Raw genomic sequence first — 72,089 nt, 5'->3', positions numbered from 1 at the left:
GACCCGTGTGTACAAGGGGCTTAGAAGGGGTAAAGCGGAGCAGGGTTGCCGCTGCTTTTTAACCACTTGCTTACTGGGCACTTAAACCCCCCCTCCTGCCCAGGCCAATTTTCAGCTTTCAGCGCTGTCGCACTTTGAATGACAATTGCGCGGTCATACTACACTGTACCCAAATGACATTTTTATCACTTTTTTCCCACAAATAGAGCTTTCTTTTGGTGGTATTTAATTACAGCTCAGAGTTTTATTTTTTGCTAAACAAACAAAAAAAAGATGCAAATTAAAAAAATAAAATAAATCATGTTTAATAGTTTGTTATAAAATTTTGCAAACAGGTCATTTTTCTCCTTCATTGAAATGCGCTGATGGGCGGCACTGGTGGGCGGCACTGATGGGCGGCACTGGTGGGCACTGGGCGGCACTGGTGGGCACTGATAGGCGGCACTGATAGGCACAGTTAAGGTTGACACTAGTGGGCACAGATAAGGTGGCACCGATAGGCACAGATAAGGCAGTACTGATGGGCACTGATAGATGACACTGATGGGCACGGATATGTGGCACTGAGGTGCAGCAATGTTGTTGAGGCAGATTGTGGGCACTGATGTATGGCACTGATGTATGGCACTGTGGGCACTGATGTATGGCACTGTGGGCGGCATTATGAGCACTGATGGGTGGCACTATGAGCACTGATGGGTGGCACCGCTGGGTGGCACTTTTTTAATTCTCTGGGGGTTACTGGCAGGGGTCAGGTGGGCACTGATACACTGGCCGTGATCGGGACCGATGTCCCGATCACGGCCGCCGGTGATCGGCTTTTTTTCCTCTCCTCGCGCTATAAGTGCGAGGAGGAAAAATAGCCGATTACCAGGCTCTGTTTTGTCACATGATCAGCTGTCATTGGCTGAGAGCTGATCACGTGGTAAGGGGTCAGGATCGACCCCCTTGCTCGAATCGGTGATCAGGCGAGTCTCATAGACTCGCCGATCACAGAGCGCGTTGCGTGCGCCCCTCATGGGGCACGCAGGCCGCTCCTGCACGGGACAACGTCAATAGACTTCGTCACGGCAAAGGAGGTCCGCGCTGTAGCTGTCATTCGGCTATAGCGCGGATCTCAAGAGGTTAAAGTGCAACATCTAAGTAGTCAGACGGAGTTGTAAGTACTCTTATTTCACTATATACTAACTTTAACGTTATAAATACGTCTAAAATGCAAAACTCCGGTGGGTGTAACATGTCCAGCTTAACCCCTTCTTAGTGTATCCTTACTGTGGAGGAGTGTGGGGTGTAGCAAGATGGCGGCGACGGAACGTCACTTCCGTAGCAAACTGCGATGGGTCGCGGAATATATGTCGTTACAGCGGCTCCCGGGTCCTCTGGCAATCCCGAGAGTAGCCGAATGTACTCGGCTCTCGGCTCACAGTCATGCCCAGTCCCCGTGTTATGTCCATCATAGGGCGTGACTGTGAGCGGAGCCGAGTACACTCGGCTATGTATCTCGGCGGGGCCCCCTATAGGGCGGGGCCCATGGTCTTGAGCCCAGTCAAGCCCAATGGTAAGTCCAGCCCTGGATGCAGTTGATCACCTCCTCCTCCAAAAAGTGAAATTTGCTTGGTCTCCATGGCTGCTCTCTCTCTCCATTGGTTCAAATCTTGCCTATCTCACCGCACCGTCAGTGTCACTTGCGCCGCGTACACACGATCGGACTATCCGGGCAGACTTGGTCCGGCGGACTCCTATCCGCCCGTGTGTGGGCTCCGTCTGACTTTTTCTTTCCAAAAGTCAGCCGGACTTTGAAAGAAGTTTTGATTTTAAAATTGTCCGCTGGACTCGGCAGTCCGGTGGAAAATCCGCCCGTCTGTGTGCTAATCCGGAGGTCAAATACTTATTTTACTCATTTTCTCAGTAGAACGGGAAATGAGTAACAGAGCCACGGATATCGCTAGAAACCTGACCCCCCCCCCCTCCCCCACTGCATCCAAAACCTTCTAGGAAAAGGTTTCTTGATGGACAGATGTATTAAAAGTGAAGTTCAATCGGCTTCTATCTCCTAGTCCAATGAATGAAAGGGGGCAGGGCCACGGACTGGACATCCTCCAGCCAGGAAATGGGGCGGGGCTCTGACTTGCTGCAGTTTCTAATGCACATTGTAAGAAGCTCACAGTGTGCGGTGAAATCAAAGGAAGCCGTGTCAGTCCAGGGGGAGGAGCCGGTACACCCAGAGGATGGAGGGAGGATTTCAGTCCAGGGGGAGGAGCCTGTACACCCGGAGGATGGGGGGGAGGAGTTGTAATCATGTCTGTCCTCCCTCTTCTCAGGGCTCATCACGGATATCCTGATTTCTCTGGACGATCGCTTCCTGTACTTAAGTAACTGGGTGCACGGCGACATCCGCCAGTATGACATCACCGACCCGGGTAAACCCAAAATGGTGGGGCAGGTGAGTGACCCCCCCTCCCATTTCTAGGTCTGGGCAACTGCAATCTATGTCTTGAAGGAGATTTCACCTTAAGTGGGGGAGGGATCTTCACAGTAAGAGCAGTATGGCATGAGTTCTTTGTATTAAGAACGGTATGGGTGGGGCTTTGTGGAGTGTCTGCTGGGTTTTCATTGGTTCCTGTGTCCCCAGTGGGAGAATTGAGTCTCACTTTCTGTATCAGGAGGAAAAGAGATTTCACTTTTAGTATGAGATGGGTTCTGCATGGTAAGAGCAGTACAGGAAGGGCAGTAAGTTACAGTAAGAGTGATATAGGAAGGGTTCTTCACAGTAACAGCAGTAAAGTTGTGGAACTTACTATAACAAAGGAAATTATAAAAAGATGTGATGCTGAGATCCCCTCTGTGACTGTCCAATATTTTGTCATCTCATATATTTTTCCTCCCAGATATTTCTTGCTGGCAGCATTCTCAAGGGCGGTGCGGTGAAAGTGCTGGAAGATCAGGAGCTAAAATGTCAGCCAGACCCAGTATTCATCAAGGTGAGCGCCCCTTATTGTACCCCCCCAGTGCCTGTATGGGGGGATAGTGACCCCTCTCTGCTTCCTCCTCTGTAGAGTTCGCTCTCTTTGCTGTATCATATTATCATTCCTCTATATTCTGATATGTGAACGTTCCCCGGGTAATGCTTAGTAAATGTGTGCAGGGGAGAAAGATTCCGGGGGGACCTCAGATGATCCAACTCAGCCTGGACGGGAAGAGGCTCTACGCCACCACCTCGCTGTTCAGTGTATGGGACACACAGTTCTACCCGGACATGATCAAGTGAGTGACCGGGCTCCTCTGCCCCACCCCTTCCCTTCTTCCTTTCCTCTGCCCCACCCCTTCCCCCTCCTCCTTTCCTCTGCCCCACCCTTTCCCCCTCCTCCTTTCCTCTGTCCCAACCCCTTTCCCTCCTCTGTCCCAACCCCTTCCTCTCCTCTGCCCCACCCCTTGCACTCCTCCTCTCCTCTGTCCCAACCCCTTTCCCTCCTCTGTCCCAACCCCTTTCCCTCCTCTGTCCCAACCCCTTTCCCTCCTCTGTCCCAACCCCTTTCCTCTCCTCTGTCCCCACCCCTTTCCCTCCACTGTCCCCACCCCTTTCCCTCCACTGTCCCCACCCCTTTCCCTCCACTGTCCCCACCCCTTTCTCTCCACTGTCCCCACCCCTTTCTCTCCTCTCCACCTTTCCTTTGTCTCACCCCCTTTCAGACTTCCTGGCCTTTCTTTCCTTTTACCTCTTTTCTTCCCAGCTTGTCTCCTTCTGACCTCTCCCCCCCCCCCCCCAGGGAAGGCGCCGTCATGGTGCAGATTGATGTGGATACAGAGAAGGGAGGACTCTCCATCAATGAGAACTTCCTGGTGGATTTCGGGAAGGAGCCGGATGGTCCCGCTCTCGCCCACGAGTGCCGCTTTGAAGGAGGAGACTGCACCTCCGACATCTGGATCTAACCCCCCTCCCCCTCCCCCCCCCCCCCCGGTTCTCAACTGAAGTCACATGTCAGTCTTATAGGTGGAGCCTAGAGGGAGGGGCTCCCCATCGATCCACATGTCCCGGGTCCAGGTCCATGCTCTGCTGCTTCCATCCATATAATGAGAAGATAAAAGAGATGATCTGCTCCTCCCCCCTCCCCCATTATATGACATCATAGAATGCTTGCTCCACCCATAATGCCTATGCTGCCGCCTCTTGACCAATTAGCATTTGTCTTCTGTGTCTGATTATTGTCAGTTGATCATTAAAGAGCCGCTCCGCCCAGAACGGAGCGTCACCGTTTGACCACGTCCTCTGCCTGTTGTGTCTTCCTTACACTCCCACAATGTTCCTGTGACTGCTGAAAGTCACTCCGCCCACAACTGACAGTTCAGAGCTTTGAATGATGCTGGACAGTTAACCCTCCCCCCCCCCCCCGCCATGACAGTTTCTTCTGTCTCTGGAGGACTGTACTGGTGAGTTCTAAACCTGTGCAGAATAAATTAATTTTATTTTAATTCATTTTCCGAATTCATTTTATTTGAATTGATTCAAATTTTTCTAACTAAATTCAAATCAAATTCCATTCTAAATCCAATTTATTCTATTCAAAATTCGAGTTTCAGAAAATGGTTATATTTTTGCTATTCTCGTATCTGTTTAGACTATTTTATTATTTTCTATTCTAGTCAGTTCTATTTTTTTTTTTTTTTTTTTTTTCTATTCCCATTCAAATTAGTTTTATTCAAATTTTGCAAAATGGTTATATTCTTTCGATTTGATTCTATTCTATTTTTCTGTTTTATTCTTTTATTTTCTATTTTTTTTTTTTTTTTCTATTTTATTCTGTTATATTCTTTTCTATCCTAGTCCTTTTTTATTTCTACTCCCCTTTTTTATTCTCTTGAAAAATTAGAATTCAAAAAACGATTCGAATTTCCTCCGAAACGTTGAGATTAGTTTAACTTTGTTACTATTGTAATTCCGAAATTTGGATACATATAACAAAAAATGTGTGAGAATTTTCAATTCTTAACGAATCAAACCGCACGTTTAGTGTGTTCCCAGCTCCGCCCACGTGATATCCTTCCTTTTTTGAGGGGGTTCCCACTTTCCTCGGCTGGGTGATTTCATATATTGTGGGTGGAGCCAGGAACACAACCCAGGACATATTTACCAATCAGAGCCCCTAAGAGAGATGGGCTCCTTGCCCTCCGCTGGGGCTCCGCTCACAAATATCACTTTTGGGTGGAGTGGCCACCAGGCCTTGCCCCGCCTCCTTACAGCAACATCGGGTTATTTCACCCAACAACTGAGACAAGGGTAAACTCCACCCCCATTAAATGTGAAGCCCTCCTCCCCTGTGAAAAGCCTTGGATGGAAGCGGAGTCTTGAGTTGCCTCCAGGAAGTCACTTGCTGTGAGGCTGAAGAAGCTTGGCTAGTATGTAGAAGGAGACAGCTCCAACCTGAGGCTTCTCACCTGGGTGGAGCCTCTTACCGCCTGGGGATCCGGAATGAGATGACAGAGCAGAAGCTCTCTGTTTTGTTTTTTTGCTGTGGGAGGAGTGCGGGGGGGGGGCGGGGTCACTGGGAGAGCAGAATGGCCCCTCCATGCCCATCTGTGGGGTCACCAGACATGGAGCGTCTCCCTCTGTGGGGTCACCAGACGCGGGGTGTCCCCATCTGTGGGGTCACCAGACGCGGGGCGTCCCCATCTGTGGGGTCACCAGACGCGGGGCGTCCCCATCTGTGGGGTCACCAGACGCGGGGCGTCCCCATCTGTGGGGTCACCAGACGCGGGCGTCCCCATCTGTGGGGTCACCAGACGCGGGGCGTCCCCATCTGTGGGGTCACCAGACGCGGGGCGTCCCCATCTGTGGGGTCACCAGACGCGGGGCGTCCCCATCTGTGGGGTCACCAGACGCGGGGCGTCCCCATCTGTGGGGTCACCAGACATGGAGCGTCTCCCTCTGTGGGGTCACCAGACGCGGGGCGTCCCCATCTGTGGGGTCACCAGACGCGGGGCGTCCCCATCTGTGGGGTCACCAGACGCGGGGCGTCCCCATCTGTGGGGTCACCAGACGCGGGGCGTCCCCATCTGTGGGGTCACCAGACGCGGGGCGTCCCCATCTGTGGGGTCACCAGACGCGGGGCGTCCCCATCTGTGGGGTCACCAGACGCGGGGCGTCCCCATCTGTGGGGTCACCAGACGCAGGGCGTCCCCCATCTGTGGGGTCACCAGACGCGGGGCGTCTCCATGTGCGGGGTCACCAGATGCGGGGCGTCCCCATCTGTGGGGTCACCAGACGCGGGGCGTCCCCATCTGTGGGGTCACCAGACGCAGGGCGTCCCCATCTGTGGGGTCACCAGACGCGGTGCGTCCCCCATCTGTGGGGTCACCAGACGCGGGGCGTCTCCATGTGCGGGGTCACCAGACGCGGGGCGTCCCCATCTGTGGGGTCACCAGACGCGGGGCGTCCCCATCTGTGGGGTCACCAGACGCGGGGCGTCCCCATCTGTGGGGTCACCAGACGCGGGGCGTCCCCATCTGTGGGGTCACCAGACGCGGGGCGTCCCCATCTGTGGGGTCACCAGACGCGGTGCGTCCCCATCTGTGGGGTCACCAGACACGAGTGTCTCCATCTCTGGGGTCACCAGAAACGGGGGCGTCTCAATCTCTGGGGTCACCAGACACGGGGGAAGTCTCCATCTCTGGGGTCACCAGACACGGGGGAGTCTCCATCTCTGGGGTCACCAGACACGGGGGAGTCTCCATCTCTGGGGTCACCAGACACGGGGGAGTCTCCATCTCTGGGGTCACCAGACATGGGGCATCCTTGTTTGATGGTGGTAATGGTGTTCTTGGGGTCATAGGCAGCATTCCTCCTCCAAGCATGTTGAGTTGATGCCAAAGAACTTAATTTTGGTCTCATCTGACCACAACACTCAGTTCTCCTCGGAATCATTCAGATGTTCATTCGCAAACTTCGGGGGGACCTGTACATGTGATTTCCTGAGCGGGGGGGACCTGTACATGTGATTTCCTGAGCGGGGGGGACCTGTACATGTGATTTCCTGAGCGGGGGGACCTGTACATGTGATTTCCTGAGCGGGGGGACCTGTACATGTGATTTCCTGAGCGGGGGGACCTGTACATGTGATTTCCTGAGCGGGGGGATCTTGCGGGGGCTGCAGGATTTCAGTCCCTCGCGGTGTGTTACCGATTGTTCTCTTGGTGTCTATGGTCCCATCTGAGATCATGGAGAAGATTCTCCGGTGTAGTTCTGGGCGGATTCCTCACCGTTCTCCTGATCATTGAACCTCCACGAGGTGAGATCTTCCATGGAGCCCCAGACCAGAGGCGGCTCTAGGCTTTGTGAGGCCTTAGGCAAAATTTACACATGAGGCCCTACTCACACTCTTTGCAGGGGTTAATGAAAAACCCCCGGGGTGGAGCATCTTATTACTGCTGCTACTTGTGTGGGTGGGATGTGTACTGCGCCAATCACATGGGATGGATAGGAGAGGAGGGTCAGCAAAGATTGGCGCTGCACACATCCCACCCCCAAAAGCAGCAGCAGTAGTAAGATGCTCTGCCTCAGAGTCCTTCCTTAGCCCCTGAAGAAGGAGGGGTAAAAAGGGGGGAGTGGGTAGGAGATGAGGGATGCTTAGAGGAGAACTGGAGTGAAACTGGGAGATTCTGGTCTGTATAGGGATAAAAAAAAGGAGAAGGCTTTGTGCTGGCATGGGGGGGGGGGGGTACTGTTGGATGATGAGGAATAGCCATTGTATAATCCAAGCAAATGGACTGGCAGGGAGGGGGAAAGAAAGGAAGGAAAGAAAAGGTAGTGTGGCGGTGGGTAGTTCGTGCAGGAGAGGGGCACAGATTGTATAGAGGTGGGTGGTATGTGCAGGAGAGGAGTACGGAGTGACTAGGGGTGGGTGGTATGTGCAACAGGGGGCACAGAGTGACTAGGGGGGTAGTATGTGCAGGAGGGGGCACAGAGTGAATGGGGGTGGGTGGTATGTGAAGGAGGGGGGCACGGAGTGAATAAAGGTGGGTGGTATGTGCAGGAGAGGGACATGGAGTGAATAAGGGTGGGTGGTATGTGCAGGAGGGGGGCACGGAGTGAGTGGGGGTGGGTGGTATGTGCAGGAGAGGGACATGGAGTGAATAAGGGTGGGTGGTATGTGCAGGAGGGGGGCACGGAGTGAGTGGGGGTGGATGGTATGTGCAGGAGGGGGGCACGGAGTGAATGGGGGTGGGTGGTATGTGCAGGAGAGGAGCACGGAGTGACTAGGGGTGGGTGGTATGTGTAAGAGGGGGCACGGAGTGAATGGGGGTGGGTGGTATCTGCAGGAGGGGGGCACAGAGTGAATGGGGGTGGTATGAAGGAGGGGGGCATGGAGTGAATGGGGGTGGGTGGTATGAAGGAGGGGGGCACGGAGTGAATGGGGGTGGGTGGTATGAAGGAGGGGGGCACGGAGTGAATGGGGGTGGGTGGTATGAAGGAGGGGGGCACGGAGTGAATGGGGGTGGGTGGTATGAAGGAGGGGGGCACGGAGTGAATGGGGGTGGGTGATACGTGCAGGAAGGGGGCACGGAGTGAATGGGGGTGGGTGGTACGTGCAGGAAGGGGGCACGGAGTGAATGGGGGTGGGTGGTACGTGCAGGAAGGGGGCACGGAGTGAATGGGGGTGGGTGGTACGTGCAGGAAGGGGGCACGGAGTGAATGGGGGTGGGTGGTATGTGCAGGAGGGGGGCACGGAGTGAATGGGGATGGGTGGTATGTGCAGGAGGGGGGCACGGAGTGAATGGGGGTGGGTGGTATGTGCAGGAGGGGGGCACGGAGTGAATGGGGGTGGGTGGAATGTGCAGGAGGGGGGCACGGAGTGAATGGGGGTTTGTGGTATGAAGGAGGGGGGCACGGAGTGAATGGGGGTGGGTGGTATGAAGGAGGGGGGCACGGAGTGAATGGGGGTGGGTGGTATGAAGGAGGGGGGCACGGAGTGAATGGGGGTGGGTGGTACGTGCAGGAAGGGGGCACGGAGTGAATGGGGGTGGGTGGTATGTGCAGGAGGGGGGCACGGAGTGAATGGGGATGGGTGGTATGTGCAGGAGGGGGGCACGGAGTGAATGGGGGTGGGTGGTATGTGCAGGAGGGGGGCACGGAGTGAATGGGGGTGGGTGGAATGTGCAGGAGGGGGGCACGGAGTGAATGGGGGTTTGTGGTATGAAGGAGGGGGGCACGGAGTGAATGGGGGTGGGTGGTATGAAGGAGGGGGGCACGGAGTGAATGGGGGTGGGTGGTATGAAGGAGGGGGGCACGGAGTGAATGGAGGTGGGTGGTATGAAGGAGGGGGGCACGGAGTGAATGGGGGTGGGTGGAATGTGCAGGAGGGGGGCACGGAGTGAATGGGGGTTTGTGGTATGAAGGAGGGGGGCACGGAGTGAATGGGGGTGGGTGGTATGAAGGAGGGGGGCACGGAGTGAATGGAGGTGGGTGGTATGTGAAGGAGGGGGGCACGGTGTGAATGGGGGTGGGTGGTATCTGCAGGAGGGGGGGCACGGTGTGAATGGGGGTGGGTGGTATGTGCAGGAGGGGGGCATGGAGTGAATGGGGGTGGGTGGTATCTTCAGGAGGGGGGCACGGTGTGAATGGGGGTGCGTGGCATCTGCAGGAGGGGGGCACGGTGTGAATGGGGGTGGGTGGTATATGCAGGAGGGGGGCACGGAGTGAATGGGGGTGGGTGGTATGTGCAGGAGGGGGCACAGAGTGAATGGGGGTGGGTGGTATGTGCAGGAGGGGGCACAGAGTGAATGGGGGTGGGTGGTATGTGCAGGAGGGGGCACAGAGTGAATGAGGGTGGGTGGTATGTGCAGGAGGGGGCACAGAGTGAATGGGGGTGGGTGGTATGTGCAGGAGGGGGGCACGGTGTGAATGGTGGTGGGTGGTATGTGGAGGAGGGGGGCATGTAGTGAATGGGGGTGGGTGGTATGTGCAGGAGGGGGCACAGAGTGAATGAGGGTGGGTGGTATGTGCAGGAGGGGGCACAGAGTGAATGAGGGTGGGTGGTATGTGCAGGAGGGGGCACAGAGTGACTAGGGGTGGGTGGTATGTGCAGGAGGGGGCACAGAGTGAATGGTGGTGGGTGGTATGTGGAGGAGGGGGGCACAGAGTGAATGGTGGTGGGTGGTATGTGGAGGAGGGGGGCATGTAGTGAATGGGGGTGGGTGGTATGTGCAGGAGGGGGCTGCAGATGGGTTGAAAGTGCATGTTGTGTACAAGCCCTAATGCATTGCTCCAGCACTGCAGAGAGTGACCACTGGTATGCAGTGAGGAAGTGAAGGTAGCTGCACACACAGCACCAGAACTGGCCTCGCACCTCCCTGCAGACATTGCTCTCACCCCGGGGTCATCTCAACCACAGTAATAACTCCCGGAAACTTGCACAACCCCACCAACTTACCACCCTGCACCCACCATGCAGAATGAACTCGCGTTGGTTCTATCCCTCCCCGTGGGATCTCCGATCTCGGCGCTATGAGCTCTCAGCGTCCCATTCCCTTTTTTCTGAAAGTGCAGGAGTACACTGAGCGGGAGCGCCAGAAAGAGCTGAGAGAGGGAGAGAGGATAATCCGTGCCCGTGCACGGCCGTGTTTTTAGAAACGTGACAGGAGTCAGAGAGTTACATGCACGGCTTTGTCTCATCCAGACCATGGGTACTCTGTGAGCCAGCCTCAGAGCCGGCTCTTAGCCAAATTAAGCAGCTGCAAGTGAGGCCCCTTTGAGCGCGAGGCCTTAGGCAACTGCCTAATTTGCCTAATTAGAGAGCCGCCTCTGCCCCAGACCGAGGAGATCGATCGTTATTTTGTGTTTCCTCCATTTGTGAATAATAATCCCACCAACTGTTGTCACCTCTCACCAAGCTGCTTGGCGATTGTCTTGTAGCCCCATTCCAGCCTTGTGTAGGTCTCCAATCTTCTCCCCGACATCCTTGGACAGATCTTTGGTCTTGGCCATGCTGGAGAGATTGGAATCTGATTGATTGATTGATTGCTTCCAGGTGTCTTTTATACAGGTAACAAGCTGAGGTTAGGAGCACTCCCTTTAAGAGAGTGCTCCTAATCTCAGCTCGTTACCTGTATAGAAGACACCTGGGAGCCAGAAATCTTGCCGATTGATAACGGGAGTGTTCCCCTTTAAAGGTAGTCTACTGCAATTACTAAATTACCGATACCGAAGGAGTAACAGAAAGGGTCCTCACAATGGAGATATCCAGGATCTTCGGCTAGCCTGGCGTTGGTGCACTTGGGGTCCTGTTGAGCAGGATAAACAAAGGGGTAGGGAAAGTATCCTGGTAGGCAAAACTGAGATGTAGGATGCTAGCAGTATCCTGATAGGCAAAGTGAAATGTAGTGACCGTTCAGCGGGGTGCAAGTGTTCCTACAAATGTGGGCACTGGTGAGGCGATGTTGCCTGACTACCGTGTCTTTAAAGATGGGCAAATGCCCGCTCACCAGTCCTACGACCAAAGGATCAAGAGACTAGTTCCCCAAAAGGCCACCTTGTACCTGGATGCCCTCAGGGACACCTAGAGATATAGGCGGGATCCTTCTCAGGCTGGATGTCCGTCGCCGTCCGACTCCTGGAATCGTGGCAGGATCAGCACACCGACCTCTGGAGCTGTGGATGAATGGATCCCCTACTTGGGTAACAGAAGCCCCTCAGATCACGCCCGTGTCTCTCTCACTCCCTCATCAACTGACTTTTACCTCAGGACACAAAATGGAGTCTTTTACTTTCAGCAAAGCCTGCTGGGATTTGTATTTTTCCCTGTATACCAGTCTATGGGGCTGTTTTGTGTGGGAACTGCATGTCCCAGAATCCATTGCAGCTCTCCCTGCAGTTCAGTACAGCCTCTCCCATTGGTTGTTGTAACTGTGCCTTTCATTGGTTTTCTTCTTCTGCCCAATAGGGGCACAAGAGAGGCTGCTGAATGCACAGCTCTGAGTGTGTCAGCTCACATTCCATTACTCAGTCAGTGAAAAAGGGAAGAAGGGGGGGAGGGTGAAAAAGCCCATACAGACAATACCCGCTACACCTTATTACTGGACAGGCTGCTTTATACAGTTTCCGGGGTCACCTACCACCTTAAATCAGAACTCCAATATAACATCTAATTTTACTTTCTCAAGATAAATTTACTTTTGCTGCAATGTTCACGTTCAATCCACAAATCACCCCCACAGTACTTGTTTTCTGCCACTAGGTGTCCTCAGTCCAATGGCCAGTACTTTCCCCTAAACCTAGGTCATCCCAGACAAGCCCCCAACCTGTGACTGGACAGTGAAAAGAGAAGCAACACAGCACAGGGATGGTGGGAACCCCTCATAATGGGCACAGCGGGTGTACAGACCCGGGAACTCAGCACAGGGATGGAGAGAACCCCTCATAATAGGCACAGCGGGTGTACAGACCCGGGAACTCAGCACAGGGATGGTGGGAACCCTTCATAATGGGCACAGCGGGTGTACAGACCCGGGAACTCGGCACAGGGATGGTGGGAACCCCTCATAATGGGCACAGCGGGTGTACAGACCCGGGAACTCAGCACAGGGATGGTGAGAACCCCTCATAATGGGCACAGCGGGTGTACAGACCCGGGAACTCGGCACAGGGATGGTGGGAACCCCTCATAATGGGCACAGCGGGTGTACAGACCCGGGAACTCGGCACAGGGATGGTGGGAACCCCTCATAATGGGCACAGCGGGTGTACAGACCCAGGAACTCAGCACAGGGATGGTGGGAACCCCTCATAATGGGCACAGCGGGTGTACAGACCCGGGAACTCAGCACAGGGATTATGGGAACCCCTCATAATGGGCACAGCGGGTGTACAAACCCGGGAACTCAGGACAGGCATGGTGGGAACCCCTCATAATGGGCACAGCGGGTGTACAAACCCGGGAACTCGGCACAGGCATGGTGGGAACCCCTCATAATGGGCACAGCGGGTGTACAGACCCGGGAACTCAGCACAGGCATGGTGGGAACCCCTCATAATGGGCACAGCGGGTGTACAGACCCGGGAACTCAGCACAGGGATTATGGGAACCCCTCATAATGGGCACAGCGGGTGTACAAACCCGGGAACTCGGCACAGGCATGGTGGGAACCCCTCATAATGGGCACAGCGGGTGTACAAACCCGGGAACTCGGCACAGGCATGGTGGGAACCCCTCATAATGGGCACAGCGGGTGTACAGACCCGGGAACTCAGCACAGGCATGGTGGGAACCCCTCATAATGGGCACAGCGGGTGTACAGACCCGGGAACTCAGCACAGGGATGGTGGGAACCCCTCATAATGGGCACAGCGGGTGTACAGACCCGGGAACTCAGCACAGGGATTATGGGAACCCCTCATAATGGGCACAGCGGGTGTACAGACCCGGGAACTCGGCACAGGGAAGGTGGGAACCCCTCATAATGGGCACAGCGGGTGTACAGACCCGGGAACTCAGCACAGGGATTATGGGAACCCCTCATAATGGGCACAGCGGGTGTACAGACCCGGGAACTCAGCACAGGGATGGTGGGAACCCCTCATAATGGGCACAGCGGGTGTACAGACCCGGGAACTCAGCACAGGGATGGTGGGAACCCCTCATAATGGGCACAGCGGGTGTACAGACCCGGGAACTCAGCACAGGGATGGTGGGAACCCCTCATAATGGGCACAGAAGGGAAATTTCGGATTCTCGTTCTGCATTCAGTGATGATCGGTGCCTGGACACCCCTCCCTCTCCCCCCCCCTCCTTGGCTCCTCCCTTATCCCTCCCCCAGACTATGTAAGCAGAGTGTTGGGTGAGTTCAGTATCTGATCACAGGTTGGTTAGCAACTGGGAACACAGAGAGATCGCAGCGACATGGGTGAGACTCTTCATCAGTGCCCCATCTCCTCTTTCTGACCCTCTGTGATATCCTGTAGGGAGGTTCTGTTTTCCTCCATTGTCTGTCAGCCTGATGAGTGATTGCAGCGTGTGTGGAATGGAGTGGAGAAGAGATGAGCCCCCCCCCCCTTGTCATGCTGATCCATTGGCAGAAGCTGATTGGCTCCCATGCACAGCTGTACCGGGTTTTGTACTCTCCAGTTTTAGGAATCCTGATTATGAGGTCACTTTAGCGTTCCTTACCCCTCCCCCGTCCATTGAGGGTCTATAGACCCTTTAGGCATGCTGAAATGACCTCCTATAGTAATAATGGCTGAGGGGTCACTTTAGCGTTCCTTCTACATCACCCATCCACTGGGGGTTCCAGCCACTCGAGACACGCTGAAAAGATATGCCACTGAGAGGCCACTCCGGCATGCCGGCACCATACTTCGGGGTGTGTTGGAAGAAGTTTGCTGGATGGGGTGTTGGAATGACTGAGGACAGGAGAGCTCCGGGGCATTCAGAACGTCCCAAATAAGATAACATCGTGTGAAGCGGGCGATGCCGCCAGATTTTGGGCGTGGGTTGCAATATCAGGGCGGTTCCACCCATCGCCCCAAACGCCCCGACCTGGGATATTCTGTTACCTGTCTGAGGCTCCGGGAGATCTACACACCCAACCTACCCGTGTGACGGGCCGTGTACTGAAGAATGGTACAGACTGAGGATTTTCCACTGCTGGTTACTCAGCAATCTCACTTTCCCTCTATTCCCATAGGAGGGCGCCCCTTAGTTCTATTCCCATAGGAGGGCGCCCCTTAGTTCTATTCACATAGGGGGGCGCCCCTTCCCTCTATTCACATAGGGGGGCGCCCCTTAGTTCTATTCCCATAGGAGGGCGCCCCTTTCCCTCTATTCCCATAGGAGGGCGCCCCTTAGTTCTATTCCCATAGGAGGGCGCCTCTTCCCTCTATTCCCATAGGAGGGCGCCCCTTAGTTCTATTCCCATAGGAGGGCGCCTCTTCCCTCTATTCCCATAGGAGGGCGCCCCTTAGTTCTATTCACATAGGAGGGCGCCCCTTAGTTCTATTCACATAGGAGGGCGCCCCTTCCCTCTTTTCCCATAGGAGGGCGCCCCTTTCCCTCTATTCCCATAGGAGGGCGCCCCTTAGTTCTATTCCCATAGGAGGGCGCCCCTTAGTTCTATTCCCATAGGAGGGCGCCCCTTAGTTCTATTCCCATAGGAGGGCGCCCCTTAGTTCTATTCCCATAGGAGGGCGCCCCTTAGTTCTATTCCCATAGGAGGGCGCCCCTTAGTTCTATTCCCATAGGAGGGCGCCCCTTAGTTCTATTCCCATAGGAGGGCATCCCTTTCCCTCTATTCCCATAGGAGGGCGCCCCTTTCCCTCTATTCCCATAGGAGGGCACCCCTTAGTTCTATTCACATAGGGGGGCGCCCCTTCCCTCTATTCCCATAGGAGGGCACCCCTTCCTTCTATTCACATAGTGGGCGCCCCTTCCCTCTATTCCCATAGGGGGCGCCCCTTCCCTCTATTCCCATAGGAGGGCGCCCCTTCCTTCTATTCACATAGGGGGCGCCCCTTCCTTCTATTCACATAGGGGGCGCTCCTTCCATATATTCCCATAGGGGGCGCCCCTTCCCTCTATTCCCATAGGAGGGCACCCCTTTCCTTCTATTCACATAGGAGGGCGCCCCTTTCCCTCTATTCCCATAGGAGGGCACCCCTTCCTTCTATTCACATAGGAGGGCGCCCCTTCCCTCTATTCCCATAGGAGGGCGCCCCTTCCCTCTATTCCCATAGGAGGGCGCCCCTTCCCTCTATTCCCATAGGAGGGCGCCCCTTCCCTCTATTCCCATAGGAGGGCGCCCCTTCCCTCTATTCCCATAGGAGGGCGCCCCTTCCTTCTATTCCCATAGGAGGGCACCCCTTCCTTCTATTCACATAGGGGGCGCCCCTTCCTTCTATTCCCATAGGAGGGCACCCCTTCCTTCTATTCACATAGGGGGCGCCCCTTCCTTCTATTCCCATAGGAGGGCACCCCTTCCTTCTATTCCCATAGGAGGGCGCCCCTTCCCTCTATTCCCATAGGAGGGCACCCCTTTCCCTCTATTCCCATAGGGGGCGCCCCTTCCCTCTATTCCCATAGGAGGGCGCCCCTTCCTTCTATTCACATAGGGGGCGCCCCTTCCTTCTATTCACATAGGGGGCGCTCCTTCCATATATTCCCATAGGGGGCGCCCCTTCCCTCTATTCCCATAGGAGGGCACCCCTTTCCTTCTATTCACATAGGAGGGCGCCCCTTTCCCTCTATTCCCATAGGAGGGCACCCCTTCCTTCTATTCACATAGGAGGGCGCCCCTTCCCTCTATTCCCATAGGAGGGCGCCCCTTCCCTCTATTCCCATAGGAGGGCGCCCCTTCCCTCTATTCCCATAGGAGGGCGCCCCTTCCCTCTATTCCCATAGGAGGGCGCCCCTTCCCTCTATTCCCATAGGAGGGCGCCCCTTCCCTCTATTCCCATAGGAGGGCGCCCCTTCCCTCTATTCCCATAGGAGGGCGCCCCTTCCTTCTATTCCCATAGGAGGGCACCCCTTCCTTCTATTCACATAGGGGGCGCCCCTTCCTTCTATTCCCATAGGAGGGCACCCCTTCCTTCTATTCCCATAGGAGGGCACCCCTTTCCCTCTATTCCCATAGGAGGGCACCCCTTTCCCTCTATTCCCATAGGAGGGCACCCCTTCCTTCTATTCACATAGGAGGGCGCCCCTTCCCTCTATTCCCATAGGAGGGCGCCCCTTCCTTCTATTCACATAGGAGGGCGCCCCTTCCCCTCTATTCCCATAGGAGGGCACCCCTTCCTTCTATTCACATAGGAGGGCGCCCCTTTCCCTCTATTCCCATAGGAGGGCGCCCCTTTCCCTCTATTCCCATAGGAGGGCGCCCCTTTCCCTCTATTCCCATAGGAGGGCACCCCTTTCCCTCTATTCCCATAGGAGGGCACCCCTTTCCCTCTATTCCCATAGGAGGGCACCCCTTTCCCTCTATTCCCATAGGAGGGCGCCCCTTCCTTCTATTCCCATAGGGGGTGCCCCTTCCTCAGTGCCCCTGAACTATAATCTCCTGTGTTGGCATCTATAGCGCGCTCCTGTGCCCGCCTTATAATCTCTCCCCATGCAGAGCAATCTTACATGGCAAATGCCAACATCCTGTGTGCCCCTCCCAGAGTCTGCATAATTATTTACCCGCTGACTGCTGGCCCACCGCATCCTACCATCTGATCCACCTACCTTCCGCAGCCACCCACCACCCGACCACCTGACCCACCCTACTGTCTAACTTGCCCACCAACCATGCTATCGCCTAATCCATTCTACCACCTGACCAACCTGACCGCCTGCAGCCACCCGCCTGATCCATCCGACCACCCGCAGCCACCTACCACCTGATCTACCCTACCCCCTAACTGTTCACAGCCACCCACTATGCTACTGCCTGATCCACCCAACCGCCCGCAGCCACCTACCGCCTGACCTACCCTACCCCCTAACTGTCCACAGCCACCCACTATGCTACTGCCTGATCCACCCAACCGCCCGCAGCCACCTACCACCTGACCCACCTGACCGCCCGCAGCCACCCACCATGCTACCGACTGATCCACCCGCAGCCACCTACCACCTGACCCACCCTACCCCCCTGACTATCCACAGCCACCCACCATGCTACCGCCTGATCCACCCGCAGCAACCCACCATGCTACCGCCTGACCCACCTGACCGCCCGCAGCCACCCACCACCCGACCACCTGACCCACCCTACTGTCTAACTTGCCCACCAACCATGCTATCGCCTAATCCACTCTACCACCTGACCAACCTGACCGCCTGCAGCCACCCGCCTGATCCATCCGACCACCCGCAGCCACCTACCGCCTGACCTACCCTACCCCCTAACTGTTCACAGCCACCCACTATGCTACTGCCTGATCCACCCAACCGCCCGCAGCCACCTACCACCTGACCCACCTGACCGCCCGCAGCCACCCACCATGCTACCGACTGATCCACCCGCAGCCACCTACCACCTGACCCACCCTACCCCCCTGACTGTCCACAGCCACCCACCATGCTACCGCCTGATCCACCCGCAGCAACCCACCATGCTACCGCCTGACCCACCTGACCGTCTGCAGCCACCCACCCTACCACCTGACCAACCTGACCGCCCGCAGTCACCCACCATGCCTCCGCCTGTCCCACCCTACCACCTGACTGTCCAAAGCCCCTCCACCATGCTACTTCCTGATCCTTCCTTACCGCCTGATCCGCTTGACTGCCTGCAGCCACCCACCATGCTACTGCCTGACTCGCCTTTCCGCCTGATGCACCCTAACGCCTGACCACCCGCAGCCACCTACCACCCTACTGCCTAATCCACCCTACCGCCCGCAGCAACCCTCCAACCCACTGCCTGACTCACCATACCGCCTGACCGCCCCCGCAGCCACCCACCACCCTACCGCCTGATCCACCCGACCACCTGACTTACACACCACCCTACCAGCATGCCACCAACCACGCTACCGCATGACTCTACTCACCGCTTGATCCACCCTACCATCTGACTGCCCGCAACCACCCACCACCTTGCTGCCTGACTCACTCTACCGCCTGCAGCCGCCTGACTCTCCCACAACCCAACCACCATGCTACCGCCTGATCCACCTGACCGCCCGCAGCCACCCACCACCCTACCACCTGATCCACCCCACTGCCTGACTGCCCGCAGCCACCTACCGCCTGACTCAACCACCACCCTACCGCCTGACAGCCCGCAACTATCCACCACCTTGCCGCCTCACTCACCTTGCCGCCTGACTCGCTCTACCGCCACCAGACTCTTTCACAACCCTACCACCATGCTACCGCCTGATGCACCTGACCGCCCGCAGCCACCCACCACCCGATCCACCCTACCGCCTGACTCACCCACCACCCTACCACTATGCCACCGCATGACTCACCTTACCGCCTGATGCAACCTACCGCCTGACCGTCCACAGGCACCTACCACCTGATCCACCCCACTGCCTGACTGCCCGCAGCCACCTACCGCCTGACTCAACCACCACCCTACCGCCTGACAGCCCGCAACTATCCACCACCTTGCCGCCTCACTCACCTTGCCGCCTGACTCGCTCTACCGCCACCAGACTCTTTCACAACCCTACCACCATGCTACCGCCTGATGCACCTGACCGCCCGCAGCCACCCACCAACCGATCCACCCTACCGCCTGACTCACCCACCACCCTACCACTATGCCACCGCATGACTCACCTTACCGCTTGATCCACCCCACCGCCTGACTGCCGCAGCCACCTACCGCCTGACTCACCCACCACCCTACCGCCTGATAGCCCACAACCATCCCCCACCTTGCCGCCTCACTCACCTTGCCGCCTGACTCACTCTACCGCCTGCAGCCGCCTGACCTGCACACACATGTCACCATCTGACTCGTCTTACCGCCTGATCCACCCTACTGCCTGACTGCCCGCCGCCACCCACCACCCTACCGCCTAACTCACTCACCCCCCTACCGCCTGATCCACCTGACCGCCCGCAGCCACCCACCTCCTTACTGCCTGACTCACCTTACCGCCTGATGCAACCTACCGCCTGACCGTCCACAGCCACCTACCACCTGATCGCCTGCAGCCACCCACCATGCTACCGCCTGACTCACCCACCACCCTACCGCCTGATCCACCCTACCGCCTGCAGCATCCCACCATCTGACCGCCCGCAGCCACCCACCATGCTACCGCCTGATTCACCTGACTGCCTGCAGCCACCTACCGCCTTAGTCACCCTACCGTCTGACCGTCTGACCGCCCGATCCACCCTACCGCCTGACTCATCCACCACCCTAACACCCACCATGCTACCGTCTGGCTCACCTTAACGCCTGAACCACCCTACCGCCTGACTGCTCACAGCCACCCACCCTACCGCCTGACCCACCTGGCACCCGCAGCCACCCACCATGCTACCGCCTGATCCACCCTACCGCCTGCAGCTGCCTTACTCACCCGCCACCCTACCCCCATGCCACCCATCACCCTACCGCCTGACCGTCCGCAGCCGCCTACTACCCTATTGCCTGATCCACCCTACCGCCTGGCCGCCCGCCTGCCTGCCCGATCCACCCTACCTCCTAACTCGCCTATCACCCTACCACCATGCCACTGTCTGACTCGCCTTACCACCTGACCTCCTGATCTGCCCTACTGCCTGACCCACCTGACTGCCCGCAGCCACCCACCACCATGCCACCCAGCATGCTATTGCATGACTCACCTTACCACCTGATCCAAGGTACAATAACTGATGTGACTGTGGGGGGGGGGGGGCACATTAGAGTGTAAGCTCCTCTGTACAGAGACTGATGTGACTGTGGGGGAGGGGACATTAGAGTGTAAGCTCCTCTGTACAGAGACTGATGTGACTGTGGGGGGGGGGGGGGGGGGCACATTAGAGTGTAAGCTCCTCTGTACAGAGACTGATGTGACTGTGGGGGGAGGGGACATTAGAGTGTAAGCTCCTCTGTACAGAGACTGATGTGACTGTGGGGGAGGGGACATTAGAGTGTAAGCTCCTCTGTACAGAGACTGATGTGACTGTGGGGGGAGGGGACATTAGAGTGTAAGCTCCTCTGTACAGAGACTGATGTGACTGTGGGGGGAGGGGACATTAGAGTGTAAGCTCCTCTGTACAGAGATTGATGTGACTGTGGGGGGAGGGGACATTAGAGTGTAAGCTCCTCTGTACAGAGACTGATGTGACTGTGGGGGGAGGGGACATTAGAGTGTAAGCTCCTCTGTACAGAGATTGATGTGACTGTGGGGGAGGGGGCATTAGAGTGTAAGCTCCTCTGTACAGAGACTGATGTGACTGTGGGGGGAGGGGACATTAGAGTGTAAGCTCCTCTGTACAGAGACTGATGTGACTGTGGGGGGAGGGGACATTAGAGTGTAAGCTCCTCTGTACAGAGATTGATGTGACTGTGGGGGGAGGGGACATTAGAGTGTAAGCTCCTCTGTACAGAGACTGATGTGACTGTGGGGGGGAGGGGACATTAGAGTGTAAGCTCCTCTGTACAGAGACTGATGTGACTGTGGGGGGGAGGGGACATTAGAGTGTAAGCTCCTCTGTACAGAGACTGATGTGACTGTGGGGGGGGAGGGGACATTAGAGTGTAAGCTCCTCTGTACAGAGACTGATGTGACTGTGGGGGGGAGGGGACATTAGAGTGTAAGCTCCTTTGTACAGAGACTGATGTGACTGTGGGGGGGAGGGGACATTAGAGTTTAAGCTCCTCTGTACAGAGACTGATGTGACTGTGGGGGGAGGGGACATTAGAGTGTATGCCCCTCTGTACATAGACTGATGTGACTGTGGGGGGGGGGGGGGACATTAGAGTGTAAGCTCCTCTGTACAGAGACTGATGTGACTGTGGGGGAGGGGACATTAGAGTGTAAGCTCCTCTGTACAGAGACTGATGTGACTGTGGGGGAGGGGGGACATTAGAGTGTAAGCTCCTCTGTACAGAGACTGATGTGACTGTGGGGGGAGGGGACATTAGAGTGTAAGCTCCTCTGTACAGAGACTGATTTGACTGTGGGGGGAGGGGACATTAGAGTGTAAGCTCCTCTGTACAGAGACTGATGTGACTGTGGGGGAGGGGACATTAGAGTGTAAGCTCCTCTGGTACCGAGAATAATGGGATTGGCTCAGTGATCTCTGTACAGCGCTGGGGTGTCAGAGCTATGGGGGGCATCTTGTGACCAGTTCTTGTTGTTTATTGTTTTCCAGCTACTAAGTGTGGATCACATAGATCCGGATACAAGTCTCCTCTGGATGCCATGAAAGGTAGGGCCCCTTGCTGGGTGGTCGAAAGAATCAGAGTACAGCTGTAGGCTTTAGTGTAGATATTTTGAATATATTGGCAGGCCCTCTTTTGCTGGGTGTTCCCTGGTTTCAGCTCTGCCCTCTATATGTAAGAGAGAGGCAAGATGTCTGCTGTCTCACTCAGAGGCACTGTGAAAGGGCCTGCTGAATCTTGGAGCAGCTCAGCTTCAAGTTCTGCAGCATTTGCTGGGTGGGACCAAATTATGTTCCTGTTTGCTCCCACCAAGAATAAGAAGTTGAACCTCTTTTATGACCTGGGGGTTATGTGTGGCCCCCCTGTATCCCACCACTCACCATGTCTGTCCTGTACAGGCCCCAGAGAGGAGCTGATCTACGTCCCCTGCATCTACCGCAACACCGGCAACAACAAGCCTGACTACCTGGCCACGGTGGATGTGGACCCCAAATCTCCCCATTACTCCCAGGTGAGGCTCATGAATTTCATAGCATGTTTGTTCCTCGGGGGAGGGCCCTGAAACTGCATTCATGACCCAATGAAGGGCCGTCCCACCCAAAAGGTATATTTTGGCTACAGGTGGAGTGCGGGGTGGAATTTTCTGTTTTGGTGAACACAAGTTTGAGATTTGTCCGGCAGGGAATGGCTGTGACCGGTGTTTACTGGGGGAAATAGGCGAGTACAGACATGGGGGATGGGAGGCAGGTACAGAGAGGTGCTCAATAAGGGAAGAGTATAAATAGGTGTCCCCCTGGGGAAGGGGGCAGGGTACAGCCGGGTGCCCCCCTAGGGAAGGGGGCAGGTTACAGCCAGGTGGTCAGCAGGGTAAGTGGGCGGGTACAGCTGGGTGCTCACTATAGGAAGGAGGGAGGGTACATAAGTGGTCACCAGGTAAAGGGGCTGGTACAGACAGATGCTCACTGGGGTAAGTAGGTGGGTATAGAAAGGCATTTATGGGAGGAAGGGGTGCGTACAGATGGGTGCCCCCCTGGGGAAGTGGGTTAGTACAGATGGGTGCCACCATGGGGAAGGGAGTGAGTACATATGGGTGCCCCCCCCCCCCCCCCCAGGAAAGTGGATGAGTGCAGCCAGGAGCTCACCTGGGATAGGGTGCAGCCAGGAGCTCACCTGGGGTAGGGTGCAGCCAGGAGCTCACCTGGGGTAGGGTGCAGCCAGGAGCTCACCTGGGGTAGGGTGCAGCCAGGAGCTCACCTGGGGTAGGGTTCAGCCAGGAGCTCACCTGGGGAAGGGTGCAGCCAGGAGCTCAGCTGGGGAAGGGTGCAGCCAGGAGCTCAGCTGGGGAAGGGTGCAGCCAGGAGCTCAGCTGGGGAAGGGTGCAGCCAGGAGCTCAGCTGGGGAAGGGTGCAGCCAGGAGCTCAGCTGGGGTAGGGTGCAGCCAGGAGCTCACCTGGGGAAGGGTGCAGCCAGGAGCTCACCTGGGGAAGGGTGCAGCCAGGAGCTCACCTGGGGAAGGGTGCAGCCAGGAGCTCAGCTGGGGTAGGGTGCAGCCAGGAGCTCAGCTGGGGTAGGGTGCAGCCAGGAGCTCAGCTGGGGTAGGGTGCAGCCAGGAGCTCAGCTGGGGTAGGGTGCAGCCAGGAGCTCAGCTGGGGTAGGGTGCAGCCAGGAGCTCAGCTGGGGTAGGGTGCAGCCAGGAGCTCAGCTGGGGTAGGGTGCAGCCAGGAGCTCAGCTGGGGTAGGGTGCAGCCAGGAGCTCAGCTGGGGTAGGGTGCAGCCAGGAGCTCAGCTGGGGTAGGGTGCAGCCAGGAGCTCAGCTGGGGTAGGGTGCAGCCAGGAGCTCAGCTGGGGTAGGGTGCAGCCAGGAGCTCAGCTGGGGTAGGGTGCAGCCAGGTGCTCACCTGGGGAAGGATGCAGAACTGTGGGAGAGAGGGTTAGGGCCAGGACACCCTTTAGTAGTTGCAATGTTAATTGGCAGACTCTGAGACTTCTACAGGTAGACAGCCATGCAGGCAAAGGCACCCAGCAGGACATCACGTCTGTATGTGTAGGATTGCTGTCTCCTATGGCAACAGTCTTATAACTGTTTCTAACACAAGTTGTAAGGAACTTCTGTACTTCCTCTACAATCACTTCTTGTAGATCTTCTTCACTCCACTGAGCTCCCACGTCTCTCCTCACTAGACCTTCCGATCCACAGTCACTGGATCTCCTGAGCTCTTCCAACCTTCTCACTGAGTATCTTCCTCAAGCGTCACCCCCAAAGTCCCTGCTGGGTCCCTAGCTCGGCACTCAGCTACTCCTCAAGCGTCACCTCCGCTTGCTGGACACCTGCTGAAGTTTCCCGATTCTTCAACGTCCCCGGTTGGTGAGAATACTGCTCCGGTACTTGCTTCAGCTACTCATTGGTCCCCGGTAATAAAGTGGTTGGTCCCTTAATGGCGACAGCTTTCTCCTCTACCCCTGACAGGTTCTGCAGTCCCAACCCTACGCTGCTCTCTTGTTTCTGGATAGGCCTTCAGACAGCCTAGCAGCCAGATATCCCCGGGATAGGCCTCAGGCTCTGGCCTAGCAGCCCGGGGCAAAACAACGCACGTCCACCCAGACAGCCGTCCAGGTGGCACAGAACCCCCGATCCCCCGACCTCACCCAAATAAATAGGCTCTCCCAGCAGGCCAAGGGACCCAAGAAGATCCCTGCCCACTGGCTGAGATACTCCATCTATTCCTATTCTGTCCTTGCAATGCCCTTGTCTTATCTAATGCTGCCCAGATACCCGGCCACCTAGTGACAAGAGAGAAGTGCAGCAATTCCAGACTTCGGGTGAAATCAAATGATCCCTAGCAATAAAGCCAAGGCAACTATACCTGGCAGGTAAATCTAAGAGCAACACTGCCTAGACATCAGGGTGCTACATCCTCCCCCCCCTGCCTACAAAACTACGTCTCGGAGTTTGCAAAAAATAAATAATTTGAGCTCTCAAGACTGAGAGTGAATGTCCTGGCAAAAACTGGGATAGGTGGGGAAATGGGAAAGGAATAACAACAAGTAATGCACATGGCATATCACAGAAAATAAACACGCATGAGCGAATGGTAGTTCGCACAGGGTAGATAAATAACAGGAATTATATATACAGCTTAACGTGTGGTGTACCACCCAACTGGTTAAGGGAGAATATCAACCTTAGTCGTATATCCTATCTATCTACTATGTACAGTAATAAAGAGCATGAATATTAAGCATTATCATCCATGTTGGATCACTGTGCTCACCTGGGTAAGGGTGCAGCCAGGTGCTCACCTGGGTAAGGGTGCAGCCAGGTGCTCACCTGGGTAAGGGTGCAGCCAGGTGCTCACCTGGGTAAGGGTGCAGCCAGGTGCTCACCTGGGTAAGGGTGCAGCCAGGTGCTCACCTGGGTAAGGGTGCAGCCAGGTGCTCACTAAGGTAAGTGGGCGGGTACAGACAGGCAGGTATCCTACAGGTGAGGTTTCCGGATACCAGCTATGACTCGCCTTGCTCCTCCTTCCAGGTCATCCACCGCCTGCCGATGCCCAACCTGAACGATGAGCTCCACCACTGCGGCTGGAACACCTGCAGCAGCTGCTTCGGGGATGTCAACAAAGTCCGGGACAAGCTCGTCCTCCCCTCCCTCATCTCCTCCCGCATCTACGTGGTGGACGTGGGCACCGACCGCCGGGCCCCCCGCATCCACAAGGTGGGCACCCTCCGATCAGCTCGTCCGGTCCTCTTTGCCCATTTACTAACTCATCTTTCCTCTAAATAAACCGTCCCGGGGGGCCACCATCCCCTCCCTCCTATAACCGCCATATCATATCATATTCCAGATATTTCTATAGGCAGCTGATGTGAGTACCTGAACCTGTCCTTATATCTGCCACCTGGACAGCAGCTCTTGGATTAAGAGAGGGAGGGGCATTGCTCAGAGCCAATCAGGAGTCCTGCATGGACATGTGCTGAAGGGAACATGCTGATAGGAAGGAGGGGGTGACCTCATCGGTGTAGAGGAGAGCTCCCGGTAATCTGGAGGCCCAGGAGACGGACTTGAAAGCCAAATCGGGGAAAGTTCCCAGGTTTTGACTGCATAATTGCAATAGAGAGAGATCAGGTTGGAAGGCTGGCAGAGCTGTGTAATTCTCAGGACTGGCTGGGCAGCTCCCATGTATGTGCCTGGATGCAGGGCCGGGACAAGGGGTGGGCAAGAGGGAAGGTTGCCCTGAGCGCAGTGAAGCAAAAATGGACGCAGGGTGGTAAACCCATTCTATGGCATGTAGGGGGAGGCGGGTGCAATTCTGCAGCCTTGTCCTGGGCGCTGGACGACCCTGTCCCAGTACTGCCCGGCTGTGACCTGACCGGGATTCTCCTCCCTACAGGTGGTGGAGCCGGAGGAAGTGCACAAGAAGTGTGGCTTGGCGTACCTGCACACCCCGCACTGCCTGGGCAGCGGGGAGGTCATGATCAGTGCTCTGGGGGACCCCGCTGGGAACGGCAAAGGTGAGCGCCATCGTCTACGCTCGGTGGGCCTACAGGTTTTAAAGGTTTGTCCTTTAAAAGTCTTATTGACCTTTCCATGAGGATGACGTCAACCGATTTCTGTATCTCAGGAGGCTTCGTGCTGCTGGATGGAGAGACGTTCGAGGTGAAGGGGAACTGGGAGGTGGAGGGCAACGCTTCGCCCTTCGGCTACGACTTCTGGTACCAACCGCGCCGCAACGTCATGATCAGCACCGAGATGGGAGTGCCGAAGATCTTTACCAAAGAGTTCAACATAGAGGACGTGAAAGCGGGTAAGAGGGGTGCAGAAGGGTAAATGGGGGCAAAGATCAGTACAAAATGGGACTGCTGGGAGCCAAATTCATCCATTGCTACCCCAATCCCCCCTCCGCCCCTCTATTATACCCCAATCCCCCCTCTGTCCTTCTATTATACCCCAGTCCCCCCTCCGTCCTTCTATTATACCCCAATCCCCCCTCCGTCCCTCTATTAAACCCCAATCCCCCCTCTGTCCTTCTATTATACCCCAGTCCCCCCTCCGTCCTTCTATTTTACCCCAGTCCCCCCTCCGTCCTTCTATTATACCCCAGTCCACCCTCTGTCCTTCTATTATACCCCAATCCTCCCCTCTGTCCTTCTATTATACCCCAATCCTCCCCTCTGTCCTTCTATTATACCCCAATCCTCCCCTCTTTCCTTCTATGATACCCCAATCCTCCCCTCTGTCCTTCTATTATACCCCAATCCTCCCCTCTGTCCTTCTATTATACCCCAATCCTCCCCTCTGTCCTTCTATTATACCCCAATCCTCCCCTCTTTCCTTCTATGATACCCCAATCCTCCCCTCTGTCCTTCTATTATACCCCAATCCTCCCCTCTGTCCTTCTATGATACCCCAATCCTCCCCTCTGTCCTTCTATTATACCCCAATCCTCCCTCTGTCCTTCTATTATACCCCAATCCTTCCCTCTGTCCTTCTATTATACCCCAATCCTCCCTCAGTCCTTCTATTATACCCCAATCCTTACCTCTGTCCTTCTATTATACCCCAATCCTCCCCTCTGTCCTTCTATTGTAGCAAGGTCCTGGGGCCCCTTTGGTCTAATGAGAACCTCCAGAGTTGGGGGACAGCTGACATCCTTCTGTGTAGAGTGGGTTACAAGGCATGGTGGGTGCAATGCAAGGTAGATTCATGGGCGGCAGACATTTCTTGAATTCAAAGAGATTTATTTTCTCTTGAACAGAACTGTGGGGTAGGGGGTTGGGGCCAGGACACCTTTTAGTAGTTGCAATGTTAATTGGCCGACTCCAAGACTTCTACAGGTAGACAGCCATGCGGGGAAAGGCACCCAGCAGGACGCCATGTCTGGATGTGTAGGATTGTTGTCTCCTATGGCAACAGTCTTATAACCGTTTCTAACACAAGTTGTAATGAACTTCTGTACTTCCTCTACAATCCCTTCTTGTAGATCTTCTTCACTCCACTGAGCTCCCACGTCTCTCCTCACTAGACCTTCCGATCCACAGTCACTGGATCTCCTGAGATCTTCCAACCTTCTCACTGAGTATCTTCCTCAAGCGTCACCCCCGCGTCCCTGCTGGGTCCCTAGCTCGGCACCCAGATACTCCTCAAGTGTCACCTCCGCTTGCTGGGACCCTGGCTTGACACCTGCAGAAGTTTCCCGATTCTTCAACGTCCCCCGGTTGGTGAGAATACTGCTCCGGTACTTGCTTCAGCTACTCATTGGTCCCCGGTAATAAGGTGGTTGGTCCCTTTAACGGCGACAGATTCCTCCTCTACCCCCGACAGGTTCTGCAGTCCCAACCCTACGCTGCTCTCTTGTTTCTGGATAGGCCTTCAGACAGCCTAGCAGCCAGATGTCCCCGGGATAGGCCTCAGGCTCTGGCATAGCAGCCCGGGGCAAAACAACGCACGTCCACCCAGACAGCAGTCCAGGTGGCACAGAACCCCCCGATCACCTGACCTCACCCAAATAAATAGGCTCTGCCAGCACCCAAGAAGATCCCTGCCTATTGTCTGAGATACCCTATCTATGCCTATTCTGTACTTCCAATGCCCTTGTCTTATCTAATGCTGCCCAGATACCCGGCCACCTAGTGACAAGAGAGAAGTGCAGCAATTCCAGACTTCGGGTGAAATCAAATGATCCCTAGCAATAAAGCCAAGGCAACTATACCTGGTAGGTAAATCTAAGAGCAACCCTGCCTAGACATCAGAGTGCTACATCCTCCCCCCCCTGCCTACAAAACTACGTCTCAGAGTTTGCAAAAACACAAATTTAAATAATTTGAACTCTCAAGCCTGAGAGCGAATGTCCTGGAAAATACTGTGAGGGGTGGGGAAACGGGAAAGGAATAACAACAAGTAATGCACATAGCATATCACAGAAAATAAACACGCATGAGCGAATGGTGGTTCACACAGGGTAGATAAATAACAGGAATTATATATATTTATCATTTATCATCCATGTTGGATCACTGTCTCTCCTTGTCCAAGGAAGCCGCAACGGTGGAGGAAAACCTGAAAGAAACATCTGGGTGCTACACTGGTATACCCCAATCCCCCCTCTGTCCTTCTATTATACCCCAGTCCTCCCCTCTGTCCTTCTATTATACCCCAGTCCTCCCTCTGTCCTTCTAATATACCCCAATCCTCCCTCTGTCCTTCTAATATACCCCAATCCTCCCTCTGTCCTTCTATTCGACCCCAATCCTCCCTCTGTCCTTCTATTCGACCCCCAATCCCCCCTCTGTCCTTCTATTATACCCCAATCCCCCCCTCTGTCCTTCTATTATACCCCAATCCCCCCTCTGTCCTTCTATTATACCCCAATCCCCCCTCTGTCCTTCTATTATACCCCAATCCCCCCTCTGTCCTTCTATTATACCCCAATCCCCCCTCTGTCCTTCTATTCGACCCCAATCCCCCCTCTGTCCTTCTATTCGACCCCCAATCCCCCCTCTGTCCTTCTATTCGACCCCAATCCCCCCTCTGTCCTTCTATTCGACCCCAATCCTCCCTCTGTCCTTCTATTATACCCCAATCCCCCCTCTGTCCTTCTATTATACCCCAATCCCCCCTCTGTCCTTCTATTCGACCCCAATCCCCCCTCTGTCCTTCTATTCGACCCCAATCCCCCCTCTGTCCTTCTATTCGACCCCAATCCTCCCTCTGTCCTTCTATTATACCCCAATCCCCCCCTCTGTCCTTCTATTATACCCCAATCCCCCCTCTGTCCTTCTATTATACCCCAATCCCCCCTCTGTCCTTCTATTCGACCCCAATCCCCCCCTCTGTCCTTCTATTCGACCCCAATCCCCCCCTCTGTCCTTCTATTCTACCCCAATCCCCCCCTCTGTCCTTCTATTCTACCCCAATCCCCCCTCTGTCCTTCTATTCTACCCCAATCCCCCCCTCTGTCCTTCTATTCTACCCCAATCCCCCCTCTGTCCTTCTATTCGACCCCAATCTTCCCTCTGTCCTTCTATTATACCCCAATCCTCCCCTCTGTCCTTCTATTATACCCCAATCCTCCCCTCTGTCCTTCTATTCTACCCCAATCCTCCCTCTGTCCTTCTATTATACCCCAATCCTCCCCTCTGTCCTTCTATTATACCCCAATCCTCCCCTCTGTCCTTCTATTATACCCCAATCCTCCCTCTGTCCTTCTATTCTACCCCAATCCCCCCCTCTGTCCTTCTATTCTACCCCAATCCCCCCTCTGTCCTTCTATTCGACCCCAATCCCCCCTCTGTCCTTCTATTCGACCCCAATCCCCCCTCTGTCCTTCTATTCGACCCCAATCCCCCCTCTGTCCTTCTATTCGACCCCAATCCCCCCTCTGTCCTTCTATTCGACCCCAATCCCCCCTCTGTCCTTCTATTCGACCCCAATCTTCCCTCTGTCCTTCTATTCTACCCCAATCCTCCCTCTGTCCTTCTATTATACCCCAATCCTCCCCTCTGTCCTTCTATTATACCCCAGTCCTTCCCTCTGTCCTTCTATTCGATCCCCAATCTTCCCTCTGTCCTTCTATTCTACCCCAGTCCTTCCCTCTGTCCTTCTATTCGATCCCCAATCTTCCCTCTGTCCTTCTATTCGATCCCCAATCTTCCCTCTGTCCTTCTATTCTACCCCAATCCTCCCTCCGTCCTTCTATTCGACCCCAATCCTCTCTCTGTCCTTCTATTCTACCCCAATCTTCCCTCTGTCCTTCTATTCTACCCCAATCCTCCCTCTGTCCTTCTATTCGACCCCAATCCCCCCTCTGTCCTTCTATTCGACCCCAATCCCCCCCTCTGTCCTTCTATTCTACCCCAATCCCCCCCTCTGTCCTTCTATTCTACCCCAATCCCCCCCTCTGTCCTTCTATTCTACCCCAATCCCCCCTCTGTCCTTCTATTCGACCCCAATCCCCCCTCTGTCCTTCTATTCGACCCCAATCCCCCCTCTGTCCTTCTATTCGACCCCAATCCCCCCTCTGTCCTTCTATTCGACCCCAATCCCCCCTCTGTCCTTCTATTCTACCCCAATCTTCCCTCTGTCCTTCTATTCTACCCCAATCCTCCCTCTGTCCTTCTATTCTACCCCAATCCTCCCCTCTGTCCTTCTATTATACCCCAATCCTCCCCTCTGTCCTTCTATTCTACCCCAATCCTCCCTCTGTCCTTCTATTCTACCCCAATCCTCCCCTCTGTCCTTCTATTATACCCCAATCCTCCCCTCTGTCCTTCTATTATACCCCAATCCTCCCTCTGTCCTTCTATTCTACCCCAATCCCCCCCTCTGTCCTTCTATTCTACCCCAATCCCCCCTCTGTCCTTCTATTCGACCCCAATCCCCCCTCTGTCCTTCTATTCGACCCCAATCCCCCCTCTGTCCTTCTATTCGACCCCAATCCCCCCTCTGTCCTTCTATTCGACCCCAATCCCCCCTCTGTCCTTCTATTCTACCCCAATCTTCCCTCTGTCCTTCTATTCTACCCCAATCCTCCCTCTGTCCTTCTATTATACCCCAATCCTCCCCTCTGTCCTTCTATTATACCCCAGTCCTTCCCTCTGTCCTTCTATTCGATCCCCAATCTTCCCTCTGTCCTTCTATTCTACCCCAGTCCTTCCCTCTGTCCTTCTATTCTACCCCAATCCTCCCTCCGTCCTTCTATTCGACCCCAATCCTCCCTCTGTCCTTCTATTCTACCCCAATCTTCCCTCTGTCCTTCTATTCTACCCCAATCCTCCCTCTGTCCTTCTATTCGACCCCAATCCCCCCTCTGTCCTTCTATTCTACCCCAATCCCCCCCTCTGTCCTTCTATTCGACCCCAATCCCCCCTCTGTCCTTCTATTCGACCCCAATCCCCCCTCTGTCCTTCTATTCGACCCCAATCTTCCCTCTGTCCTTCTATTCTACCCCAATCCCCCCTCTGTCCTTCTATTCGACCCCAATCCCCCCTCTGTCCTTCTATTCGACCCCAATCCCCCCTCTGTCCTTCTATTCGACCCCAATCCCCCCTCTGTCCTTCTATTTGACCCCAATCCTCCCCTCTGTCCTTCTACTATACCCCAATCCCCCCTCTGTCCTTCTATTATACCCCAATCCCCCCTCTGTCCTTCTATTATACCCCAACCCCCCCTCTGTCCTTCTATTCTACCCCAATCCTCCCTCTGTCCTTCTATTATACCCCAGTCCTCCCTCTGTCCTTCTTTTATACCCCAATCCTCCCTCTGTCCTTCTATTCTACCCCAATCCCCCCCTCTGTCCTTCTATTCTACCCCAATCCCCCCCTCTGTCCTTCTATTCTACCCCAATCCTCCCTCTGTCCTTCTATTCGACCCCAATCCCCCCTCTGTCCTTCTATTCGACCCCAATCCCCCCTCTGTCCTTCTATTCGACCCCAATCCCCCCTCTGTCCTTCTATTCTACCCCAATCTTCCCTCTGTCCTTCTATTCTACCCCAATCCTCCCTCTGTCCTTCTATTATACCCCAATCCTCCCCTCTGTCCTTCTATTATACCCCAGTCCTTCCCTCTGTCCTTTTATTCGATCCCCAATCTTCCCTCTGTCCTTCTATTCTACCCCAGTCCTTCTATTCTACCCCAATCCTCCCTCCGTCCTTCTATTCGACCCCAATCCTCCCTCTGTCCTTCTATTCTACCCCAATCTTCCCTCTGTCCTTCTATTCTACCCCAATCCTCCCTCTGTCCTTCTATTCGACCCCAATCCCCCCTCTGTCCTTCTATTCGACCCCAATCCCCCCCTCTGTCCTTCTATTCTACCCCAATCCCCCCCTCTGTCCTTCTATTTGACCCCAATCCCCCCTCTGTCCTTCTATTCGACCCCAATCCCCCCTCTGTCCTTCTATTTGACCCCAATCCTCCCCTCTGTCCTTCTACTATACCCCAATCCTCCCCTCTGTCCTTCTATTATACCCCAATCCCCCCCTCTGTCCTTCTATTATACCCCAACCCCCCCTCTGTCCTTCTATTCTACCCCAATCCTCCCTCTGTCCTTCTATTATACCCCAGTCCTCCCTCTGTCCTTCTTTTATACCCCAATCCCCCCCCCCCCCCAGTCATGTAACCTTTGCTCCTTCAATCACCTTCTTGCTCTATACCAGGACACTACGGTCAGAGTCTCCACGTGTGGGATTGGACGAAGCGCACCCGCATACAGACGCTGGACCTGGGGGCGGACGGACTGATTCCTATGGAAATACGATTCCTGCACAACCCGGACGCTGCGCAGGGATTCGTCGGCTCCTCGCTCGGCGCCTCCATCTTCCGCTTCTACAAGACGCCGGTGAGCGGCTGTGGGGGGGATGGGGGCTCAGTGTTTTATTGGTGAAAAAATAAAAAAATAAACTTCTGCAGGTCGGTTTCGTGGAGTGGCGGGATGTTGGCAAACGTTCCTGCAGATTCTTACCTGCATCTGTTCTGTAGATCCTGGAATAGGCTACGCCCACACACCTGCTGAAACCTTTACACATGGGCGTGATCACATGACCCGACTTTATTAGAAACGTTTTTTTCTATTTTAAAATGTACTTTATGTGAAGGAGCTGATGACAGATCTGTACTGATACCTGCTGTATGATGTGTGTTTTTTGTTTTTTTTTACCCCTACAGGATGAAAAGTGGGTGGCTGAGAAGGTCATCCGGGTGCCACATAAGAAGGTGGAGGGCTGGGCGATGCCGGAGATGCCGGGTGAGTGGCTGTATGATGACCCTGATTGGGTGAGAGAATAACTCCGCCCCCACCCAACTGCAGCTATAAGCACATCCTCCGGTTGTAGCGGCTCCTCTGCAAGACTAAAATGTCTTCCTCTGATTTCACTGCACACTGTGAGCGTCTCACAATGTGCATCAGAAGCTGCAGCAAGTCAGAGCCCCACCCCCCCCTTTCCTGGCTGGAGGATGTCCAGTATCATCTATTTCACTGTACCTGGCCCCGCCCCCTTTTCATTATTTATTTATTTCAATCCATGGAGGCTCAGCATAACATGTGGGAGTTACCTATGCAAATACAGCCCTGCCTATAGGAACGCCCACTCCTCCCAGACTGACACCCCGACCATCGAGGGGGATTTTGATATGTGCATAACTCCTCCCACCGCGTGCCTCGGGGCTTTTAAAAGGAGTGCTGGGATGTGGCCCCTCCCACCAGCTATTGATCTGCCTGCACTGCATAGAGAAGCACAGAGACCCAGAGATGACACCACGGGGTCTATAATAAAGCTTATAATGACCAGTGGAGGCCCGTCTATAAGGGGCACAGGGGCGTGTCTATGGGGCACAGTGGCGTGTCTATGGGGCACAGGGGCGTCAGCCACCTAATTTTTTTTTTTTTTTTTTTTTTTTTTTAGCACATGATTAGAGCCTGAGGCTCTAATTGGCTTTTAAAAAAGGGTGGGCACCCCGATCACCTCCCAATAGCAAATTTGCTGTGGTCTTCCTGATTCTCCTCCCAGCCAATCAGGTGTTTGCGATTCCTGAGACTAGATTGGCCAGGGAGTCTTGGTGGGGGGGGGGGGGTGTAGGGGTCAGGGGTTTAGTGTTAGTTTACCACACACCCCCCCCCCAAATATTTAGCACCGACCACCACTGATAATGACCATGGAAAGGTTTGATTTGTGTGCCGCCATAAACTTTTTTATTTTATTTATTTTATGACGCGATGACGTCTCCCCCGCTACAATCTCATCATAAACGTCTTGTCATAAAACGACGGCCTCGTATAATGGAGATCCCGGCAGCCCACCAACACCTCACCTCTACTCCCCTTTAGACGTGCAGAATTGTTTTTTCTTTTTATTTTATTTTTTTTCCCTCAATTTTCATTATTTCAATAATTTCGTTTAGATGAATGAATTTTCATTTATTTGTTTTCGGATTCGTTTTAAGATTTTCCAAATTCGGTCAAACTGATCTTAAATTCGACCAAATCTGGAAAATTCGAAGCGGCATTGAATTTTTATTTTATTTTTTTTCTATTTGAAATTCGGATATCAGAGGATAGTTATATTCTTTCTATTGCATGTCTGTGTGTTTTTTTTTTTTTATTTTTTTTTTTGCTTTTTATTTATTTATTTTTTTATTTTTTTGTTCTATTCGAAATTTGAGTTTCAGAATATGGTTACATTTTTATTTCCTTCTATTGTTTTTTTTTTCTTTTCCTCTTTTTTAATTTCTATTCTTTTTTTTCTATTCTGTTCTTTTCTATCCTATTCCCTTATTTTATTATTTATTATATAATAATAAAAAACAATATATATATATCTATTATCTCTATCATCTCTATCTCTATCATCTCTCTTTATTATCTCTATTATCTCTATCATCTTCATCTCTATCGTCTCTATCTCTATTATCTCTATTGTCTCTATCTCTATTATCTCTATCATCTTCATCTCTATCTCTATTATCTCTATCGTCTCTATCTCTATTATCTCTATTGTCTCTATCTCTATTATCTCTATCATCTTCATCTCTATCTCTATTATCTCTATCATCTTCATCTCTATCTCTATTATCTCTATCATCTTCATCTCTATCTCTATTATCTCTATCGTCTCTATCTCTATTATCTCTATCATCTTCATCTCTATCTCTATTATCTCTATCGTCTCTATCTCTATTATCTCTATCATCTTTATCTCTATCGTCTCTATCTCTATTATCTCTATTGTCTCTATCTCTATTATCTCTATTGTCTCTATCTCTATTATCTCTATCGTCTCTATTATCTCTATCGTCTCTATCTCTATTATCTCTATCATCTTCATCTCTATCTCTATTATCTCTATCGTCTCTATCTCTATTATCTCTATCATCTTCATCTCTATCTCTATTATCTCTATCATCTTCATCTCTATCTCTATTATCTCTATCGTCTCTATCGTCTCTATCTCTATTATCTCTATCGTCTCTATCTCTATTATCTCTATCATCTTCATCTCTATCTCTATTATCTCTATCATCTTCATCTCTATCTCTATTATCTCTATCGTCTCTATCGTCTCTATCTCTATTATCTCTATCGTCTCTATTATCTCTATCGTCTGCCTTTTTTTTTTTTTTTATCCCACTCCCTTATTTTCTATTGCTATTCCATTTTCCATTCTATTCTATTGTGTTCTATTCTTTCATTTTATATTCTGTTCTGATTTACTCTATTCTTTTTCTATGCTCCCCCCCCCCTTTTTTTTTATTATATTCCTTTTTATATTCTATTCAAAATGGGAATTTCAGAAGATTTTTTTTATTTTATTCTCTATCCCTCCACAGGTAATCTATGCTGCCTTCAAGTTCCACCTTTTTTTTTTTTAACTGCAACTGCTTCACTGTTTTAAAGCGGGAGTCCACCGGAACTCCGCGTTTTTTTTTTTTTTTTTTTTTTTTTTTTAAAGCCAGCAGCTACAAATACTGCAGCTGCTGACTTTTAAAATAGTGACACTTACCTGTCCAGCGCGCCCGCGATGTCGGCACCCGAAGCCGATCTGTAGGTCGTCTGTCGGGTCCTGCCGCCGCCATCTTGGGTATGGGAATCAGGAAGTGGAGCCTTTCGGCTTCATTTCCCGGTTCCCTACTGCGCATGCGCGAATTGCGCTGCGCAATAAGGACGCTCCCCGCTGCCTCTGGGATCTGTGTGTTTCCCAGCAGGCAGCGGGGCACTTGCGGGAAGGGGCGGGCACTTGCGGAAAGGGGCATAAGTTACGCCCCTTTCCGCAGAGAGCTGTCCCGGAAGTGGGTGCAGTTACCTGGATTATCCAGGTAACTGCACCCCCCTCCCCCCTGAAAGGTGCCGATTGTGGCACCGGAGGGGGGGGGAGGGTTCCGATGAGCGGAAGGTCCACTTTAGGGTGGACCTCCGCTTTAATTATGCTTCAATGGTGATCTATGCCGCCTTCAAATTCTTTACCTCTCTCCATATCACTGTGATGTTTATTTTTGCTTTTCTTTTGGTCTATGCCCAAATTGATGAGCTGTTCTTATCTTTAAATCCGTGCCCCCTCCCCCGCCCTCTTGCTGTGTCGTACTTACCACCACTGTGCGGCTCGTTTTGCACAGAGTAGCCCCCGATCGTCCATTTCTGGGGTCCCTCGGCAGCTCTCGTGGCTCCTCCCCTCATCAGATGACCCCCCCCCCCCCCCTAGGAGAAGCGCTCTCTCCCGGGGCGGGGGTTGTTACCTAGCGGGTGCGCTCCCGGGTCCAGTATTTGCCTCCACAGACACGAATGCTGGACTCGGCCCCGCCCCCCCAGGTCATTGGATTTGATTGACAGCAGCGGGAGCCAACGGCTACGGGTGCTTTCAATCGTGTAAAGGAAAAAGGAGTTGGGACTTTGTATGAGGCATAGGACAGTTGTGCCTATCAATCTATCCAATCAGGGGCCGGGACCCTGTGGAGAGAGGGACAGCACGTCCTCGCTGAGGGAAATATGGGGCTTAGGTCACTGCCAGATGGTTTTTCACCTTAATGCATAGGATGGGTTTACAACCCCTTTAATTGGCAATAATACCCCCACTCCACTCAGTAACACATATGTGGGTCTTCTCTAGGGGATGCATAGCCAGGGGTTTCTGGACCCACCTACCAATAAAACCTCCAGGACACTGGGACGGATCCCCCCCCCCCCCCACATAAGTCACATTCCTGTATCACCTCTCTCGCCCTTCTGCTTCTACTAATGTCTGGAGATATTTCCCCAAATCCTGGACCGCCAACATACCCGACAACCCCCCATCCTCTGACAGCAGCCTCAACCTACACAATCTCATTTCCATTCCTCTTATGCCTAAACCAGCCTCCCCTCCCCCCCCTTCTCCTGTGCCCATTGGAATGCCTTACCACCGTCCATTTCCCTATTTATCACAATCTCCTTCAACCTACTTGCAATTTACGGAGACCTGGATTCAAGAATCTGACCTTCCTTCTCCTGCTGCCCTCTCCCATGGCGGCCTCCTGTGGACTCGCTCTCTCCCATGGCGGCCTCCTGTGGACTCGCTCTCTCCCATGGCGGCCTCCTGTGGACTTGCTCTCTCCCATGGCGGCCTCCTGTGGACTCGCTCTCTCCCATGGTGGCCTCCTGTGGACTCGCTCTCTCCCATGGTGGCCTCCCGTGGACTCGCTCTCTCCCATGGTGGCCTCCTGTTGACTCGCTCTCTCCCATGGTGGCCTCCTGTGGACTCGCTCTCTCCCATGGTGGCCTCCTGTGGACTCGCTCTCTCCCATGGTGGCCTCCTGTGGACTCGCTCTCTCCCATGGTGGCCTCCTGTGGACACGCTCTCTCCCATGGTGGCCTCCTGTGGACTCGCTCTCTCCCATGGTGGCTTCCTGTGGACTCGCTCTCTCCCATGGCGGCCTCCTGTGGACTCGCTCTCTCCCATGGCGGCCTCCTGTGGACTCGCTCTCCTCCATGGTGGCCTCCTGTGGACTCGCTCTCCTCCATGGTGGCCTCCTGTGGACTCGCTCTCTCCCATGGCGGCCTCCTGTGGACTCGCTCTCTCCCATGGCGGCCTCCTGTGGACTCGCTCTCTCCCATGGCGGCCTCCTGTGGACTCGCTCTCTCCCATGGTGGCCTCCTGTGGACTCGCTCTCTCCCATGGTGGCCTCCTGTGGATTCGCTCTCTCCCACGGTGGCCTCCTGTGGATTCGCTCTCTCCCATGGTGGCCTCCTGTGGATTCGCTCTCTCCCATGGTGGCCTCCTGTGGACTCGCTCTCTCCCATGGTGGCCTCCTGTGGACTCGCTCTCTCCCATGGCGGCCTCCTGTGGACTCGCTCTCCTCCATGGTGGCCTCCTGTGGCCTCCTTCTACTCACTCTGTTGGCAACGACCTTGACCTCATATTCTCCTACCTATGCACTCCGCGCAACCTCTCCAACATTCCTTTTTCCTCTCTCTGACCAACCACCTTGATATTTTCACTCCCTCCTTGTCTTCTTCCTCCTTGCCTTCCAACTACGAAACAATTCCCCGTAGAAACCTTCGCCACCTTAACCCTGCTCTTCTTGTTTCTGCTACAGATTGTCTCTATGCCAAAAATCTTATCCTTTTCCTGCCCAAACATGTCCACTTCTATCTACAACATTTGTGTGGCAATGTGTGGCAAGGAGTCAATTAGCGGATACTGCACCTCATCCCCAACTACATAACAAAAGAAAAGGGCGCAACAAGGGAAAGAATGTGATTATCGCGGTGCAAAGATACCATGGATACCTCTAAGCCCTTGTACACACGGTCGGAGATTCATTTTGTCGGATATTCCGACTGTGTGTGGTCTCCATCGGACTGTTTCCATCAGAGTATCCGACGTGGTCTCGCCGTGTTTGGAGGAAGAAAAATGGTGACTATGACCCCAAGAACTTCATCCCTACAGTCACAAACAGGGGTGGGAACATGATGCTTTGGGGTTGTTTCTCTGATAAAGGTACAGGCCGACTTTGCCGCATTGAGGGGCCAATGGACGGGGCCGTGTATTGTAAGATCTTGGAGGAGAACCTTCTTCCCTCATCCAGAACACTGAAGATGGGTCATGGACGGGTCTTCCAGCATCACAATGACCCAAAACATACCACCAAGGCAACAAAGGAGTGACTTGAAAATAAGCACATTAAAAAGGTCATGGATTGGCCTAGCCAGTCTCCAGACCTTAATCCTATAGTAAATGTATGGAGGGAGCTGAAACTTTGAGTTGCCAAGAGACAACCAAGAAACCTTCAGGATTTAGAGAAGATCTGTAGAGAAGAGAGGAGAAAATCCCTCCTGAGATGTGTGGAAACCTCATCACCACCTACAAGAAACGTCTGACCTCTGTGATCACCAACAAGGGTTTCTCCACCAACTAATAAGTCATGTTTTACTTGGGGATCAAATACTTATTTCCTGTCCCACTGAGAATGGGAGTGAGTAAAATGAGTAACGGAGCCACGGATATTGCTGGAAACCTGACCCCCCCTCCCCCACTGCATCCAAAACCTAGAGGAAAAGTTTCTGGCTGGGCACATCCTATTATATCTGAAGTTGAATCGGCTTCTAGCTCCCCTCACCCACCCCCCCCCCCCCCCCCCATCAACATGCTAATTCCATTTTCATTACATACTTTATTTTATACACTGTGATGTCATGTGATGGGAGGGGCTGTCCATAGCTTCCTGAAAACACCCCAACACCTTCTCTCAGCCTTGAAGCAAGCAGTGGGAGGAGTTATGAAAATACTACAATGCCTAGATGGGCGGGTGTCAGTCTGGAAGAGTGGGCGTTCCTAGGCAGGCTGTATTTGCATAGGTAACGCCCACATATGATGCCTCCATAACTAAAATCCAATGAATGAAAGTGGGCAGGGCCAGGGGCTGGAGGGAGGATTTCAGTCCGGGGGGAGGAGCCTGTACACCTGGAGGCTGGAGGGAGGATTTCAGTCCAGGGGGAGGAGCCTGTACACTTGGAGGATGGAGGGAGGATTTCAGTCCGTGGGAGGAGCCTGTACACCCAGAGGATGGAGGGAGGATTTTAGTCCGGGGGAGGAGCCTGTATACCCGGAGGATGGAGGGAGGATTTCAGTCCAGGGGGAGGAGCCTGTACAACTGGAGGATGAAGGGAGGATTTCAGTCCAGGGGGAGGAGCCTGTACACCTGGAGGAAGGATTTCAGTCCAGGGGGAGGAGCCTGTGCACCCGGAGGATGGGGGGGAGGAGTTGAAATCATGTCTGTCCTCCCTCTTCTCAGGGCTCATCACGGATATCCTGATTTCTCTGGACGATCGCTTCTTGTACTTAAGTAACTGGGTGCACGGCGACATCCGGCAGTATGACATCACCAACCCGTGTCACCCAAAAATGGTGGGGCAGGTGAGTGACCCCCCCCCCCATTTCTAGCTCTGGCCAAGCGCAATCTATGTCTTGAAGGAGATTTCACCTTTTAAGTGTGTGTGGGGGGGGGGTTCTTCGCAGTAAGAGCAGTATGGGAGGAATTCTTTGTAATAAGAGCGGTATGGGTGGGGCTTTGTGGAGTGTCTGCTGGGTTTTCATTGGTGCCTGTGTCCTCAGCGGGAAGATTTAGTCTCACTTTCTGTATTGGGAGGAACAGAGATTTCACTTTTAGTATGGGAGGGGTTCTGCATGGTAAGAGCAGTACAGGAAGGGCTCTTTACAGTAAGAGTGATACAGGAAGGGTTCTTCACAGTAACAGCAGTAAAGTTGTGGAACTTACTATAACAAAGGAAATTATAAAAATAGAAAGATGTGAAATTATAAAAATAGAAAGATGTGATGCTGAGATCCCCTCTGTGTCTGGCCAATATTTTGTCATCTCATATATTTTTCCTCCCAGGTATTTCTTGGTGGCAGCATTGTCAAGGGCGGTGCGGTGAAAGTGCTGGAAGATCAGGAGCTAAAATGTCAGCCAGACCCAGTATTCATCAAGGTGAGCGCCCCTTATTGTACCCCCCCAGTGCCTGTATGGGGGGATAGTGACCCCTCTCTGCTTCCTCCTCTGTAGAGTTCGCTCTCTTTGCTGTATCATATTATCATTCCTCTATATTCTGATATGTGAACGTTCCCCGGGTAATGCTTAGTAAATGTGTGCAGGGGAGGAAGATTCCGGGGGGACCTCAGATGATCCAACTCAGCCTGGACGGGAAGAGGCTCTACGCCACCACCTCGCTGTTCAGTGTATGGGACACACAGTTCTACCCGGACATGATCAAGTGAGTGACCGGGCTCCTCTGCCCCACCCCTTCCCCTCCTCCTTTCCTCTGCCCCACCCCTTCCCCTCCTCCTTTCCTCTGTCCCAACCCCTTTCCTCTCCTCTGTCCCCAAACCCCTTTCCTCTCCTCTGTCCCCAACCCCTTTCCTCTCCTCTGTCCCCAACCCCTTTCCTCTCCTCTGTCCCCAACCCCTTTCCTCTCCTCTGTCCCCAACCCCTTTCCTCTCCTCTGTCTCCAACCCCTTTCCTCTCCTCTGTCTCCAACCCCTTTCCTCTCCTCTGTCCCAACCCCTTTCCTCTCCTCTGTCTCCAACCCCTTTCCTCTCCTCTGTCCCAACCCCTTTCCTCTCCTCTGTCTCCAACCCCTTTCCTCTCCTCTGTCCCCAACCCCTTTCCTCTCCTCTGTCTCCAACCCCTTTCCTCTCCTCTGTCCCCAACCCCTTTCCTCTCCTCTGTCTCCAACCCCTTTCCTCTCCTCTGTCCCAACCCCTTTCCTCTCCTCTGTCTCCAACCCCTTTCCTCTCCTCTGTCCCCAACCCCTTTCCTCTCCTCTGTCCCCAACCCCTTTCCTCTCCTCTGTCCCCAACCCCTTTCCTCTCCTCCTGTCTCCAACCCCTTTCCTCTCCTCTGTCCCCAACCCCTTTCCTCTCCTCCTGTCTCCAACCCCTTTCCTCTCCTCTGTCCCCAACCCCTTTCCTCTCCTCTGTCCCCAACCCCTTTCCTCTCCTCTGTCCCCAACCCCTTTCCTCTCCTCTGTCTCCAACCCCTTTCCTCTCCTCTGTCCCCAACCCCTTTCCTCTCCTCTGTCCCCAACCCCTTTCCTCTCCTCTGTCCCCAACCCCTTTCCTCTCCTCTGTCCCCAACCCCTTTCCTCTCCTCCTGTCTCCAACCCCTTTCCTCTCCTCTGTCCCCAACCCCTTTCCTCTCCTCCTGTCTCCAACCCCTTTCCTCTCCTCTGTCCCCAACCCCTTTCCTCTCCTCTGTCCCCAACCCCTTTCCTCTACTCCTGTCTCCAACCCCTTTCCTCTCCTCCTGTCTCCAACCCCCTTTCCTCTCCTCTGTCTCCAACCCCTTTCCTCTCCTCTGTCTCCAACCCCCTTTCCTCTCCTCTGTCTCCAACCCCTTTCCTCTCCTCTGTCTCCAACCCCTTTCCTCTCCTCTGTCCCCAACCCCTTTCCTCTCCTCTGTCTCCGACCCCTTTCCTCTCCTCTGTCCCCAACCCCTTTCCTCTCCTCTGTCTCCGACCCCTTTCCTCTCCTCTGTCTCCGACCCCTTTCCTCTCCTCTGTCTCCGACCCCTTTCCTCTCCTCTGTCTCCGACCCCTTTCCCCTCCTCTGTCCCCGACCCCTTTCCTCTCCTCTGTCCCCAACCCCTTTCCTCTCCTCTGTCCCCAACCCCTTTCCTCTCCTGTCTCCAACCCCTTTCCTCTCCTGTCTCCAACCCCTTTCCTCTCCTCTGTCTCCACACCTCTTTCCTCTCCTCTTCTTCTCTGTTACAACCCCTTGCCATTTCCTAGCCTTTTTTTCCCTTTGCTTGTCTCCCTCTGACCTCTCCCCCCCCCCCCCAGGGAAGGCGCCGTCATGGTGCAGATTGATGTGGATACAGAGAAGGGAGGACTCTCCATCAATGAGAACTTCCTGGTGGATTTCGGGAAGGAGCCGGATGGTCCCGCTCTCGCCCACGAGTGCCGCTTTGAGGGAGGAGACTGCACCTCCGACATCTGGATCTAACCCCAACCCCCCCCCCCCCCCCCGCTCTCAACTGAAGTCACATGTCAGTTATAGGTGGAGTCTAGAGGGAGGGGCTCCCCATCGATCCACATGTCCCGGCTCCAGGTCCATGTTCTGCTGCTTCCATCCCTATAATGAGAAGGTGAAAGAGATGATCTGCTCCTCCCCCCATTATATGACATCATAGAGTGATTGCTCCACCCACAATGCCTATGCTGCCGCCTCCTGACCAATTAGGATATCGTCTTCTGTGTCTGATTATTGCCAGTTGATCATTAAAGAGCCGCTCCGCCCAGAACGGAGCGTCACCGAGTGCCTGTCGTGTCTTCCTTACATTCGCACAATGTTCCTGTGACTGCTGAAAGTCACTCCGCCCACAACTGACAGTTCAGAGCTTTGAATGATGCTGGACAGTTAACCCCCCCCCCCCCCCCGCCATGACAGTTTCTTCTGTCTCTAGAGGACTGTACTGGTGAGTTCTGGACCTGTGCAGAACGAAAAAAAAGGTTTTAATTTTTATTATATTTTTGATTTTTGCATAAATTGATTTTAATTAATTTTCGGAATAAATTTTATTTGAATCAATTCAAATTTTTCTAATTTAATTCAAATCGAATTCCATTCTGAATCCAATTTATTCAAAATTCGAATTTCTGAAAATGATATTTTGGCTATTCTCTTATCTGTTTACAATTTTTTTTTTTTTTTTATTCTTTTCTATTCTAGTTAATTCTATTATTATTATTACTTTTCTTTTTTTTTTTTTTATTAAAATTTTGGAAAATGTTTATATTCTTCTATTCCTTTTATTTTCTATTTTATTCTGTTTTACTTTATTCTTTTTTTTTTTTCTGTTCTGTTATATTCTTTTCTATCCTATTCCTTTTTTTTTTCTGCACCCTTTTTATTCTCTTGGGAAAATATGAATCTGAAAACGATTTGAATTTCCTCCCAAAATTTTGAGATTAGTTTCAATTCGTAACGAAATTTGGATACAAAATTTTTTATTTTTTTTGCATAAATTGATTTTAATAAATTTTCGGAATTAATTTTATTTGAATCAATTCAAATTTTTCTAATTTAATTCAAATCGAATTCCATTCTAAATCCAATTTATTCAAAATTCGAATTTCTGAAAATGATGATATTTTTGCTATTCTCTTCTTATCTGTTTAGAATTTTATTTTTATTTTTTTATTCTATTCTAGTTAATTCTATTATTATTATTATTATTATTATTTTTTATTAAAATTTTGGAAAAAATTTATATTCTTCTATTCCTTTTATTTTCTATTTTATTCTGTTTTACTTTATTCTTTTTTTTTTTTTTCTGTTCTGTTATATTCTTTTCTATCCTATTCCTTTTTATTTTCTGCACCCTTTTTTATTCTCTTGGGAAAATATGAATCTGAAAACGCTTTGAATTTCCTCCCAAAATTTTGAGATTAGTTTCAATTCGTTCCGAAATTTGGATACAAAATGTGTGAGAATTTCAATTCTGAACGAATCAAATCGCACATGTCTGGTGAGTTCCCAGCTCCGCCCACGTGATATTCCCCCCCCCCCTTTTTTTTTTTTTGAGGGGTTCCAACTTTCCTCGGCTCGGCTGCTTTCATATATTGTGGGTGGAGCCGGGAACCCAACCCAGGAAATATTCACCAATCCGCTCCCCCCAAGAGAGATGGGCTCCTGGGCCTCCGCCCATAAGTGATATTTGTGGGCGGAGGCCGAGGAGCCCTTTTCACTTTTGGGTGGAGTGGCCCCGCCTCCTGACTTAGACAAACTCCACCCCCCCACATTAAATGTGAAGCCCTCCTCCCCTGTGAGAAGCCTTGGGTGGAAGCGGAGTCTTGGGCTGCCTGTGGCCTCCAGGATGTCGCTTGCTGTGAAGCTTGGCTAGTAAGTAGAAGGAGACAGCTCCAACCTGAGGCTTCTCACCTGGGTGGAGCCTCGCACCGCCTGGAGACCCCGGACGGAGAGGAAGGAGCAGAAGCATTAGGGAGATCCTCTCTCACTTCCTGTCGTGTCACTGGAACAGGAAGTGAAGGAACACAGTGGGGAACAAAACAAAAAAAAGAAGCGCTTGGAGTTTTGCTACAGATAAACTCAGACTGAACAAGAGGTATGATGGAGAGCTGACCCACCCCCCTCCTCTTTAGGGTCCCCATTATCGTCTGACTGAGCCCCTCATCTCCGATGATGGCGGCTCGCCTGTTGTCTGCAAAGCTTCTGTGCAAACCTGATTGGCCAATTGGATTCAGACTCCGCACCCCCAATAAGGTTTGTTCAATCAGCCCGCCCGCCCGCCCGCCCACCCACGAGGAGCCTCCACATGGGGTTAAAGGTGAACTCTGGGCAGAAATAATCCTTCCTGGCTGGGGGTGTGATCCCCGAGACCGGCCGAGCAGAACCCAAAATCTTCCAGAAGAGCCAATAGAGGCCTTGTGTGTCCGAAACAATCCGACTCTGACCCCATCCCCAGACTCTCTGACCCCACCCCCAGACTCATCACTCTGACCCCACCCCCAGACTCAACACTGGGGCCTCTGACCCCACCCCCAGACTCAACACTTCCTCCCCTGACCCCACACACTCTGGCCCAACCCCCAGACTCAACACTCTGACCCCACCCCCAGACTCTCTGACCCCACCCCCAGACTCATCACTCTGACCCCACCCCCAGACTCAACACTCTGACCCCACCCCCAGACTCAACACTGGGGCCTCTGACCCCACCCCCAGACTCAACACTTCCTCCCCTGACCCCACACACTCTGGCCCAACCCCCAGACTCAACACTCTGACCCCACCCCCAGACTCTCTGACCCCACCCCCAGACTCATCACTCTGACCCCACCCCCAGACTCATCACTCTGACCCCACCCCCAGACTCATCACTCTGACCACACCCCCAGACTCAACACTGGGGCCTCTGACCCCACCCCCAGACTCAACACTTCCTCCCCTGACCCCACACACTCTGACCCAACCCCCAGACTCATCACTCTGACCCCACCCCCAGACTCATCACTCTGACCCCACCCCCAGACACAACTCTCTGACCCCACCCCAGACTCATCACTCTGACCCACCCCCAGACTCATCACTCTGACCCCACCCCCAGACTCATCACTCTGACCCCACCCCCAGACACAACTCTCTGACCCCACCCCAGACTCATCACTCTGACCCACCCCCAGACTCAACACTCTGACCCCACCCCCAGACTCAACACTCTGACCCCACCCCCAGACTCAACACTCTGACCCCACCCCCAGACACAACACTCTGACTCCACCCCCAGACACAACACTCTGACTCCACCCCCAGACACAACACTCTGACTCCACCCCCAGACACAACACTCTGACCCCACCCCCAGACACAACACTCTGACCCCACCCCCAGACACAACACTCTGACCCCACCCCCAGACTCATTACTCTGACTTCACCCCCAGACTCTCTGACCCCACCCCCAGACACTCTGACCCCACCCCCAGAATCAACACTCTGACCCCGCCCCCAAACTCTCTGGCCCCACCCCCAGACTCTCTGACCCCAGACACTCTGACCCCACCCCTAGACACTCTGACCCCACCCCCAGACTCAGCACTCTGACCCCACCCCCAGACTCATCACTATGACCCCGCCCCCAGACCCTCTGACCCCACCCCCAGACACTCTGACCCCACCCCTAGACACTCTGACCCCACCCCCAGACTCAGCACTCTGACCCCACCCCCAGACTCAGCACTCTGACCCCACCCCCAGACTCATCACTCTGACCCCACCCCCAGACACTCTGACCCCACCCCCAGAATCAACACTCTGACCCCGCCCCCAAACTCTCTGGCCCCACGCCCAGACTCTCTGACCCCACCCCCAGACACTCTGACCCCACCCCTAGACACTCTGACCCCACCCCCAGACTCAGCACTCTGACCCCACCCCCAGACTCATCACTATGACCCCACCCCAGACACTCTGACCCCACCCCCAGACTCTCTGACCTCACCCCCAGACACTCTGACCCCACCCCCAGACTCAACACTCTGACCCCGCCCCCAGACTCTCTGACCCCACCCCCAGACACTCTGACCCCACCCCTAGACACTCTGACCCCACCCCCAGACTCAGCACTCTGACCCCACCCCCAGACTCAGCACTCTGACCCCACCCCCAGACTCATCACTCTGACCACACCCCCAGACTCAACACTGGGGCCTCTGACCCCACCCCCAGACTCAACACTTCCTCCCCTGACCCCACACACTCTGACCCAACCCCCAGACTCAACACTCTGACCCCACCCCCAGACTCATCACTTTGACCCCACCTCCAGACACAACTCTCTGACCCCACCCCCAGACACAACACTCTGACCCACCCCCAGACACAACACTCTGACCCCACCCCCAGACACAACTCTCTGACCCCACCCCCAGACACAAAACTCTGACCCACCCCCAGACACAACACTCTGACCCCACCCCCAGACACAACACTCTGACCCCACCCCCAGACACAACACTCTGACCCCACCCCCAGACACAACTCTCTGACCCACCCCCAGACTCATTACTCTGACTCCACCCCCAGACTCTCTGACTCCACCCCCAGACTCTCTGACCCCACCCCCAGACTCTCTGACCCCACCCCTAGACACTCTGACCCCACCCCCAGAATCAACACTGACCCTGCCCCCAGACTCTCTGGCCCCACGCCCAGACTCTCTGACCCCACCCCCAGACACTCTGACCCCACCCCTAGACACTCTGACCCCACCCCCAGACTCATCACTCTGACTCCACCCCCAGACACTCTGACCCCACCCCCAGACTCAACACTCTGACCCCACCCCCAGACTCAACACTCTGACCCCGCCCCCAGACTCTCTGACCGCCACCCCCAGACACTCTGACCCCACCCCTAGACACTCTGACCCCACCCCCAGACTCAGCACTCTGACCCCACCCCCAGACTCATCACTCTGACCCCACCCCCAGACTCATCACTCTGACCACACCCCCAGACTCAACACTGGGACCTCTGACCCCACCCCCACACACTCTGACCCCACCCCCAGACTCATCACTCTGACCCCACCCCCAGACTCATCACTCTGACCCCACCCCCAGACTCATCACTCTGACCCCACCCCCAGACTCAACACTCTGACCCCACCCCCAGACTCAACACTCTGACCCCACCCCCAGACTCATCACTCTGACCCCACCCCCAGACACAACACTCTGACTCCACCCCCAGACTCATCACTCTGACCCCACCCCCAGACACAACACTCTGACCCCACCCCCAGACACAACACTCTGACCCCACCCCAGACTCATTACTCTGACTTCACCCCCAGACTCTCTGACCCCACCCCCAGACACTCTGACCCCACCCCCAGAATCAACACTCTGACCCCGCCCCCAAACTCTCTGGCCCCACGCCCAGACTCTCTGACCCCACCCCCAGACACTCTGACCCCACCCCCAGACACTCTGACCCCACCCCCAGAATCAACACTCTGACCCCGCCCCCAAACTCTCTGGCCCCACGCCAAGACTCTCTGACCCCACCCCCACACACTCTGACCCAACCCCCAGACTCAACACTCTGACCCCACCCCCAGACTCATCACTTTGACCCCACCTCCAGACACAACTCTCTGACCCCACCCCCAGACACAACACTCTGACCCACCCCCAGACACAACACTCTGACCCCACCCCCAGACACAACTCTCTGACCCCACCCCCAGACACAAAACTCTGACCCACCCCCAGACACAACACTCTGACCCCACCCCCAGACACAACACTCTGACCCCACCCCCAGACACAACACTCTGACCCCACCCCCAGACACAACTCTCTGACCCACCCCCAGACTCATTACTCTGACTCCACCCCCAGACTCTCTGACTCCACCCCCAGACTCTCTGACCCCACCCCCAGACTCTCTGACCCCACCCCTAGACACTCTGACCCCACCCCCAGAATCAACACTGACCCTGCCCCCAGACTCTCTGGCCCCACGCCCAGACTCTCTGACCCCACCCCCAGACACTCTGACCCCACCCCTAGACACTCTGACCCCATCCCCAGACTCTCTGACCCCACCCCCAGACTCATCACTCTGACCCCACCCCCAGACTCAACACTGGGGCCTCTGACCCCACCCCCAGACTCAACACTTCCTCCCCTGACCCCACACACTCTGGCCCAACCCCCAGACTCAACACTCTGACCCCACCCCCAGACTCTCTGACCCCACCCCCAGACTCATCACTCTGACCCCACCCCCAGACTCATCACTCTGACCCCACCCCCAGACTCATCACTCTGACCACACCCCCAGACTCAACACTGGGGCCTCTGACCCCACCCCCAGACTCAACACTTCCTCCCCTGACCCCACACACTCTGACCCAACCCCCAGACTCATCACTCTGACCCCACCCCCAGACTCATCACTCTGACCCCACCCCCAGACACAACTCTCTGACCCCACCCCAGACTCATCACTCTGACCCACCCCCAGACTCATCACTCTGACCCCACCCCCAGACTCATCACTCTGACCCCACCCCCAGACACAACTCTCTGACCCCACCCCAGACTCATCACTCTGACCCACCCCCAGACTCAACACTCTGACCCCACCCCCAGACTCAACACTCTGACCCCACCCCCAGACTCAACACTCTGACCCCACCCCCAGACACAACACTCTGACTCCACCCCCAGACACAACACTCTGACTCCACCCCCAGACACAACACTCTGACTCCACCCCCAGACACAACACTCTGACCCCACCCCCAGACACAACACTCTGACCCCACCCCCAGACACAACACTCTGACCCCACCCCCAGACTCATTACTCTGACTTCACCCCCAGACTCTCTGACCCCACCCCCAGACACTCTGACCCCACCCCCAGAATCAACACTCTGACCCCGCCCCCAAACTCTCTGGCCCCACCCCCAGACTCTCTGACCCCAGACACTCTGACCCCACCCCTAGACACTCTGACCCCACCCCCAGACTCAGCACTCTGACCCCACCCCCAGACTCATCACTATGACCCCGCCCCCAGACTCTCTGACCCCACCCCCAGACACTCTGACCCCACCCCTAGACACTCTGACCCCACCCCCAGACTCAGCACTCTGACCCCACCCCCAGACTCAGCACTCTGACCCCACCCCCAGACTCATCACTCTGACCCCACCCCCAGACACTCTGACCCCACCCCCAGAATCAACACTCTGACCCCGCCCCCAAACTCTCTGGCCCCACGCCCAGACTCTCTGACCCCACCCCCAGACACTCTGACCCCACCCCTAGACACTCTGACCCCACCCCCAGACTCAGCACTCTGACCCCACCCCCAGACTCATCACTATGACCCCACCCCAGACACTCTGACCCCACCCCCAGACTCTCTGACCTCACCCCCAGACACTCTGACCCCACCCCCAGACTCAACACTCTGACCCCGCCCCCAGACTCTCTGACCCCACCCCCAGACACTCTGACCCCACCCCTAGACACTCTGACCCCACCCCCAGACTCAGCACTCTGACCCCACCCCCAGACTCAGCACTCTGACCCCACCCCCAGACTCATCACTCTGACCACACCCCCAGACTCAACACTGGGGCCTCTGACCCCACCCCCAGACTCAACACTTCCTCCCCTGACCCCACACACTCTGACCCAACCCCCAGACTCAACACTCTGACCCCACCCCCAGACTCATCACTTTGACCCCACCTCCAGACACAACTCTCTGACCCCACCCCCAGACACAACACTCTGACCCACCCCCAGACACAACACTCTGACCCCACCCCCAGACACAACTCTCTGACCCCACCCCCAGACACAAAACTCTGACCCACCCCCAGACACAACACTCTGACCCCACCCCCAGACACAACACTCTGACCCCACCCCCAGACACAACACTCTGACCCCACCCCCAGACACAACTCTCTGACCCACCCCCAGACTCATTACTCTGACTCCACCCCCAGACTCTCTGACTCCACCCCCAGACTCTCTGACCCCACCCCCAGACTCTCTGACCCCACCCCTAGACACTCTGACCCCACCCCCAGAATCAACACTGACCCTGCCCCCAGACTCTCTGGCCCCACGCCCAGACTCTCTGACCCCACCCCCAGACACTCTGACCCCACCCCTAGACACTCTGACCCCACCCCCAGACTCATCACTCTGACTCCACCCCCAGACACTCTGACCCCACCCCCAGACTCAACACTCTGACCCCACCCCCAGACTCAACACTCTGACCCCGCCCCCAGACTCTCTGACCGCCACCCCCAGACACTCTGACCCCACCCCTAGACACTCTGACCCCACCCCCAGACTCAGCACTCTGACCCCACCCCCAGACTCATCACTCTGACCCCACCCCCAGACTCATCACTCTGACCACACCCCCAGACTCAACACTGGGACCTCTGACCCCACCCCCACACACTCTGACCCCACCCCCAGACTCATCACTCTGACCCCACCCCCAGACTCATCACTCTGACCCCACCCCCAGACTCATCACTCTGACCCCACCCCCAGACTCAACACTCTGACCCCACCCCCAGACTCAACACTCTGACCCCACCCCCAGACTCATCACTCTGACCCCACCCCCAGACACAACACTCTGACTCCACCCCCAGACTCATCACTCTGACCCCACCCCCAGACACAACACTCTGACCCCACCCCCAGACACAACACTCTGACCCCACCCCCAGACTCATTACTCTGACTTCACCCCCAGACTCTCTGACCCCACCCCCAGACACTCTGACCCCACCCCCAGAATCAACACTCTGACCCGCCCCCAAACTCTCTGGCCCCACGCCCAGACTCTCTGACCCCACCCCCAGACACTCTGACCCCACCCCCAGACACTCTGACCCCACCCCCAGAATCAACACTCTGACCCCGCCCCCAAACTCTCTGGCCCCACGCCAAGACTCTCTGACCCCACCCCCACACACTCTGACCCAACCCCCAGACTCAACACTCTGACCCCACCCCCAGACTCATCACTTTGACCCCACCTCCAGACACAACTCTCTGACCCCACCCCCAGACACAACACTCTGACCCACCCCCAGACACAACACTCTGACCCCACCCCCAGACACAACTCTCTGACCCCACCCCCAGACACAAAACTCTGACCCACCCCCAGACACAACACTCTGACCCCACCCCCAGACACAACACTCTGACCCCACCCCCAGACACAACACTCTGACCCCACCCCCAGACACAACTCTCTGACCCACCCCCAGACTCATTACTCTGACTCCACCCCCAGACTCTCTGACTCCACCCCCAGACTCTCTGACCCCACCCCCAGACTCTCTGACCCCACCCCTAGACACTCTGACCCCACCCCCAGAATCAACACTGACCCTGCCCCCAGACTCTCTGGCCCCACGCCCAGACTCTCTGACCCCACCCCCAGACACTCTGACCCCACCCCCAGACACTCTGACCCCACCCCTAGACACTCTGACCCCATCCCCAGACTCTCTGACCCCACCCCCAGACTCATCACTCTGACCCCACCCCCAGACTCAACACTGGGGCCTCTGACCCCACCCCCAGACTCAACACTTCCTCCCCTGACCCCACACACTCTGGCCCAACCCCCAGACTCAACACTCTGACCCCACCCCCAGACTCTCTGACCCCACCCCCAGACTCATCACTCTGACCCCACCCCCAGACTCATCACTCTGACCCCACCCCCAGACTCATCACTCTGACCACACCCCCAGACTCAACACTGGGGCCTCTGACCCCACCCCCAGACTCAACACTTCCTCCCCTGACCCCACACACTCTGACCCAACCCCCAGACTCATCACTCTGACCCCACCCCCAGACTCATCACTCTGACCCCACCCCCAGACACAACTCTCTGACCCCACCCCAGACTCATCACTCTGACCCACCCCCAGACTCATCACTCTGACCCCACCCCCAGACTCATCACTCTGACCCCACCCCCAGACACAACTCTCTGACCCCACCCCAGACTCATCACTCTGACCCACCCCCAGACTCAACACTCTGACCCCACCCCCAGACTCAACACTCTGACCCCACCCCCAGACTCAACACTCTGACCCCACCCCCAGACACAACACTCTGACTCCACCCCCAGACACAACACTCTGACTCCACCCCCAGACACAACACTCTGACTCCACCCCCAGACACAACACTCTGACTCCACCCCCAGACACAACACTCTGACCCCACCCCCAGACACAACACTCTGACCCCACCCCCAGACACAACACTCTGACCCCACCCCCAGACTCATTACTCTGACTTCACCCCCAGACTCTCTGACCCCACCCCCAGACACTCTGACCCCACCCCCAGAATCAACACTCTGACCCCGCCCCCAAACTCTCTGGCCCCACCCCCAGACTCTCTGACCCCAGACACTCTGACCCCACCCCTAGACACTCTGACCCCACCCCCAGACTCAGCACTCTGACCCCACCCCCAGACTCATCACTATGACCCCGCCCCCAGACTCTCTGACCCCACCCCCAGACACTCTGACCCCACCCCTAGACACTCTGACCCCACCCCCAGACTCAGCACTCTGACCCCACCCCCAGACTCAGCACTCTGACCCCACCCCCAGACTCATCACTCTGACCCCACCCCCAGACACTCTGACCCCACCCCCAGAATCAACACTCTGACCCCGCCCCCAAACTCTCTGGCCCCACGCCCAGACTCTCTGACCCCACCCCCAGACACTCTGACCCCACCCCTAGACACTCTGACCCCACCCCCAGACTCAGCACTCTGACCCCACCCCCAGACTCATCACTATGACCCCACCCCAGACACTCTGACCCCACCCCCAGACTCTCTGACCTCACCCCCAGACACTCTGACCCCACCCCCAGACTCAACACTCTGACCCCGCCCCCAGACTCTCTGACCCCACCCCCAGACACTCTGACCCCACCCCTAGACACTCTGACCCCACCCCCAGACTCAGCACTCTGACCCCACCCCCAGACTCAGCACTCTGACCCCACCCCCAGACTCATCACTCTGACCACACCCCCAGACTCAACACTGGGGCCTCTGACCCCACCCCCAGACTCAACACTTCCTCCCCTGACCCCACACACTCTGACCCAACCCCCAGACTCAACACTCTGACCCCACCCCCAGACTCATCACTTTGACCCCACCTCCAGACACAACTCTCTGACCCCACCCCCAGACACAACACTCTGACCCACCCCCAGACACAACACTCTGACCCCACCCCCAGACACAACTCTCTGACCCCACCCCCAGACACAAAACTCTGACCCACCCCCAGACACAACACTCTGACCCCACCCCCAGACACAACACTCTGACCCCACCCCCAGACACAACACTCTGACCCCACCCCCAGACACAACTCTCTGACCCACCCCCAGACTCATTACTCTGACTCCACCCCCAGACTCTCTGACTCCACCCCCAGACTCTCTGACCCCACCCCCAGACTCTCTGACCCCACCCCTAGACACTCTGACCCCACCCCCAGAATCAACACTGACCCTGCCCCCAGACTCTCTGGCCCCACGCCCAGACTCTCTGACCCCACCCCCAGACACTCTGACCCCACCCCTAGACACTCTGACCCCACCCCCAGACTCATCACTCTGACTCCACCCCCAGACACTCTGACCCCACCCCCAGACTCAACACTCTGACCCCACCCCCAGACTCAACACTCTGACCCCGCCCCCAGACTCTCTGACCGCCACCCCCAGACACTCTGACCCCACCCCTAGACACTCTGACCCCACCCCCAGACTCAGCACTCTGACCCCACCCCCAGACTCATCACTCTGACCCCACCCCCAGACTCATCACTCTGACCACACCCCCAGACTCAACACTGGGACCTCTGACCCCACCCCCACACACTCTGACCCCACCCCCAGACTCATCACTCTGACCCCACCCCCAGACTCATCACTCTGACCCCACCCCCAGACTCATCACTCTGACCCCACCCCCAGACTCAACACTCTGACCCCACCCCCAGACTCAACACTCTGACCCCACCCCCAGACTCATCACTCTGACCCCACCCCCAGACACAACACTCTGACTCCACCCCCAGACTCATCACTCTGACCCCACCCCCAGACACAACACTCTGACCCCACCCCCAGACACAACACTCTGACCCCACCCCCAGACTCATTACTCTGACTTCACCCCCAGACTCTCTGACCCCACCCCCAGACACTCTGACCCCACCCCCAGAATCAACACTCTGACCCCGCCCCCAAACTCTCTGGCCCCACGCCCAGACTCTCTGACCCCACCCCCAGACACTCTGACCCCACCCCCAGACACTCTGACCCCACCCCCAGAATCAACACTCTGACCCCGCCCCCAAACTCTCTGGCCCCACGCCAAGACTCTCTGACCCCACCCCCACACACTCTGACCCAACCCCCAGACTCAACACTCTGACCCCACCCCCAGACTCATCACTTTGACCCCACCTCCAGACACAACTCTCTGACCCCACCCCCAGACACAACACTCTGACCCACCCCCAGACACAACACTCTGACCCCACCCCCAGACACAACTCTCTGACCCCACCCCCAGACACAAAACTCTGACCCACCCCCAGACACAACACTCTGACCCCACCCCCAGACACAACACTCTGACCCCACCCCCAGACACAACACTCTGACCCCACCCCCAGACACAACTCTCTGACCCACCCCCAGACTCATTACTCTGACTCCACCCCCAGACTCTCTGACTCCACCCCCAGACTCTCTGACCCCACCCCCAGACTCTCTGACCCCACCCCTAGACACTCTGACCCCACCCCCAGAATCAACACTGACCCTGCCCCCAGACTCTCTGGCCCCACGCCCAGACTCTCTGACCCCACCCCCAGACACTCTGACCCCACCCCTAGACACTCTGACCCCATCCCCAGACTCTCTGACCCCACCCCCAGACTCATCACTCTGACCCCACCCCCAGACTCAACACTGGGGCCTCTGACCCCACCCCCAGACTCAACACTTCCTCCCCTGACCCCACACACTCTGGCCCAACCCCCAGACTCAACACTCTGACCCCACCCCCAGACTCTCTGACCCCACCCCCAGACTCATCACTCTGACCCCACCCCCAGACTCATCACTCTGACCCCACCCCCAGACTCATCACTCTGACCACACCCCCAGACTCAACACTGGGGCCTCTGACCCCACCCCCAGACTCAACACTTCCTCCCCTGACCCCACACACTCTGACCCAACCCCCAGACTCATCACTCTGACCCCACCCCCAGACTCATCACTCTGACCCCACCCCCAGACACAACTCTCTGACCCCACCCCAGACTCATCACTCTGACCCACCCCCAGACTCATCACTCTGACCCCACCCCCAGACTCATCACTCTGACCCCACCCCCAGACACAACTCTCTGACCCCACCCCAGACTCATCACTCTGACCCACCCCCAGACTCAACACTCTGACCCCACCCCCAGACTCAACACTCTGACCCCACCCCCAGACTCAACACTCTGACCCCACCCCCAGACACAACACTCTGACTCCACCCCCAGACACAACACTCTGACTCCACCCCCAGACACAACACTCTGACTCCACCCCCAGACACAACACTCTGACCCCACCCCCAGACACAACACTCTGACCCCACCCCCAGACACAACACTCTGACCCCACCCCCAGACTCATTACTCTGACTTCACCCCCAGACTCTCTGACCCCACCCCCAGACACTCTGACCCCACCCCCAGAATCAACACTCTGACCCCGCCCCCAAACTCTCTGGCCCCACCCCCAGACTCTCTGACCCCAGACACTCTGACCCCACCCCTAGACACTCTGACCCCACCCCCAGACTCAGCACTCTGACCCCACCCCCAGACTCATCACTATGACCCCGCCCCCAGACTCTCTGACCCCACCCCCAGACACTCTGACCCCACCCCTAGACACTCTGACCCCACCCCCAGACTCAGCACTCTGACCCCACCCCCAGACTCAGCACTCTGACCCCACCCCCAGACTCATCACTCTGACCCCACCCCCAGACACTCTGACCCCACCCCCAGAATCAACACTCTGACCCCGCCCCCAAACTCTCTGGCCCCACGCCCAGACTCTCTGACCCCACCCCCAGACACTCTGACCCCACCCCTAGACACTCTGACCCCACCCCCAGACTCAGCACTCTGACCCCACCCCCAGACTCATCACTATGACCCCACCCCAGACACTCTGACCCCACCCCCAGACTCTCTGACCTCACCCCCAGACACTCTGACCCCACCCCCAGACTCAACACTCTGACCCCGCCCCCAGACTCTCTGACCCCACCCCCAGACACTCTGACCCCACCCCTAGACACTCTGACCCCACCCCCAGACTCAGCACTCTGACCCCACCCCCAGACTCAGCACTCTGACCCCACCCCCAGACTCATCACTCTGACCACACCCCCAGACTCAACACTGGGGCCTCTGACCCCACCCCCAGACTCAACACTTCCTCCCCTGACCCCACACACTCTGACCCAACCCCCAGACTCAACACTCTGACCCCACCCCCAGACTCATCACTTTGACCCCACCTCCAGACACAACTCTCTGACCCCACCCCCAGACACAACACTCTGACCCACCCCCAGACACAACACTCTGACCCCACCCCCAGACACAACTCTCTGACCCCACCCCCAGACACAAAACTCTGACCCACCCCCAGACACAACACTCTGACCCCACCCCCAGACACAACACTCTGACCCCACCCCCAGACACAACACTCTGACCCCACCCCCAGACACAACTCTCTGACCCACCCCCAGACTCATTACTCTGACTCCACCCCCAGACTCTCTGACTCCACCCCCAGACTCTCTGACCCCACCCCCAGACTCTCTGACCCCACCCCTAGACACTCTGACCCCACCCCCAGAATCAACACTGACCCTGCCCCCAGACTCTCTGGCCCCACGCCCAGACTCTCTGACCCCACCCCCAGACACTCTGACCCCACCCCTAGACACTCTGACCCCACCCCCAGACTCATCACTCTGACTCCACCCCCAGACACTCTGACCCCACCCCCAGACTCAACACTCTGACCCCACCCCCAGACTCAACACTCTGACCCCGCCCCCAGACTCTCTGACCGCCACCCCCAGACACTCTGACCCCACCCCTAGACACTCTGACCCCACCCCCAGACTCAGCACTCTGACCCCACCCCCAGACTCATCACTCTGACCCCACCCCCAGACTCATCACTCTGACCACACCCCCAGACTCAACACTGGGACCTCTGACCCCACCCCCACACACTCTGACCCCACCCCCAGACTCATCACTCTGACCCCACCCCCAGACTCATCACTCTGACCCCACCCCCAGACTCATCACTCTGACCCCACCCCCAGACTCAACACTCTGACCCCACCCCCAGACTCAACACTCTGACCCCACCCCCAGACTCATCACTCTGACCCCACCCCCAGACACAACACTCTGACTCCACCCCCAGACTCATCACTCTGACCCCACCCCCAGACACAACTCTCTGACCCCACCCCAGACTCATCACTCTGACCCACCCCCAGACTCATCACTCTGACCCCACCCCCAGACTCATCACTCTGACCCCACCCCCAGACACAACTCTCTGACCCCACCCCAGACTCATCACTCTGACCCACCCCCAGACTCAACACTCTGACCCCACCCCCAGACTCAACACTCTGACCCCACCCCCAGACTCAACACTCTGACCCCACCCCCAGACACAACACTCTGACTCCACCCCCAGACACAACACTCTGACTCCACCCCCAGACACAACACTCTGACTCCACCCCCAGACACAACACTCTGACCCCACCCCCAGACACAACACTCTGACCCCACCCCCAGACACAACACTCTGACCCCACCCCCAGACTCATTACTCTGACTTCACCCCCAGACTCTCTGACCCCACCCCCAGACACTCTGACCCCACCCCCAGAATCAACACTCTGACCCCGCCCCCAAACTCTCTGGCCCCACCCCCAGACTCTCTGACCCCAGACACTCTGACCCCACCCCTAGACACTCTGACCCCACCCCCAGACTCAGCACTCTGACCCCACCCCCAGACTCATCACTATGACCCCGCCCCCAGACTCTCTGACCCCACCCCCAGACACTCTGACCCCACCCCTAGACACTCTGACCCCACCCCCAGACTCAGCACTCTGACCCCACCCCCAGACTCAGCACTCTGACCCCACCCCCAGACTCATCACTCTGACCCCACCCCCAGACACTCTGACCCCACCCCCAGAATCAACACTCTGACCCCGCCCCCAAACTCTCTGGCCCCACGCCCAGACTCTCTGACCCCACCCCCAGACACTCTGACCCCACCCCTAGACACTCTGACCCCACCCCCAGACTCAGCACTCTGACCCCACCCCCAGACTCATCACTATGACCCCACCCCAGACACTCTGACCCCACCCCCAGACTCTCTGACCTCACCCCCAGACACTCTGACCCCACCCCCAGACTCAACACTCTGACCCCGCCCCCAGACTCTCTGACCCCACCCCCAGACACTCTGACCCCACCCCTAGACACTCTGACCCCACCCCCAGACTCAGCACTCTGACCCCACCCCCAGACTCAGCACTCTGACCCCACCCCCAGACTCATCACTCTGACCACACCCCCAGACTCAACACTGGGGCCTCTGACCCCACCCCCAGACTCAACACTTCCTCCCCTGACCCCACACACTCTGACCCAACCCCCAGACTCAACACTCTGACCCCACCCCCAGACTCATCACTTTGACCCCACCTCCAGACACAACTCTCTGACCCCACCCCCAGACACAACACTCTGACCCACCCCCAGACACAACACTCTGACCCCACCCCCAGACACAACTCTCTGACCCCACCCCCAGACACAAAACTCTGACCCACCCCCAGACACAACACTCTGACCCCACCCCCAGACACAACACTCTGACCCCACCCCCAGACACAACACTCTGACCCCACCCCCAGACACAACTCTCTGACCCACCCCCAGACTCATTACTCTGACTCCACCCCCAGACTCTCTGACTCCACCCCCAGACTCTCTGACCCCACCCCCAGACTCTCTGACCCCACCCCTAGACACTCTGACCCCACCCCCAGAATCAACACTGACCCTGCCCCCAGACTCTCTGGCCCCACGCCCAGACTCTCTGACCCCACCCCCAGACACTCTGACCCCACCCCTAGACACTCTGACCCCACCCCCAGACTCATCACTCTGACTCCACCCCCAGACACTCTGACCCCACCCCCAGACTCAACACTCTGACCCCACCCCCAGACTCAACACTCTGACCCCGCCCCCAGACTCTCTGACCGCCACCCCCAGACACTCTGACCCCACCCCTAGACACTCTGACCCCACCCCCAGACTCAGCACTCTGACCCCACCCCCAGACTCATCACTCTGACCCCACCCCCAGACTCATCACTCTGACCACACCCCCAGACTCAACACTGGGACCTCTGACCCCACCCCCACACACTCTGACCCCACCCCCAGACTCATCACTCTGACCCCACCCCCAGACTCATCACTCTGACCCCACCCCCAGACTCATCACTCTGACCCCACCCCCAGACTCAACACTCTGACCCCACCCCCAGACTCAACACTCTGACCCCACCCCCAGACTCATCACTCTGACCCCACCCCCAGACACAACACTCTGACTCCACCCCCAGACTCATCACTCTGACCCCACCCCCAGACACAACACTCTGACCCCACCCCCAGACACAACACTCTGACCCCACCCCCAGACTCATTACTCTGACTTCACCCCCAGACTCTCTGACCCCACCCCCAGACACTCTGACCCCACCCCCAGAATCAACACTCTGACCCCGCCCCCAAACTCTCTGGCCCCACGCCCAGACTCTCTGACCCCACCCCCAGACACTCTGACCCCACCCCCAGACACTCTGACCCCACCCCCAGAATCAACACTCTGACCCCGCCCCCAAACTCTCTGGCCCCACGCCAAGACTCTCTGACCCCACCCCCACACACTCTGACCCAACCCCCAGACTCAACACTCTGACCCCACCCCCAGACTCATCACTTTGACCCCACCTCCAGACACAACTCTCTGACCCCACCCCCAGACACAACACTCTGACCCACCCCCAGACACAACACTCTGACCCCACCCCCAGACACAACTCTCTGACCCCACCCCCAGACACAAAACTCTGACCCACCCCCAGACACAACACTCTGACCCCACCCCCAGACACAACACTCTGACCCCACCCCCAGACACAACACTCTGACCCCACCCCCAGACACAACTCTCTGACCCACCCCCAGACTCATTACTCTGACTCCACCCCCAGACTCTCTGACTCCACCCCCAGACTCTCTGACCCCACCCCCAGACTCTCTGACCCCACCCCTAGACACTCTGACCCCACCCCCAGAATCAACACTGACCCTGCCCCCAGACTCTCTGGCCCCACGCCCAGACTCTCTGACCCCACCCCCAGACACTCTGACCCCACCCCTAGACACTCTGACCCCATCCCCAGACTCTCTGACCCCACCCCCAGACTCATCACTCTGACCCCACCCCCAGACTCAACACTGGGGCCTCTGACCCCACCCCCAGACTCAACACTTCCTCCCCTGACCCCACACACTCTGGCCCAACCCCCAGACTCAACACTCTGACCCCACCCCCAGACTCTCTGACCCCACCCCCAGACTCATCACTCTGACCCCACCCCCAGACTCATCACTCTGACCCCACCCCCAGACTCATCACTCTGACCACACCCCCAGACTCAACACTGGGGCCTCTGACCCCACCCCCAGACTCAACACTTCCTCCCCTGACCCCACACACTCTGACCCAACCCCCAGACTCATCACTCTGACCCCACCCCCAGACTCATCACTCTGACCCCACCCCCAGACACAACTCTCTGACCCCACCCCAGACTCATCACTCTGACCCACCCCCAGACTCATCACTCTGACCCCACCCCCAGACTCATCACTCTGACCCCACCCCCAGACACAACTCTCTGACCCCACCCCAGACTCATCACTCTGACCCACCCCCAGACTCAACACTCTGACCCCACCCCCAGACTCAACACTCTGACCCCACCCCCAGACTCAACACTCTGACCCCACCCCCAGACACAACACTCTGACTCCACCCCCAGACACAACACTCTGACTCCACCCCCAGACACAACACTCTGACTCCACCCCCAGACACAACACTCTGACCCCACCCCCAGACACAACACTCTGACCCCACCCCCAGACACAACACTCTGACCCCACCCCCAGACTCATTACTCTGACTTCACCCCCAGACTCTCTGACCCCACCCCCAGACACTCTGACCCCACCCCCAGAATCAACACTCTGACCCCGCCCCCAAACTCTCTGGCCCCACCCCCAGACTCTCTGACCCCAGACACTCTGACCCCACCCCTAGACACTCTGACCCCACCCCCAGACTCAGCACTCTGACCCCACCCCCAGACTCATCACTATGACCCCGCCCCCAGACTCTCTGACCCCACCCCCAGACACTCTGACCCCACCCCTAGACACTCTGACCCCACCCCCAGACTCAGCACTCTGACCCCACCCCCAGACTCAGCACTCTGACCCCACCCCCAGACTCATCACTCTGACCCCACCCCCAGACACTCTGACCCCACCCCCAGAATCAACACTCTGACCCCGCCCCCAAACTCTCTGGCCCCACGCCCAGACTCTCTGACCCCACCCCCAGACACTCTGACCCCACCCCTAGACACTCTGACCCCACCCCCAGACTCAGCACTCTGACCCCACCCCCAGACTCATCACTATGACCCCACCCCAGACACTCTGACCCCACCCCCAGACTCTCTGACCTCACCCCCAGACACTCTGACCCCACCCCCAGACTCAACACTCTGACCCCGCCCCCAGACTCTCTGACCCCACCCCCAGACACTCTGACCCCACCCCTAGACACTCTGACCCCACCCCCAGACTCAGCACTCTGACCCCACCCCCAGACTCAGCACTCTGACCCCACCCCCAGACTCATCACTCTGACCACACCCCCAGACTCAACACTGGGGCCTCTGACCCCACCCCCAGACTCAACACTTCCTCCCCTGACCCCACACACTCTGACCCAACCCCCAGACTCAACACTCTGACCCCACCCCCAGACTCATCACTTTGACCCCACCTCCAGACACAACTCTCTGACCCCACCCCCAGACACAACACTCTGACCCACCCCCAGACACAACACTCTGACCCCACCCCCAGACACAACTCTCTGACCCCACCCCCAGACACAAAACTCTGACCCACCCCCAGACACAACACTCTGACCCCACCCCCAGACACAACACTCTGACCCCACCCCCAGACACAACACTCTGACCCCACCCCCAGACACAACTCTCTGACCCACCCCCAGACTCATTACTCTGACTCCACCCCCAGACTCTCTGACTCCACCCCCAGACTCTCTGACCCCACCCCCAGACTCTCTGACCCCACCCCTAGACACTCTGACCCCACCCCCAGAATCAACACTGACCCTGCCCCCAGACTCTCTGGCCCCACGCCCAGACTCTCTGACCCCACCCCCAGACACTCTGACCCCACCCCTAGACACTCTGACCCCACCCCCAGACTCATCACTCTGACTCCACCCCCAGACACTCTGACCCCACCCCCAGACTCAACACTCTGACCCCACCCCCAGACTCAACACTCTGACCCCGCCCCCAGACTCTCTGACCGCCACCCCCAGACACTCTGACCCCACCCCTAGACACTCTGACCCCACCCCCAGACTCAGCACTCTGACCCCACCCCCAGACTCATCACTCTGACCCCACCCCCAGACTCATCACTCTGACCACACCCCCAGACTCAACACTGGGACCTCTGACCCCACCCCCACACACTCTGACCCCACCCCCAGACTCATCACTCTGACCCCACCCCCAGACTCATCACTCTGACCCCACCCCCAGACTCATCACTCTGACCCCACCCCCAGACTCAACACTCTGACCCCACCCCCAGACTCAACACTCTGACCCCACCCCCAGACTCATCACTCTGACCCCACCCCCAGACACAACACTCTGACTCCACCCCCAGACTCATCACTCTGACCCCACCCCCAGACACAACACTCTGACCCCACCCCCAGACACAACACTCTGACCCCACCCCCAGACTCATTACTCTGACTTCACCCCCAGACTCTCTGACCCCACCCCCAGACACTCTGACCCCACCCCCAGAATCAACACTCTGACCCCGCCCCCAAACTCTCTGGCCCCACGCCCAGACTCTCTGACCCCACCCCCAGACACTCTGACCCCACCCCCAGACACTCTGACCCCACCCCCAGAATCAACACTCTGACCCCGCCCCCAAACTCTCTGGCCCCACGCCCAGACTCTCTGACCCCACCCCCACACACTCTGACCCAACCCCCAGACTCAACACTCTGACCCCACCCCCAGACTCATCACTTTGACCCCACCTCCAGACACAACTCTCTGACCCCACCCCCAGACACAACACTCTGACCCACCCCCAGACACAACACTCTGACCCCACCCCCAGACACAACTCTCTGACCCCACCCCCAGACACAAAACTCTGACCCACCCCCAGACACAACACTCTGACCCCACCCCCAGACACAACACTCTGACCCCACCCCCAGACACAACACTCTGACCCCACCCCCAGACACAACTCTCTGACCCACCCCCAGACTCATTACTCTGACTCCACCCCCAGACTCTCTGACTCCACCCCCAGACTCTCTGACCCCACCCCCAGACTCTCTGACCCCACCCCTAGACACTCTGACCCCACCCCCAGAATCAACACTGACCCTGCCCCCAGACTCTCTGGCCCCACGCCCAGACTCTCTGACCCCACCCCCAGACACTCTGACCCCACCCCTAGACACTCTGACCCCACCCCCAGACTCATCACTCTGACTCCACCCCCAGACACTCTGACCCCACCCCCAGACTCAACACTCTGACCCCACCCCCAGACTCAACACTCTGACCCCGCCCCCAGACTCTCTGACCGCCACCCCCAGACACTCTGACCCCACCCCTAGACACTCTGACCCCACCCCCAGACTCAGCACTCTGACCCCACCCCCAGACTCATCACTCTGACCCCACCCCCAGACTCATCACTCTGACCACACCCCCAGACTCAACACTGGGACCTCTGACCCCACCCCCACACACTCTGACCCCACCCCCAGACTCATCACTCTGACCCCACCCCCAGACTCATCACTCTGACCCCACCCCCAGACTCATCACTCTGACCCCACCCCCAGACTCATCACTCTGACCCCACCCCCAGACTCATCACTCTGACCCCACCCCCAGACTCAACACTCTGACCCCACCCCCAGACTCAACACTCTGACCCCACCCCCAGACTCATCACTCTGACCCCACCCCCAGACACAACACTCTGACTCCACCCCCAGACTCATCACTCTGACCCCACCCCCAGACACAACACTCTGACCCCACCCCCAGACACAACACTCTGACCCCACCCCCAGACTCATTACTCTGACTTCACCCCCAGACTCTCTGACCCCACCCCCAGACACTCTGACCCCACCCCCAGAATCAACACTCTGACCCCGCCCCCAAACTCTCTGGCCCCACGCCCAGACTCTCTGACCCCACCCCCAGACACTCTGACCCCACCCCTAGACATTCTGACCCCAGACTCAGCACTCTGACCCCACCCCCAGACTCATCACTATGACCCCACCCCCAGACACTCTGACCCCACCCCCAGACTCTCTGACCTCACCCCCAGACACTCTGACCCCACCCCCAGACTCAACACTCTGACCCCGCCCCCAGACTCTCTGACCCCACCCCCAGACACTCTGACCCCACCCCTAGACACTCTGACCCCACCCCCAGACTCAGCACTCTGACCCCACCCCCAGACTCAGCACTCTGACCCCACCCCCAGACTCATCACTCTGACCACACCCCCAGACTCATCGCTCTGACCCCACCCCCAGACACTCTGACCCCACCCCCAGACTCATCACTCTGACCACACCCCCAGACTCATCACTCTGACCCCACCCCCAGACACTCTGACCCCACCCCCAGACTCAGCACTCTGACCCCACCCCCAGACTCATCACTCTGACCCCACCCCCAGACACTCTGACCCCACCCCCAGAATCAACACTCTGACCCCGCCCCCAAACTCTCTGGCCCCACGCCCAGACTCTCTGACCCCACCCCCAGACACTCTGACCCCCACCCCTAGACACTCTGACCCCACCCCCAGACACAGCACTCTGACCCCACCCCCAGACTCATCAGTATGACCCCACCCCCGACACTCTGACCCCACCCCCAGACTCTCTGACCTCACCCCCAGACACTCTGACCCCATCCCCAGACTCAACACTCTGACCCCGCCCCCAGACTCTCTGACCCCACCCCCAGACACTCTGACCCCACCCCTAGACACTCTGACCCCACCCCCAGACTCAGCACTCTGACCCCACCCCCAGACTCAGCACTCTGACCCCACCCCCAGACTCATCACTCTGACCACACCCCCAGACTCAACACTGGGGCCTCTGACCCCACCCCCAGACTCAACACTTCCTCCCCTGACCCCACACACTCTGACCCAACCCCCAGACTCAACACTCTGACCCCACCCCCAGACACAACTCTCTGACCCCACCCCCAGACACAACACTCTGACCCACCCCCAGACACAACACTCTGACCCCACCCCCAGACACAACTCTCTGACCCCACCCCCAGACACAACACTCTGACCCACCCCCAGACACAACACTCTGACCCCACCCCCAGACACAACACTCTGACCCCACCCCCAGACACAACTGTCTGACCCACCCCCAGACTCATTACTCTGACCCCACCCCCAGACTCTCTGACCCCACCCCCAGACTCTCTGACCCCACCCCTAGACACTCTGACCCCACCCCCAGAATCAACACTGACCCCGCCCCCAGACTCTCTGGCCCCACGCCCAGACTCTCTGACCCCACCCCCAGACACTCTGACCCCACCCCCAGACACTCTGACCCCACCCCCAGACACTCTGACCCCACCCCTGGACACTCTGACCCCACCCCCAGACTCATCACTCTGACTCCACCCCCAGACACTCTGACCCCACCCCCAGACTCAACACTCTGACCCCACCCCCAGACTCTCTGACCCCCACCCCCAGACACTCTGACCCCACCCCTAGACACTCTGACCCCACCCCCAGACTCAGCACTCTGACCCCACCCCCAGACTCATCACTCTGACCCCACCCCCAGACTCAACACTTCCTCCCCTGACCCCACACACTCTGACCCCACCCCCAGACTCATCACTCTGACCACACCCCCAGACTCAACACTGGGACCTCTGACCCCACCCCCACACACTTTGACCCCACCCCCAGACTCATCACTCTGACCCCACCCCCAGACTCATCACTCTGACCCCACCCCCAGACTCAGCACTCTGACCACACCCCCAGACTCAGCACTCTGACCCCACCCCCAGACTCATCACTCTGACTCCACCCCCAGACACTCTGACCCCACCCCCAGACTCAACACTCTGACCCCACCCCCAGACTCTCTGACCCCCACCCCCAGACACTCTGACCCCACCCCTAGACACTCTGACCCCACCCCCAGACTCAGCACTCTGACCCCACCCCCAGACTCATCACTCTGACCCCACCCCCAGACTCAACACTTCCTCCCCTGACCCCACACACTCTGACCCCACCCCCAGACTCATCACTCTGACCACACCCCCAGACTCAACACTGGGACCTCTGACCCCACCCCCACACACTTTGACCCCACCCCCAGACTCATCACTCTGACCCCACCCCCAGACTCATCACTCTGACCCCACCCCCAGACTCAGCACTCTGACCACACCCCCAGACTCAGCACTCTGACCACACCCCCAGACTCAGCACTCTGACCACAACCCCAGACTCAGCACTGGGACCTCTGACCCCACCCCCAGACTCAACACTTCCTCCCTTGACCCCACCACCACACACTCTGACCCCACCCCCAGACTCAGCACTCTGACCCCACCCCCAGACTCATCACTCTGACCCCACCCCCAGACTCAACACTCTGACCCCACCCCCAGACTCAACACTCTGACCCCACCCTCAGACACTCTGACCCCACCCCCAGACTCATCACTGTGACCTCTGACCTCACCCCCAGACTCATCACTGTGACCTCTGACCCCACCCCCAGACTCATCACTCTGAACACACCCCCAGACTCATCACTCTGACCACACCCCCAGACTCATCACTCTGAACACAGCCCCAGACTCATCACTCTGACCACACCCCCAGACTCATCACTCTGACCACACCCCCAGACTCATCACTCTGACCTCACCCCCAGATTTATCACTCTGATCCCATCCCAGACACCACTGTGACCTCTGACCCCGGACTGTGACCTCTGACCCCGGACTCAGGACTGTGGGGGTCACGCTAATCCTCTGATCACACGGATGATCGGGGGAAGTATTGAAGTCGGAGGATCAGCATCACAGCAACCAGGACCCCTCCTCCCACCGTGACCCCTGAGTCACCCCTGACCTGTGGGGATGTTGGGCTCAAGAGCTTGCAATCTAAAATCCCCGCCGCTCTGGGAGGAGCTATAAAGGGCATGCTGGGACTTGTAGTTCTCCCCGTAGAGATAATAGTACATTGTATACATTATATTATTATTATCTGGCTCTCAGACAACGCTGGCACTTGTAAACCCCGCCCTTGATTCCCCTGATTGGTGTTTTGGTGATTGGGTGTGTTCCCTTTAAGAGAGAGGCGTGGCCTCCATACTCCACTGCCCGCCAACCACCCTTGAATGTTGTGACACGGCGCAGCCGCCCCTGTTTGGCGCCCTCAGCGCTCCGACCAATCACTATTCAGTTACTAGGCAGAGGTCGGACGTTTAGCCAATGAGGGCACAGGAATATTGTGTTTCCGGGGAAGAGCGATTCTGGAAACCAATCAGAAATCCAGCAATTGTAAGGGGTGGTGGCGGCGGCGGCCAATCAGAACAGCGGAGAGTGCGGAGGCTCCGGAGCGGCGGTAGGTGATTCCCGGGAATGGCGCCACTGGCCGGGGGGTCACTGGGAGAGCAGAGCGGCCCCTCCACGCCCCCTTGTGGGAGGGGCTTCCCGAGAGGCACCAAACTACGCCCACTCATGGGCTGACAGCGGGCTTAGGGTCACAAATCACCTCAGAGAGGAGCCGGGTGATGTGTGAGGAGAGAACACCCGGCAGACACCTCCATGGGGTCACCTGACACTTCTCTGGGGTCACCAGACACGGGGCGTCTCCATGTGGGGGGTCCCCAGACACGGGGCTTCTCCATGTGCGGGGTCACCAGACACGGAGCGTCTCCATGTGCGGGGTCCCCAGACACGGGGCGTCTCCATGTGCGGGGTCACCAGACACGGGGCGTCTCCATGTGCGGGGTCACCAGACACGGGGCGTCTCCATGTGTGGGGTCCCCAGACACGGGGCTTCTCCATGTGCGGGGTCACCAGACACGGGGCGTCTCCATGTGCGGGGTCACCAGACACGGGGCGTCTCCATGTGCGGGGTCACCAGACACGGGGCGTCTCCATGTGCGGGGTCACCAGACACACGGGGCGTCTCCATGTGCGGGGTCACCAGACACGGGGAGTCTCCATGTGCGGGGTCACCAGACACGGGGCGTCTCCATGTGCGGGGTCCCCAGACATGGGGCGTCCCCATGTGCGGGGTCACCAGACACGGGGCGTCTCCATGTGCGGGGTCCCCAGACACGGGGCGTCTCCATGTGCGGGGTCACCAGACACGGGGCGTCTCCATGTGCGGGGTCACCAGACACGGGGCGTCTCCATGTGCGGGGTCACCAGACACACGGGGCGTCTCCATGTGCGGGGTCACCAGACACGGGGAGTCTCCATGTGCGGGGTCACCAGACACGGGGCGTCTCCATGTGCGGGGTCCCCAGACATGGGGCGTCCCCATGTGCGGGGTCACCAGACACGGGGCGTCTCCATGTGCGGGGTCCCCAGACACGGGGCGTCTCCATGTGCGGGGTCACCAGACACGGGGCGTCTCCATGTGCGGGGTCCCCAGACACGGGACGTCTCCATGTGCGGGGTCACCAGACACGGGGCGTCTCCATGTGCGGGGTCCCCAGACACGGGACGTCTCCATGTGCGGGGTCACCAGACACGGGGCGTCTCCATGTGCGGGGTCACCAGACACACGGGGCGTCTCCATGTGCGGGGTCCCCAGACACACGGGGCGTCTCCATGTGCGGGGTCCCCAGACACGGGGCGTCTCCATGTGCGGGGTCACCAGACACGGGGCGTCTCCATGTGCGGGGTCACCAGACACGGGGCTTCTCCATGTGCGGGGTCACCAGACACGTGGGGCGTCTCCATGTGCGGGGTCACCAGACACGTGGGGCGTCTCCATGTGCGGGGTCACGAGACACGGGGCGTCTCCATGTGCGGGGTCACCAGACACGTGGGGCGTCTCCATGTGCGGGGTCACCAGACACGTGGGGCGTCTCCATGTGCGGGGTCACCTGACACTTCTCTGGCGTCACCAGACACGTGGGGCGTCTCCATGTGCGGGGTCACCAGACACGTGGGGCGTCTCCATGTGCGGGGTCACCAGACACGTGGGGCGTCTCCATGTGCGGGGTCACCAGACACGTGGGGCGTCTCCATGTGCGGGGTCACCAGACACGTGGGGCGTCTCCATGTGCGGGGTCACCAGACACGTGGGGCGTCTCCATGTGCGGGGTCACCAGACACGTGGGGCGTCTCCATGTGCGGGGTCACCAGACACGGGGCGTCTCCATGTGCGGGGTCACCAGACACGTGGGGCGTCTCCATGTGCGGGGTCACCAGACACGTGGGGCGTCTCCATGTGCGGGGTCACCAGACACGTGGGGCGTCTCCATGTGCGGGGTCACCAGACACGTGGGGCGTCTCCATGTGCGGGGTCACCAGACACGTGGGGCGTCTCCATGTGCGGGGTCACCAGACACGTGGGGCGTCTCCATGTGCGGGGTCACCAGACACGTGGGGCGTCTCCATGTGCGGGGTCACCAGACACGTGGGGCGTCTCCATGTGCGGGGTCACCAGACACGTGGGGCGTCTCCATGTGCGGGGTCACCAGACACGTGGGGCGTCTCCATGTGCGGGGTCACCAGACACGTGGGGCGTCTCCATGTGCGGGGTCACCAGACACGTGGGGCGTCTCCATGTGCGGGGTCACCAGACACGTGGGGCGTCTCCATGTGCGGGGTCACCAGACACGTGGGGCGTCTCCATGTGCGGGGTCACCAGACACGTGGGGCGTCTCCATGTGCGGGGTCACCAGACACGTGGGGCGTCTCCATGTGCGGGGTCACCAGACACGTGGGGCGTCTCCATGTGCGGGGTCACCAGACACGTGGGGCGTCTCCATGTGCGGGGTCACCAG

At 56.7% G+C, this 72,089-nt stretch overlaps 3 protein-coding genes across 5 annotated transcripts in view; all 3 read left to right on the top strand.

The window, feature by feature from the left end:
* Nucleotides 1-4,263, top strand: part of LOC143942548 (methanethiol oxidase-like) — a 19,696-nt gene extending 15,433 nt beyond the window's left edge. The window contains 4 exon segments of the mRNA XM_077463878.1: nucleotides 2,322-2,443; nucleotides 2,889-2,981; nucleotides 3,146-3,264; nucleotides 3,768-4,263. Of these exon segments, the coding sequence (XP_077320004.1) occupies nucleotides 2,322-2,443; nucleotides 2,889-2,981; nucleotides 3,146-3,264; nucleotides 3,768-3,930 (497 nt within the window). The 3' untranslated portion in view covers nucleotides 3,931-4,263.
* Nucleotides 4,264-13,831: 9,568 nt separating this feature from the next.
* LOC143942547 (methanethiol oxidase-like) lies at nucleotides 13,832-43,579 on the top strand. Of its 2 annotated transcripts, XM_077463876.1 has the most exons (12): nucleotides 13,832-13,893; nucleotides 21,795-21,851; nucleotides 22,203-22,315; nucleotides 25,334-25,519; nucleotides 26,196-26,316; nucleotides 26,427-26,609; nucleotides 32,956-33,137; nucleotides 33,464-33,542; nucleotides 40,559-40,680; nucleotides 41,162-41,254; nucleotides 41,419-41,537; nucleotides 43,104-43,579. In XM_077463876.1, exons 1-12 carry the CDS (start codon nucleotides 13,890-13,892, stop codon nucleotides 43,264-43,266), a joined length of 1,422 nt encoding a protein of 473 aa, XP_077320002.1. In that variant the 5' UTR covers nucleotides 13,832-13,889; the 3' UTR covers nucleotides 43,267-43,579. The 2 variants fall into 2 exon arrangements, with proteins under 2 accessions (XP_077320002.1, XP_077320003.1); XM_077463877.1 differs by lacking the exon at nucleotides 40,559-40,680 and having other exon boundaries at nucleotides 43,104-43,274.
* Nucleotides 43,580-69,540: 25,961 nt separating this feature from the next.
* The window catches only part of RFX5 (regulatory factor X5), a 15,988-nt gene continuing 13,439 nt past the window's right edge, over nucleotides 69,541-72,089 (top strand). Inside the window, exon 1 of one of the 2 annotated variants that reach the window (XM_077463873.1) lies at nucleotides 69,541-69,685. The gene's annotated coding sequence lies outside the window, so the exon portion shown is untranslated. The other variant, XM_077463874.1, reaches the window with a different exon arrangement.

Source organism: Lithobates pipiens, unplaced genomic scaffold (genome assembly GCF_037356315.1).
Source record: "Lithobates pipiens isolate NorthernLeopardFrog02 unplaced genomic scaffold, aLitPip1_a1.2 Scaffold_30, whole genome shotgun sequence".
NCBI lineage: Eukaryota > Metazoa > Chordata > Amphibia > Anura > Ranidae > Lithobates > Lithobates pipiens.
The sequence above is the reverse complement of the archived record's forward strand: the minus strand, read 5'-3'. Positions and strand labels throughout refer to the sequence as shown.

Excerpts from the sequence above, each read along its gene's own strand:
- LOC143942547 (XM_077463876.1), top strand. Across the intron at positions 26,317-26,426 it reads CCCCGCTGGGAACGGCAAAG|GAGGCTTCGTGCTGCTGGAT; the intron begins GTGAGCGCCATC and ends TCTGTATCTCAG. Across the intron at positions 41,538-43,103 it reads TTCTACCCGGACATGATCAA|GGAAGGCGCCGTCATGGTGC; the intron begins GTGAGTGACCGG and ends CCCCCCCCCCAG.